General features: G+C 40.9%; 1 protein-coding gene and 1 pseudogene across 5 annotated transcripts; one reads left to right on the forward strand and one right to left on the reverse strand.

The window, feature by feature from the left end:
* Positions 1-12444: 12444 nt before the first annotated feature.
* On the forward strand, positions 12445-53159 carry LOC147372755 (C-type lectin domain family 2 member H-like). Of its 5 annotated transcripts, none has more exons than XM_086404238.1 (7): positions 12445-12594; positions 18927-19691; positions 32058-32190; positions 43919-44047; positions 47272-47447; positions 48020-48126; positions 49606-53159. In XM_086404238.1, the coding sequence occupies exons 3-7, from the start codon at positions 32139-32141 to the stop codon at positions 49724-49726; spliced, it is 585 nt and encodes a 194-aa protein (XP_086260364.1). In that variant the 5' UTR covers positions 12445-12594; positions 18927-19691; positions 32058-32138; the 3' UTR covers positions 49727-53159. The 5 variants fall into 5 exon arrangements, with proteins under 5 accessions (XP_086260364.1, XP_086260365.1, XP_086260362.1 ...); XM_086404239.1 differs by having other exon boundaries at positions 12464-12594; positions 18927-19696; XM_086404236.1 differs by lacking the exons at positions 12445-12594; positions 18927-19691 and adding an exon at positions 25475-26362.
* On the reverse strand, positions 29268-30703 carry LOC147372756 (casein kinase II subunit alpha' pseudogene; annotated as a pseudogene).
* Positions 53160-72089: the final 18930 nt, after the last annotated feature.

Below are 72089 nucleotides of genomic sequence, written 5' to 3' on the forward strand. Positions count from 1 at the left end.
ATTACCTTAAATGTTAATGGGTTGAATGCCCCAACCAAAAGACAAAGACTGGCTGAATGGATACAAAAACAACACCCCTATATATGTTGTCTACAAGAGACCCACCACAAAACAAGGGACACATACAGACTGAAAGTAAAGGGCTGGAAAAAGATATTCCACACAAATAGAGACCAAAAGAAAGCAGGAGTAGCAATACTCATATCAGATAAAATAGACTTTAAAACAAAGGCTGTGAAAAGAGACAGAGACACTACATAATGATCAAAGGATCAATCCAAAAAGAAGATATAACAATTATAAATATATATGCACCCAACATAGGAGCACCACAATATGTAAGACAAATGCTAACAAGTATGAAAGGGGAAATTAACAATAACACAATAATAGTGGGAGACTTTAATACCCCACTCACACCTATGGATAGATCAACTAAATAGAAAATGAATAAGAAAACACAAACTTTAAATAATACAATAGACCAGTTAGACTTAATTGATATCTATAAGACATTTCATCCCAAAACAATGAATTTCACCTTTTTCTCAAGTGCACATGGAACCTTCTCCAGGATAGATCACATCCTGGGCCATAAATCTAGCCTTGGTAAATTCAAAAACATTGAAATCATTCCAAGTGTCTTTTCTGACCACAATGCGGTAAGTGAAGTCACTCAGTCGTGATGTCAATGACAGAAGAACAACTATTAAAAATTCCAACATATGGAGGCTGAACAATATGCTGCTGAATAACCAACAAATCACAGAAGAAATCAAAAAAGAAATCAAAATGTGCATAGAAATGAATGAAAATGAAAACACAACAACCCAAAACCTATGGGACATTGTAAAAGCAGTGCTAGTGGGGAAGCTTCATAACAATACAGGCTTACCTCAAGAAACAAGAAAAAGTCAAATAAATAACCTAATTCTACAACTAAAGCAACTTGAAAAGGAAGAAATTATGAACCTCAGGGTTAGTAGAAGGAAAGAAATCTTAAAAATTAGGGCAGAAATAAATGCAAAAGAGACCATAGCAAAACTCAACAAAAGCAAAAGCTGGTTCTTTGACAAGATAAATAAAATTGACAAACCATTAGCCAGACTCATCAAGAAATAAAGAGAGAAGAACCAAATCAACAAAATTAGAAATGAAAATGGAAAGATCACAACAGACAACACAGAAATACAAAAGATCATAAGAGACTACTATCAGCAACTATATGCCAATAAAATGGACAACTTGGAAGAAATGGACAAATTCTTAGAAAAGTACAACTTCCCAAAACTGAATGAGGAAGAAATAGAAAATCTTAACAGACCCATCACAAGCACAGAAATTGAAACTGTAGTCAGAAATCTTCCAGCAAACAAAAGCCAAGGACCAGAGGACTTCACAGATGAATTCTACCAAAAATTTAGAGAAGAGCTAACACCTATCCTACTCAAACTCTTCCAGAAAATTGCAGAGGAAGGTAAACTTCCAAACTCATTCTATGAGGCCACCATCACCTTAATACCAAAAGCAGACAAAGATGCCACAAAAAAAGAAAACTACAGGCCAATATCACTGATGAACATAGATGCAAAAATCCTTAACAAAATTCTAGCAAACAGAATCCAACAACACATTAAAAAGATCATACACCATGACCAAGTGGACTTTATCCCAGGGATGCAAGTATTCTTCAATATCTGCAAATTAATCAACATAATACACTACATTAACCAATTGAAAGATAAAAACCATATGATTATCTCAATAGATGCAGAGAAAGCCCTTGACAAAATTCAACATATATTTATGATAAAAACCCTCAAGAAAGCAGAAATACAACATACCTCAACATAATAAAAGCTATATATGACAAACCCATAGCAAACATTTTCCTCAATGGTGAAAAATTGAAAGCATTTCCCCTGAAGTCAGGAACAAGACAAGGGTGCCCACTCTCACCACTACTATTCAACATAGTTTTGAAAGTTTGGGCCACGGCAATCAGAGCAGAAAAAGAAATAAAAGGAATCCATATTGGAAAAGAAGAAGTAAAATTCTCACTGTTTGCAGATGACATGATCCTCTACATAAAAAACCCTAAAGACTCCACCAGAAAATTACTAGAGCTAATCAATGAATATAGCAAAGTTTCAGGATATGAAATTAACACACAGAAATCCTTTGCATTCCTATACACTAACAATGAGAAAACAAAGAGAAATTAAGGAAACAATTCCATTCACCATTACAAAGAAAAGAATAAACTACTTAGGAATATATCGATTACAGTGAGAAATAACAATAACCTCAGATATGCAGATGACACCATCCTAATGGCAGAATGTGAAGAAAAACTAAAGAGTTTCTTGATGAAAATGAAAGAGGAGAGTGGAAAAGTTGGCTTAAAGCTCAACATTCAGAAAACTAAGATCATGGCATCCGGTCCCATCACTTTATGGGAAATAGATGGGGAAACAGTGGAAACAGTGGCTGAGTTTTTCTGGGTTCCAAAATCACTGCAGATGGTTATTGCAGCCATGAAATTAAAAGACGCTTACTCCTTGGAAGGAAAGTTGTGACCAACCTACTTTGTCACAACAAAGTAAGTTGTGACATTACTTTGTCAACAAAGGCCCGTCTAGTCAAGGCTATGGTTTTTTTAATGGTCATGTATGTATGTGAGAGTTGGACTATAAAGAAGGCTGAGTGCTGAAGAATTGATGCTTTTGAACTGTGGTGTTGGAGAAGACTCTTGAGAGTCCCTTGGACTGCAAGGAGATCCAACCAGTCCATCCTAGGAGAGATCAGTCCTGGGTGTTCATTGGAAGGACTGATGTTGAAACTGAAACTCCAATACTTTGGTCACCTGATCTGAAGAGCTGACTCTTTGGAAAAGACCCTGCTGCTGGGAAAGATTGGGGGCGGGAGGAGAAGAGGACAATGGCGGATGAGATGGCTGGATGGCATTGCCGACTTGGTGGACATGATTTTGGGTGGACTCCAGGAGTTGGTGATGGACAGAAAAGCTTGGTGTGTGGTGGTTCATGGGGTCACAAAGAGTTGGACATGACTGAGTGACTGAACTGAACTGAACTGAACTGAAAAAAACAAAAGTCCTATATATAGAAAACTATAAAACACTGGTGAAAGAAATCAAAGAGGACACAAATAGATGGAGAAATGTACCATGTTCATGGATTGGAAGAATCAATATAGTGAAAATGAGTATACTACCCAAAGCAATCTATATATTCAATGCAATCCCTATCAAGCTACCAACCAGGCTCTACTACAAAGCCACAGTCATCAAGACAGTATGGTACTGGCACAAAGACAGAAATATAGATTAATTGAACAAAATAGAAACCCCAGAGATAAATCCAAGCACCTATGGACACTTTATCTACGACAAAGGAGGCAAGAATATACAATGGAGAAGAGACAATCTCTTTAACAAGTGGTGCTGGGAAAACTGGTCAACCACTTGTAAAAGAATGAAACTAGAACACTTTCTAACACCATACACAAAAATAAACTCAAAATGGATTAACGATCTGAACATAAGACCAGAAACTATAAAACTCCTAGAGAAAAACATAGGCAAAACACTCTCTGACATAAATCACAGCAGGATCCTCTGTGACCCACCTCCCAGAATATTGGAAATAAAAGCAAAAATAAACAAATGGGACCTAATTAAACTTAAAAGCTTTTGCACAACAAAAAAGCTATAAGCAAGGTGAAAAGACAGCCTTCAGAATGGGAAAAAATAATAGCAAATTAAGCAGCTGACAAAGAATTAGTCTCAAAAATATACAAACAACTCCTGCAGCTCAATTCCAGAAAAATAAATGACCCAATCAAAAACTGGGCCAAAGAACTAAACAAACATTTCTCCAAAGAAGACATACAGCTGGCTAACAAACATATGAAAAGATGCTCAACATCACTCATTATCAGAGAAATGCAAATCAAAACCACAATGAGGTACCATTTCAAGCCAGTCAGAATGGCTGCTATCCAAAAGTCTACAAGCAATAAATCCTGGAGAGGGTGTGGAGAAACGGGAACCCTCTTACACTGTTGGTGGGAATGCCAACTAGTAGAGCCACTATGGAGAAGAGTGTGGAGACTCCTCAAAAAACTGGAAATAGAACTGCCATATGATCTAGCAATCCCACTACTGGGCATACACACTGAGGAAACCAGAATTGAAAGAGACACACGTACCCTCAATGTTCATTGCAGCACTGTTTATAATAGCCAGGACATGGAAGCAACCTAGAGGTCCATCAGCAGACGAATGGATAAGAAAGCCATGATATATATACACAATGTAATATTACTCAGGCATTAAAAAGAATACATTTGAATCAGTTCTAATGAAGTGGATGAAACTGGAGTGAAATAAGCCAGAGAGAAAAACACCAATACAGTATACGAATGCATATATATGGAATTTAGAAAGATGGTAATGATAACCCTGTATGCGAGACAGCAAAAGAGACACAGATGTATAGAACAGTCTTTTGGACTCTGTGGGAGAGGGCGAGTGTGGGATGATTTGGGAGAATGGCATTGAAACATGTATATTATCATATGTGAAACCAATTGCCAGTCCAGGTTCGATGCATGAGACAGGGTGCTCGGGGCTGGTGCACTGGGATGACCCAAAGGGATGGGATGGGGAGGGAGGTGGGAGAGGATTCAGGATGGGGAACACATGTACACCCGTGGCAGATTCATGTCAATGTATAGCAAAACCACTACAATATTGTAAAGTAATTACCCTTCAATTAAAATAAATAAATTTATATTTTAAAAAGTAAAGCAAAAAATAACACAACATTTCAAAGCAATTATATTCCAATTTAAAAAATGAAAAAAAGATATAAGGGAAAAGACTTCTTAGTTGGTTACTTTGAAAGTAAACACCTGAGATTCACATACACAGTAAAAGTAGACTTTTTCATGATTTTACCCTATTTTCTCTACTCTTATATCTCTTTCACAAGCTTCATGCTATCTGTTTGCTGACAAGTTTCACAGTTCAAGGTAAATTTATTTTAACCTGCTTTTATTTGCACTGATAGTTGCAATTTAACCTGGGATTCATACCTTCTATTTTACAACATGGAGAATTGGACCTAAAAAATTGAGTTCACTGCATATACGACCCAGTATAAACACCCCAAATTGTGACTGCCAGCCACTTAGGCATTTAGTTTATGCTAGAATTTCTCAATAGCAGAAAAAGTGGACATTTTGGACCACATTGTTCTTTCGTGTGTGGAGGGAGCACTTTCTTGTGCACAATAGGATGTTGGCAACATCTCTGGCCTCTACTCATGAGACAGTAGCAATTCCCCCTGCCCCACTCCACTTGAGGCAACCAAAAATGTCTTCAGATATTTCCAAGTGTCCCTTGCAAGGTCTGGTGGAAGGCAAACTCACCCCACGGTTAAGAACCATTGATTTCTACAATTTGATGACTCTACCAATAACATGTAACTTAGTTTAACAAATACAGATTCTTGGAAGGGAGACAAAGTTGGTCCAATTTGATACAGACATCTTAACCTCAGCAAGAAAGGACTGTGTAGCAGCATACTTTTTCAGAGTTCTAGACAGATAATTCATTCAGAAAACTAAGACCATGGCATTCGGTCCCATCACTTCATGGCAAATAGATGGGGAAACAGTGGAAACAGTGGCTAAGTTTATTTTTATGGGCTCCAAAATCACTGCAGATGGTGATTGCAGCCATGAAATTAAAAGACGCTTACTCCTTGGAAGGAAGGTTATGACCAACCTAGACAGCATATTCAAAAGCAGAGACATTACTTTGTCAACAAAGGTCCATCTAGTCAAGGCTATGGTTTTTCCAGTGGTCATGTATGGATGTGAGAGTTGGACTGTAAAGAAGGCTGAGCGCCTAAGGATTGACGCTTTTGTACTGTGGTGTTGGAGAAGACTCTTGAGAGTCCCTTGGACTGCAAGGAGATCCACCCAGTCCATCCTAAAGGAGATCAGTCCTTGGTGTTCATTGGAAGGACTGATATTGAAACTGGAATTCCCGTACTTTGGCCACCTGATGCAAAGAGCTGACTCATTGGAAAAGACCCTGATTCTCGGAAAGATTGAGGGCAGGAGGAGACGGGGACGATAGAGGATGAGATGGCTGTATAGCATCACCGACTCGATGGACATGGGCTTGGGTGGACTCCAGGAGTTGGTGATGGACAGGGAGGCCTGGTGTGCTGTGGTTCATGGGGTCACAAAGAGTCAGACATGACTGTGAGACTGAACTGAACTGAACTGAAACAGATAATGTTTTTTTTTAAAGGTGTCATTGACCAAGAGAGAAGTCACAGGACTCCCTAATGCACAGTGTTTCATTCCTTTATTGTAGGATTAATATGACAGTGAATGAAATATGTTTTTACCTTAATGAAGATGGTGTTGCAACAACTAGATGCTACACAAAGAAAAAATGGATTTGCAGGAAAAAAAAGTGCACTAAATCAGTTTCCGACAGTGGACTTAATATCAAGGAGTAAAATGGTTTTAATATTTATCAACTTTTCCCCTTTCCTTTTGTTGAAATTTCAGCATTTCACTGCTTTAATATTATAGCCTGATGACACAGCTGGAATTATTTTGAAAGCAATTTTCTTATTAGTTTTATACTTTTTAAATTGTCTGGATCTTGGCTCATCTATATCAATTTGAGAAGAATCATGAAATTTAACAGAATCTCTCGGTTAATTTTGGGAGTGTTGTATTTATATATTATTTTCTTACTCATTTACAATGTATCTCGTATTGATTTTTGTCTTGTATAACTTACAATTTTTCTAAACAGTTACTGCATAGTATTTATTATATGTGTCTCTATTGTATGTATCTATTGCTTTTGCAATTATATACTTTTATTATCTTTTAAAATAGTTGTTTTTATTATCAAGATAATTCTTTTAGGTATTCTTGTTCTGTTCAACATGCTTTCTGACAATTCATAATTTTCTACTAATTTGTGGATTCATTTAAATACTGGAAAACATAGCATCTAGTAGTAACAGTTTTATTTTTCCTATATTGTAAAAATTAGTTATTTCTTGTATAATTAAAATGGGTGGAATTTCCAGGACAATATTGATGGTAAAAATTGTTCCACATTTTAAAGGAAATGCTTCTGATATGTTAACATTAGTCATGTTGTACCTAGTTTTTTATATCCTTTTCTTAAAAGTTAGGTTGATTCTTTTCTATTTTTGTTGAGATTTTTTTTTCTGTAGGAAGAGACTTCATTTTCTTGTATGCTTTTGTTTGCTGTATCTGTTTCGAAGTTGTCATGGTTTCTATTTCTTAATCTTTTAATGTAATGAATGACATTTTAAATTTTCTAATGTTAAGAGACTGCTTTATGTTCCTAGATAAAATTCAGTTTGGTCATGACATGATATCCTATTTATTTTAGATATATTCATTTTTATATTTATTTTTTAACATTCTTGAGTGTGATTACCCTAAAATTTTCCTTAGGAAGGCAGGGATTAGAGTTTGAATAATTCAGTGATGACATGGTTGAAAAATGTGCTGCTTTACAATTATGCTATAAAAATGTGAATGATAAATTTCATATGTCTTGAAAATTCATTCCTGCTCACATTTTCTGCATATTTTTTTAAGATAGCTACCAGAAGCCAGCACAGGATTTCCCACCCATGACAAGGTCATGCGGGAGAACCCTGATGGGCAAGGCCAGTCAGGGCTAGAGGAACCCACCCCCCACCCAAACCCCGCTGGATCTGCCTGAGTGTCTACCCCAAAACCAGAATCTGTCTGTTTTACTGTTTTATGACTTTCACCAACTCCTCTGACATTAACGAGGGGATATCCCCGACCACCTTTCTCTGAAGGAAATCAACTTAAAGTTCTAGTTAATAAGCCTCCTGGGCATAATAGGAGTATTTAAATCCAAACCCCTCAGAGGGCTCTCTTACTCGCTTGACAGGTTTACCCGGACTCCTACAGCTACGCATAGGATTGTTTACAGTCTCCCAACCACGAGAGGCACAGGAAGCTTAAGATATTCAAATAGTATAGAGCCTCTCTCAGAGTTAAAAATTGTTAGAATAGAACTAGTAGAAGATTTCATTGTTGAACCAATGCTTGCTGCCAAGTTTCCACATCCCTTGTATTGTATCCTTGGAAGTGTATTAATTAATATAGTTGGTATATAGAAAAAATAAGCAGTGGCCTTGGTGTTAACAACTTTAGACCCTTAAGGTAATAAATTCTTTCCTTTGTTGTAAGCCCACTGCATCTTTGCCCTATAGGAATGCAACTTTATCTAACACCTTCGGAGGATGGCGCCAAACTTTAAAATAATTACTCTTAGAGAAAATAAGTCCTATGGCTGATAAACCTTTATCAGAGTCATAAAATGTTAACAGACCTTCTGGCCAAAAGATGATGTAAATCACCTAAACCATTTGTATATGAAAAATTTGCAGAAAAGAAAACCTGGTCTTGATAAAGATCAAAGACTGCTGACTTTGCATGATTTCACACCCCCTACTATCCTGTATGCACAAATTAAGGTATATAAGCTCCCTTTGAAAATAAAGCTACGGGCCTTGCTCAAAGCTTGGTCTCCCGTGTCGTTCTTTCTTGCTTCCTTTTCTCTCCTTTTCTTCTCTGTTCTTCCTTCGGGGTGACTGACTTGGAGTGTGGGGGCTCTCTGAGACCACTTACTTGCCTGGGCATCTAAGACCCACTCGAGAAGGTGCCTAAGGTGGGGCACCTTCCGCTATTCGAGAGGGCACCTGTGGCCTCCGTGGTCAGAGCAAACTTGATGTCACAGGTTTTATTGGCTTTCTGCGTAAACCAGATAGTTCACCTCTGTCTTTTCCCTTTTATTTATCTTTTAATTGCCAACGCCGTCCTCCTGAGGGAATCCCTGGATCCAACGGGGGCTGGACCCCGGTAGATATGCACTTGTGATCTTCAATGAAGAGCAGTAGCAGCCTTTGAGGGAGCTGCTAGAAAACAGTATTCATGGACATCATGACATAATGATGTCACCAAAGTTGAATGCTGGTACTAGAGAGCTGCAGCCTCTAGAAGATTTATATTGTTTCAATGAAAAAAAAAAAAAAAACAAAAGCAAAACTCATTTTCTCCTGATAGAGAAATAAAATTAGAAAAGACACTTTTGACAATAACAAATCTGATATTATCCCTGGCTCTCAACAGGAAAGGGGCTTCCCAGGTGGCTCAGTGGAAAAAGAATCCACCTGCCAATTCAAGAGTTGCAGGAGACATGGGTTTGGGCTGGGAAGATCCTCTGGAGTAAATGGCAACCCACTCCCATATTCTTGACTGGAGAATTCCATGGACAGAGGAACTTGGTGTGCTCCAGTCCACAGGGTTGCAAAGAGTTGGATACAACTGAGCCACTGAGCACACATGCCCTGAACAAGAAGAAATAACATCTGAACACCATAAACAATCTGAATGCACCCTCACTGGATAAACCAATGTATAACAAATTCCCTTTTGCCACTATTCAGAAGATTTTTTTTTGCTAAATAATAATGCTCTGCATGAGCTTATGAGTTCTGTGATGCACTTTAAGCAAAGTGTTGTTTGAAGAAAGACCCTATCATATATGTTTGCCCTAGATCTCAGACCCAGGTGGAAGCCTTTATAAGACGAAATATCCAGTAATCAATGATTACACAGTGTCTTTGCAGTTGAGGGTAACTTAATTTATGTAATATCTATGAATTTTAATATGAAAAATTACACAATCTATCCCATGGGATAGAATAATTTTTGTAAACTACCAAAAAGTGAAAGTGAGTCCTTTAGTTGTGTCTGACTCTTTGTGACCCCATGGACTATAGCCTACCAGGCTCCTCGGTCCATGGGATTTTCAAGGCAAGAATACTGGAGTGGGTTGCCATTTCCTTCTCCAGGGGATCTTTCCAACCCAGGGATCGAACCCAGGTATCCCACATTGTAGGCAGACGCTTTACCGTCTGAGTTACGTATATTGTGTGTAGACTCAAGAAATTTCCTCTTCCTGTATCTTATGAGTACCCTTGCCTAGAAAATCCCATGGGTGGAGGAGCCTGGTAGGCGGCAGTCCATGGGGTCGCTAAGAGTCGGACACGACTGAGCGACTTCACTTTCACTTTTCACTTTCATGCATTGGAAAAGGAAATGGCAAACCAATCCAGTGTTCTTGCCTGGAGAATCCCAGGGATGGGAGAGCCTGGTGGGCTGCCATCTATGGGGCTGCAGAGTTGGACACGACTGAAGCCACTAAGCAGCAGCGCAGCATATCTTATGAGGTTCAACCATGAGCCTAAAATGTTGTGTTGACATTCTAATGCTCAGGACCTCAGACTGTGACCTTATTTGGAAATTAGGGCTGGGCTGAATGTAATAGTGAAGACATCATTACTTTAGGCCTCAAGCTCTTTAGCACCAGTGGTGTTATAAGAAGAGGAAATTTGGAGTCAGACAAAATTTTTAACAAAGTGAAGACAACGTGAAGACAAAGGGAAAAGACAGCCCTGGGACTGAAGTGATATACCTATAAGTCAAAGAGCGCTAGGCATGGCCAGCCATTACCAGAAGCAGGAAGAGGCAAGAAAGGACTGTCTCCTAGAGCAGTCTGAGAGAGCATGACCCAGAGGACATATTGATGTTGGGCCCTCCAGGCTGTAGTACTGAGACAATCAGTTCCTGGTGTTTTAAATCATGCAGTGCATGGCACTTTGTTACGGCAGCAGTAGCATTAACACATTGTATTTCTGAAGTGTAAAAACCCCTGCATCCTTGTTTTTAAAATAAAAACTGCCTCAAGAATCCATGATTAATTCATTTTTTGTCAGTTGTTTCAAGAGGGCTGTCTTTCCACCTTGCTTATATTTTTCTTGGTTGTGCCAAAGCTTTTAAGTTTAATTAGGTCCCATCTGTTTATTTTTTGTTTTTATTTCCATTACTCTGGGAGGTGGGTCATAGAGGATCTTGCTGTGATTTATGTTGAAGAATGTTCTATCCATGTTTTCCTCTAAGAGTTTTATAGTTTTTTGTCTTACCTTTAGGTCTTTCATCCATTTTGGTTTTATTTTTGTGTGTGGTGTTAGGAAGTGTTCTAGTTTCACTCTTTTACATGGAGTTGACCAGTTTTCCCAGCACCCCTTGTTGAAGAGAGAAATGTGAAGATGTAGAAACAAAGACTAGCTATTGGGCTGGGGAACTGGTAACAATTTAGATTATAATTCAACCACAGAGCAGAATCACTGAACTCCTATTTCTCTGAAATACATGAAGGCATGACACACGCTGCCAAGTTATTTTCGCAAGGCAGACCAGCTCCAAATGAAAACTGCTGATCATGAGAACATAGACTCTAGACTGGTTGAACCCGGAAAATTAATGATGCTTGAAACATCACCTTGATGCCAACCAATCCAAAAATGTCCATGAGTTGGTGACACATTGCTCCTTGAACACTATAAAACTCCTCACTATCCCACTCCCAGGTGGGTCACACAGTCTTGAGTGCATTAGCCCTCTGTGGTCCCCTTTGCCTGGCAGCACAATAAAAGTTACTATTTTCTACTTCAGGCAAAACCTGTCTCTATGTTTCTGTTCGGCAACAGAGAACACAGGCAGGGTTTTGGCAACATTATCAATATCAGCTTCTTCTCATTTCTATGTTTCATCTTTTTCAGATACAAGCATAACCTAGAATGTCCACTGCTTCTTTCAGGAAATGTATTTTAAGGAAAATACATTCTCTCAGCATTTAAATGCAGTCAAATCTAATTTTGTCTATCACTCGACAAAAGTGAATAAAAGCAGCCCTCACCACGTCACTCCTATCTTTATTGCTGTATCCAGTGACCTTGCTTCAGTAAATAACTCCCATGTCCTCTTGAGCACCATTTCCTTTTCTTCCTTACTAAAGAATAGTAGATTTACAAAATTAACTTCGAATGTACAATATAGCAGTTCAAATTTTTTATACTGTATATATATAATTATAGATGGGAAGATCAAATATGTGTTTGCCAGGAAGGAGTGGGGGGAGCAGAGGGAAAGAAATAGGCGAGGAAGAGTGAGAACCAAAACCTCCAGTTACAAGATAAATGAGTTATAAGTATCAAACGTGCAGTGCAGGGAATATAGTCAATAACTGGGTAATACATTTGCAAGCTGACGTGTCGTAACTGGACTTATCATGGTGATTAGTTTGAAATCCATTGTCTTGCAATTAAAGTACTATTCATGAAATAGCTCATTGTCTTTTTAAACATTCATACAAAGCCCAATCTTCTGTGTGTGTTTGTGGCAAGTGGCCTTCTGACTAAAAATGTGTGGTTCTGACTAAAAATGTGTGAATTTTTCACTATCCAAATTAGTTTAGCTTGACATTTTCAGTTACTCAGGAAGTTCCGGCCACAAACGGTTGACTGTAGTCTTAGTTCTCTAATAAGAGCTGGAGGTAAAATGCCTGATATAAATATGGTAGAGAAAGATGTTTTCCAACTGTGCGGATTGCAAAACGAGGTAAGAATTTGGGCTGTAAGGAATGAGGGTGAGGATTGAGGTGATAAAATAATGCTACTGATAAGACTCTAGTGTCTCCACAGGGAAAGTGGTTCACAGTTACAGAGTTTTCAAGGCTGAGAGATCTTGAAAGAGTGCTATAATTTATAAATTGTAAATGTGTTTATAATTTGTTTAAGAATAAGCAGATATGGAAATTCTTGTTCTCACAGGTAATGAAAGGGAACTATTAAGAGAAAGAGGTAAGAGAATGGAAACAGGTAAAATGACTGACAATGGAATGATTAATTTCACTGGGAAAAATACATACTGTAAAGTGTTAGATGCAGCATATGATTATTGTGAAATAAAGTATAAAACTTATCATGGAAGCTCACAGGAGAGAAAACATTAAAAGGCAAGTAAAAGATATTTACTAATTTAAAAAAGTGAACAATTCCAGATAAAAATTTAGGAGAACATTCAAATAAAATATCTTACATTAGATGCCGTATAGAAAGAAAAATGTGTGTGTATATATATATATATATATATATATATACATATACACACATATGTATGAGATTGAAATTAATAATCATGTATTAAGATTTTGTTTGATGACTTACTAAGTGAAAAAAGTGACCTTTACCTGTTGGAAAAAATTGGGGTGTCATAATTTAGGATGGAAAATTTTCCTTATCCTTGATAAAAGTAGCAATCAATTTAGATAGAAGGCAATTCAGAAGAGTAAAAAGATGATTTCTAATTCTTGTTAAATGACTTCATTTATTTCTTCATTCCTTTGGTATTTTGAGTATCTTTATAATAGCTGCTTAAAATATTTGCTAGATAATTCCAACATCTGTGTCACATCAGCACAGCTTCTGTTGATTGTCTTTCCCCATGCAAGTCCAAATTCTCATGGCTATTCGTATGCTAAATAGTTTTGGATTGTCTTCTGGACATTTTTAATAAATATTTTGTTAGGAGATTCTTGTTTAAATATCTGGCGCAAATCCAAATTTTTGGTTTGAGCAGACAATCACTTTGGCTAGGTTCAGGCCTTCTGTGGACTCTGGTTCCAGTTCAGTTTTCAGAGCCCTTGTAGTGTTATTTGGATATTTCTTGCAAGTGAATCAACCAACGGCCAATCTGGAATGTGGGCAATGTTCTGCTATGAAGAGTTTAGGTCTCAGTGTCTTTGGTACGTTAGAGCCACGTGTAGGCATGCACAGCTCATGTGTCTGAGGACAGGGGAAATACAGGAATTTGCTACCCTCTAATCACATGGTGGTGGTTTTTTCTGGTGACCAGACACTCCCTTGAAACTATACAGAACCTTCACAGTGAGTGATCACTAGCATAACAAAGTTACTTCTATGACTCAAGAAATGGACAAAATTATAATGATTTTTGAAGCTCCTTGCCAGGAATCAGAGGTAAAGATCAAATATATCTATTGCAACACAGTTTTCAGTCACCCAGGTGGTGCTAGTGGTAAAGAATCCCCCTGCCAATGCAGGAGATGCAAGAGATGCAGGTTCAATCCCTGGGTGGGGAAGATCCCCTGAGGTAGCCAATGGCACCCTGCCCCAGTATTCTTGCCTGAAAAATTCCATGGGTAGAGGAGCCTGGTAGGCTATAGCCCACGGCACTGCAGAGGGTCACACATGGTTAAGCACAGAAAACAAAAGCAATAAGTTAAGCACAGTTTGAAAAGTATCAGAACTTAGATATGGCAGAAATATTAGAATCATCACACTGGAAACTTTTTAAAAACTCTGACTGACATGCTAATGACTCCAATGCAAAATATAGACACCATGAAGAATAAATAGGTAGTGTAAGGAGAACATAGAAATTATAAGAAAGGAAAAAAAGAAATGTCAGAGAATCAAAACACTTACCAAAATAGAGTGTCTGATGATCTCATTAATACATGGCTGAGGAGAGAATCTCTGAGTTTAGGACATAGCAACAGAAACATCCAAAACTGAAAAGTTAAAACAAAACAACTGAAAAAAAAAAGAAAAGAAAACCCAAAACAATATCCAAGAACTGTGGGATAACTACTAAAAGTGTAACATGTAATGGGCACACCAAAAGGAGAAGAAGTAGAAGCAATATTTTAAGGAACGGTGACTGAGAATTTACCCCAAATTAATATCAGACACTAAAGCACAGATCTAGGAAGCTTGGAGAAAACCAAGCAGCATAAAACTGCACACACACACCCCCTCAAATACATCTGGGTATATCATAGTCAAATTGCAGAAAGCCAAACAAAAATTGAGAAAAAATTTGGAAAGAAGCAAGAAGAAAAAAAATTACCTTGCCACCTCTTTGTTTCCAAAGAAGCCAGGTAAACAAGCAGAGTGGAGTGAAATGTTCAAATTGTTGAGACAAAAAGAAATTATCAATGTAGAATTATATATTCTCTGAAATCCCATTCACAGTGAAGGGGAAATAAAGATTTTTTCCTGGAAAAAAACCTTCAGAGAATTTGTAGCCAGGAGACCTTCCTTGTAAGAATGTTAAAATAAGGAAAGAATAGAAAGAGGGAAGGAAAGTAATATAGGTCAAAAACTAGGACCTACTTTGAGGAATAAATGAGAAAATTTAAAATGTATCTTTCCTATTCTTAGTTGATCACACTGGTAACAGCTTGTTCAAAATAATGACTGTATTAGTTTCTTGTAGTTTATGCATAAGTGGAATGAATGACAGTAACAATGTAAGGGACAAGAGTATAATTAGGATTATTTTGTTGTTATAAGATATTGCAGTATTCTTTTGAGGTTTACAGTATTAATTGAAAGCATATTTGAGCTAGTTGTAATTTTGTATTACAAGCTTCAGGGCAATCACTAAAAATATTTTTTTTTAAAGAAAGAAGTGCAATGGATACAAGATAGGAGAGAAAATGCAATAATCTAAGCTACCCAACTAAAACTACATAAGGCTGAAAAAATAGAAGACAAAATGGAAACAAAGAACAATAGCAACAAATAGAAAACATTAACATACATGGCAGATATTAATTCATCTGTTTAAATAATCATCTTCATGTCAATGGTTTAAATATACCAGCTAAAAGAAATTGACAGAGTGAAACAAAAACAAGATCCAATTTTGTATTTTCTATTAAAAATCCACTTTAAAGATGAAGATACATGTAGTCAAAACAAGAAAAAGGAAACGAATGGAGAAAGATATTCCTTGTGAATACTAATCAAAAGAAAGCTGGAGTAGCTACACTATATTAATTTCATGCAGAGCAACTTCTAAACAAGAAAACTTACTGGGGAAAAAAAAGAACATTACATACTCATAAAACAATTACTTCTCCAAGAAGACATACCAATTCTTTTGTATGTGAACCTAACAACAGTGTCAAGATGTAAGGTAGAACCTGATAGAACTGCTAGGAGGGACAGGTGAATTCACTATTATGGCTGAAGACTTCTGTAACCCTCTGTCAGAAATGGGCAGAGCCATCTGGCAGAAAATCACAACACAGTTGTACTAACAGCACCGTCAATCAACTGTATACAAAATAATTGACATTTATAAGCTACTTTATTTAATGACAGCAGAATATACATTTGTCTCGAGGTTATGTTAAATATTTGCCATGTTAGACCACATTCTGAAAAACTATAGCTTAAAAAATTAAAAGAATAGAAATCATATAATGTATGCACTCAGGCCATAGTGGAATTAAACTAGAATCAGATGGCTACATAGAAATATAACTAGAAAATTCTAAATACAGGAGATTTAACAACACATTTCTAAACAATACATGAGTCAAAGAGGACATTTCAAGAAAAATTTAAAAATATTTTAACTAAATGAAAATATAACTTCAGAATTTGTGACATAGAGTAAAATAAGTGTTTAGTGGAAAGTTTACTACATTGAATGCACATATTCAAAAAGAATGAATACCTAAAAACAAATATCTAAGCTTTAACCATAGTAAACTAGAAAAGGAAGGGAAAATGCAAAGTGAAAAGAAATGAAATTAAACAGCAGAAATCAATAGAGATGATCAATGGAATCGAAAGCTGGCTCTTTGAAAAAGATCAATAAAATCGATAAGCCTCTACAAAACAGAGCTGGTTCTTCAGAAGATATAAGTAAATTTGATAAACCTCAAATGAACTGAGGAAAACAGAGAGAAGATACAAATCAATAATATTAGAAATTTAAAAAGGGAAAATACTACAGAATCCTTGGATATCAAAAAGATAGTGAAAGAAAATTCTGAAAATTCTTAATTCTACAAAGTCATTGTACAGTCTTGCTTCACTTAGATCTTAACAGTCTGTGGGATTGCAGAATTGTCAGGACTGAGCGACTAACACACACAATACTACAGAGTCTTTGGACGTCAAAAAGATGGTGAAAGAAAACTATGAAAAATATTAATCCAACAGACTCATTGTACAGTCTTTCTTCACTTCGATATTAACGTCTATACATTTTACAAGCATACATACTGAAGAAGGCTAATGTTTCTAATTACTATAAAATGTATTGAGCTACATATGGTTCATTATTTTAAAGCAAGTTAGCTGGAGTTCCTTTTGTTCAACATCTGGAAGAAAACTATTGTTTTTATTCTAGATCAGCACTTTTGAATCAACTTTCTACAGTAGTGGAAATATTCCACATCAGTGCAACCACAATTGTAGCCACTAGCCACATGGAGCTGTGAGCACTTGAAATGTGGCTAGATTTTAAATTTTTATTTAATTATAATTGATTTAAATTTTAATACTCAAATGTGATTAATGACCATCCTATTGCACAGCAGTTCTAAAGGCTTCCCTTGTGGCTCAGCTGGTAAAGAATCCGCCTGCAATGCAGGAGACCTGGATTCAATCCCTGGGTTGGGAAGAGCCCTGGAGAAGGGAAAGCCAGCCCACTACAGTATTCTGGCCTAGAGAATTGCATGGACTATATAGTCCAGGGGAACACGAAGAGTCAAACACGATAGAGTGACTTTCACATCACTTCACTTCTAAAGGTGTGGTTTGGATTTAGACCTTAAAGCACTTAGAGAAGAATTTTTTCACCACTGTTTTTTACCACCAATGTCAGGAGTGGAGTAGCAAAAATCAACGCATATTTGAACACAAATTCTTGTTTATGTTTTGTGAAAAAGTGTACAGTTATAGATGGTAGACAATGAACAGATATTTATTTGTTGTGTTTACACAAATGAGTCGGAGAAGGCAATGGCACCCCACTCCATACTCTTGCCTGGAAAATCCCATGGATGCAGGAGCCTGGTAGGCTGCAGTCCATGGGGTCGCTAAGAGTCGGACACGACTGAGTGACTTCACTTTCACTTTTCACTTTCATGCATTGGAAAAGGAAATGGCAACCCACTCCAGTGTTCTTGCCTGGAGAATCCCAGGGACGGGGGAGCCTGGTGGGCTGCCATCTATGGGGTCGCATGGAGTCGGACACGACTGAAGCGACTTAGCAGCAGCAGCAGCAGTAGCAGTAGAAGTACACAAATGAGTACCTGAACAAGGTATTACTCAAGGATTGATTTCAAAAGATCTGATGCTTGTGGTCATGCAGAAGATATTATGTTGGAAAAGCCGTAAACATGCAGTGCAAGATCAAAGCCTCGACAAAAATTCTAATTGCGGAAGAACTACGGTAGAAGCGTAATTCATGGTTACAAAGATGGGCTTTGAGAATGAACAAGACAGTGTGAGTATCGGTTGGCCACTGGTAGCTGTGTGATACTGCCAAGTTACATAGACTCTGTGAGATTCATTCATTTTACTACTAAAGTAAAATGAATAATAATAATAGTTTAATAACTTTTAGGATACAATGACTTGGACAATATATATGCTATATATGTTAAATTTCATATAATTAACTGCTTGTTGTGTGTCTTAAGCATAGAATATACAGATTCAAGAGATGTAAATATTTTAAAAAGAGCATCTTTGGTATGCAGGAAAAATTACTTTGCTAGTAAACAAGTAAATAGATCTCCACTATTTCCCAAGGCATAAGAATGGAAATATGTTAACTACTGATTTACAAGTGCCTGTGAATATAAGTTTATACCACTGGGAGGCAGTATAACATTAGATTAAACAGGACTTTAGCACAGAAACAGTTTTCTTGCCTGGAGAATCCCATGGTGGGCTACAGTCCACGGGGTGGCAAAGAGTTGGACGTGACTGAGCGACTTTACTTTCACTTTCTTTCATTTTTTAGGACAGAAACAAATTTGTGTACCAATCTCAGCTATTTTACTCAGTGATTCTGTGAATTCAACCAGATAGGTAATTTGTTTGTTTTTTTCTTTCCAGATATGGTAACCTTGTTAAAGCTCAACACTCAGAAAACTAAGATCATGGCATGCGGTCCCATCACTTCATGCCAAATAGACAGGGAAACAGTGGCTGACTTCATTTTGGAGGGCTCCAAAATCACTGCAGATGGTGATTGCAGCCATGAAATTAAAAGACGCTTACTCCTTGGAAGGAAAGTTATGACCAACCTAGACAGCATATTCAAAAGCAGAGACATTACTTTGTCAATAAAGGCCCGTCTAGTCAAGGCTATGATTTTTCCAGTAGTCAGGTATGGATGTGAGAGTTGGACTATAAAGAAAGCTGAGTGCAGAAGAATTGATGCTTTTGAACTGTGGTGTTGGAGAAGACTCTTGATAATCCCTTGGACTGCAAGGAGATCCACCCAGTCCATCCTAAAGGAGATCAGTTCTGGGTGTTCATTGGAAGGACTGATGCTGAAGCTGAAACTCCAATATTTTGGCCACCTGATGCAAAGAGCTGACTCATTTGAAAAGACCGTGATGCTGGGAAAGATTGAAGGCAGGAGGAGAAGGGGATGACAGAGGATGAGATGGTTGGATGGCATCACCGACTCAATGGACATGGGTTTGGGTGGACTCCGGGAGTTGGTGATGGACAGGGAGGCCTGGCGTGCTGCGATTCATGGGGTCTCAAAGAGTTGGACATGACTGAGCACCTGAACTGAACTGAACCTTTTTAAGTCAAATATAAAGTGGAAATAATGATGTCTGTCTTGACTGCATCACAGTAGAGCTTGTGGTAAGGTATCTTCAATTTTATTAATAACATATTATACATACATATTCATCCTGCCCATCGTTTTGTGTGATGTACTCTGCATGTAAGTTAAATAAGCTGGTGTCAACATACAGCCTTGACATATTCCTTTTCCAGTTTTGAACCAGTCCATTATTCCATGTCCAGTTCTAACTGTTGCTTTTTGACCAGTTTCTCAGGAGGCAGGTAAGGTGGTCTGGTACTTCCACCTCTTTAAGAATTTTCCACAGTTTGTTGTGATTCACACAGTCAAAGGCTTTAGCATAGTCAATGAAGCAGAAGTAGACGTTTTCCTGGAACTCCCTTGCTTTGTCCACGATGTAACAGATACTGGAAATTTGATGTCTTCCTCTGCCTCTTCAAAACCTAGTTTGAACATCTGGCAGTTTTCCGTTCATGTTCTGCTGAAGCCTAGCTTGAAAAATTTTGAGCATTACCTTGCTAGCATGTGAAATGAGCTCTATTGTACAGTAGTTTGAACATTCTAAAAGAAGGGCACTGCCCTTCTTTGGGAATGGAATGAAAACTGACCTTTTCCAGTCCTGTCTGTGGCCACTGCGGAGTTTTCTGCTGACATAGTGAGTGAAGCAGTTTAAGAGCATCATCTTTTAGGATTTGAAAGAACTCAACTGGACTTCTGTCACCTTCACTACCTTTGTTTCAGGCTTCCTAAGGCCCACTTCACTTCACACTCAAGAATGCCTGGCTTTAGGTGACTGACCACATCGTTGTGGTTATCCAGGTCATTAAGACTTTTTTGTACAGTTCTTCTGTGTATTCTTGCCACCTCTTCTTAATCTCTTCTGTTTCTGTTAGGTCCTTGCTATTTCTGTCCTTTACCATGCCCATTCTTGATACAATGTTCCCTTGATAGCTCCAATCTTCTTCAAGAGATCTTTAGTCTTTCCCATTCTACTGCCTTCCTCTATTTCAGTATAAGTATGCATTTTATTAATATAGAAACCTTTTTAATAATATTTCAAAATATTTTATGTATCAAGAAATTTTGGACCAAGCAAATCTCCTTCAAAGAATTTATCATAAGGAAATAAATGGATTCCTATATGATACTTATTTCAAAAATATTTAAAATAGTAAAATAATTATAAACAACTTTAATGTCTATATATATGAGCTAGGTTAAATTATGGTACATTTATACTATACACTTAGCAAAGGAAACAGCAACCCAGTCCAGTATTCTTACCTGAAAAATCCCATGGACAGAGGAGCCTGGGGGGTTATTAAACAATACTACAGAAAACAATACAGACATTAAAAACAATAATGTAGTGCTACAAATATTGCTATAAAGATCTACAATGTTGTTTTTTTTAATTTTATATTGCAGTATAGCCAACTGACCATGTTTTGATAGTTTCAGATGCACAGCAAAGGGACTCAGCCATACACATACATGTATCCATTTCCTTCCAAACTCCCCTCCCTTCCAGGCTACCATATAACATTGAGCAACGTTTACTGTAGTATACAGCAGGTCCTTGTCAGTTATCCATTTTAAAAATAGCAGTGTGTACATATCTATCCCAAACTCCCTAACTATCCTTCCCCACATCCTTCCCCATGGCAACCATATATTTATTCTCTAGGTCTGTGGGTCTGTTTTGTAAATAAGTACATTCATATCATTTCTATTTAGATTCTGTATATAAGGGATGCCAAACAGTATTTCTCCTTCTCTGTCTGACTTACTTCACTCAGTATCACAATCTCTAGGTCCATCCATTTTGCTGCAAATGGTGTCTTGTTCTTCTTAACAGTAAGTAATATCCCACTGTGTATATGTACTGCATCCTCCTTATCCATTCCTCTGTCAATGCACACTTATGTTGCTTCCTTATCTTGGCTATTGTTAACAGTGCTGCAGTGAACATTGGGATGCATGCATCTTTTAAGACCATGTGTTTCTCGGGATACATGCCCAGGACTGGAATTGCAGAATCATATGGTAGTTCTGTTTTTTGTTTTTTAAGGCCTCTCCATACTGTTCTCCATAGTGGCTATACCAATTTACATTTTCACCAACAGTGTAGGTGGATTCCCTTCTCTCCAAACACTCTCTAGCATTTATTGTTTGGAGTTTTTGATGATAGCTATTTTCACTGGTATGAGGTGATATCTCATTGTAGTTTGTTTTACATTTCTCTAGTAATTACAGATGTTGAACATCTTTTCATGTGTCTCTTGGCTATCTGTGTGTCTTCTTTGGAGAAATATCTATTTAGGCCTTCTGCTGATTTTTCTATTAGGTTATTTTGATGATATTAAGCTGTTTGCAATTTTTGGAGACTTAATTCCTTGTCATTCATATCACTGGGAATATTTTCTCCCAATCTGTGAGTTCTCCTAGTCTTTCTAAATTTTGTCTATGGTTTTCTTTGCTGTCCAAAAGCTTTGGAGTTTAATGAGGTATTATTTGTTTATTTTGGTTTTAGCTTCCATTAATCTGCAAGATGGTTTGAAAGAGATATTGCTGCAATTTATGTCAGAGAATGCTCAGCCTATGTTTTCCTGTAGGAGTTTTATTGTTTCCCATTTCACAATTAGGTCTTTAACCCATTTTGAGGTTATTTTTGTGTATGGTGTTAGAGCATAATCTACTTTTTATGTAGATTTTTTTAAAAAACATGTTTTTTTAACATGTTGCTGCCCAATGTTTTCAACAGTTGAAGATACTGTCTTTCCACCACTGTGTAGGCTTGCCTCTTTTGTCATAGATTAACTGACCATAGGTGAGTGGGTTTATTTATGGGCTTTCTATCCTCTTCCATTAATTTGTAGGTCTATTTTTGTGCCAGTATCACACTGTTTTGAAGACTATAGCTTTGCCCTATTGTCTGTAGTTAAGGAGACTGATTCTTCCAGCTCTGTTTTTCTTTCTCAAGATTGGCTATTCAGGGTCTTTTGTGTTTCCAAGCAAATTGTAAAACTTTTTGTTCTAATTCTGTGAAGAATGCCCTTGGCAATTTCATAATGATTACATGAAATCTGTCGTTTGTTTAGGGTAGTATTGTCATTTTCACAATATTGATTCTTCCAATTTAAGGACATGTTATATCTCTTCATCTCTTTGTGTCATCTTTGATTACTTTCATTAGTATCTATTAGTTTTCTGAGGACAGGCCTTTTGCCTCTTAGGTAGATTTATTCCTAGGTATTTTATTCTTTTTGCTGCAGTGGTAAATGGAATTATTTCTTGGATTTTTCTTTCATAATCTTATGTTGTTAGTGTAAATGAATGCAAGAGATGTCTGTGTATTAATTATATATTCTGAAACATTACTAAATTCATTGATTACCACTAGTGGTTTTCTGGTGGCATCTTTAGGATTTTCTATGTATACAATCATGTCATCTGCAAACAGTGACTGCTGTCTTTCTCGTCCAGTTTGGATACCTTGTCTTGTTCCTGATCTTACAGGAAAGGCTTTCAGTTTTTCACTATTGAGAATGACGTTTGCTGTGGGTTTGTTGTATATGACCTTTATTATATTGAGGTAGGTTTCCTCTGCCCATCTTCTGGAGCGTTTCTTTAATCATAAATGGGTATAAAATTTTGTCAAAAGCTTTCCTGCATCTTTGGAGATGATCATAAGGTTTTTATCCTTCAATTTGTTAATATGATGTATCACATTAATTGATTTGCATATATTGAAGAATCCTTGCCTCCCTGAGCTAAATCCTACTTGATCATGGTGTATGACCCTTTTAGTGCATTGCTGGATTCAGTTTGCTAGTATTTCATGGAGGATTTTAGCATCTATGATCATCAGTGTTATTGGCCTATAATTTTCTTTTTTGAAATACCTTTGTCTGGTTTTGGCATCATGATGATGGTGGTTTCTTACAATGAGCTTGATGGTGTTCCTCCCTCTGCAATTTTTTGGAAGAGTTTGAGAAGGATGGATGTTAGCTCTTTGCTACATTACTATTATCTGAAGTCTATAGTCTAGGGTTCACTCTTTGTGTTGTGTATGCTACAGATCTTGAAAAATGCATAATGACTTGAATCCATCATTGCAATACCATATAGCATAGTTTCAGTGCCTTAATAGTCCCCTGGGCTCCACCTTTTCATTCCTTTCAACCTCTCCACCTTGGCCCTTCAGACAGATCTTTTCACTGTCTCCATAGTTTTGCCTTTTCCTGAATTTGGAAAGATTACTTGTTGAAATTTACAGTATGTAGCCTTTTCAGATTGACTTCTATCACCTAGTAGCCTGCATTAAAGGTTCTTTCATGTTTTTCTTGAATTAAGTGCTTCTTTGTTAAGTCCCAGGATATTATGCCATTGTTTGGAGAGTCTAAAGTGTGTTTAGTCATTTATATATTGACAGGCATCTTGGCTGTTTTCAAGTTTTGGCGATCATGAATACAACTGCTAGAAACATACCTGTGCATATTTTGCAAAAACATTCGTTTTCAAATTATTTGTGTAATTTTTGGATCATATGATGAGCATATGATCAAAAAGTGAGATTTTTGGATATGATGAGTATAATAATGTCTTAAGAAACTGCCAAACTGTCTTCTAAAGAGTCATCTGCTTTTTATTATCAACACTTGGTGAAACTTCTAAATCATTTCAAGGACTAAAGTAATTCACTAGAAAAAAAAATTGTTCAAAGGCCACTTTCTGCAGTTACTGTCTTGTTTTAAGAATATGTTTGTAAAGTCTAATCCAACTGAACCAACCTCACTGTGGACAGATTCTTAGCTTTGATATCTGATCACCCCAAAAAAGGGTGATGAAAACAGGTGATGACATATTGAAGATCATTTAAAAATTAAAAAGAAATATCCATGGTTCACACATTCAAAATGGAGCCAAGTAGCCATCCATGGATGTGGTGTCAGACATATTCTTAAATCTCTGAGAACTTGAACTTTAGGGACTATATCAAACTCAAGAATACCACCAGCATTTTTTTTTTTTTTGGACATGCCCTGTAGCATGCAGATGGAATGTGTGCCCCATGAAGTAGAAGCTTGGAATCTTAACCACTGGACCACCAGGAAGATCCCAACGGTTCTCAGAACAATGTCTGCAGCTGCAGGCCAGCTGCAAACATAATTTCAAAGTACCCTCTTCCCCTACATGCAACTATGTAACCATTTTGACCTCCAATCAATTCTTACTTAAAGAAGCACCTTTATTTCTTGCCAACTCCAATCCTAATTCTTGACAATTTATGTAGTATTGTAGTTTGGGTTTTTATACATTTCCCCTATTTTGTAATCCAGGGGTAGTTTCAATGATTTTGATCTGTGGCTCCTGAGAGATAACACTCCTAACAAACCACAAATCAAGGCCTTCTGAATATGGATGTGTGTCCCCAACCAGAGTTTTTGTCCTGGTCACCTCAGGACAGAAAAACCAAGAAGTCTTGGTTACCTCAGATTGAACCTCAAAGAGACAAAGCCTGTCTGCATCTCTGCTAGGCCAAGGTGATTTCCAGGCTGTGACACCTTCTGCAGACTTTTTTTTGCTCTGCCAGGAAGGCACCCAGAGTGGCAGACAGCCTGAGCAGAGGTTCATTCTCTTAGATCCACCAGTAGTCCACCAGCCCCCATCAGACATTTGGCAGTTTGAAGAGGAGCCCAAGACCAGCAACCTTCAGGCATCCTGTTTCCTCCTGTTCTGACTTCCTCTTCTGGCTTGAAGCCCTGAGAAACAAATCACAGGAAGCAGAGCTGGGTTGAAACAAAGCCAGTAAAAAAAAAAAAAAATCAATAAATAAAACAAAGCCAGTATGTGACATCCAGACTGAGGGATACCTAGTGTAATCTGATCTACCGTCAGACTTATTTTCTGGTCCCTGTATCTGGTGCCTCCCCCATGTCTGGGCAGAAGACTGAGGCCTGGAAGTGAGAGACTACCCAGGAGAGGCCTTGGATGGTGAGGGGTGTGTGTGAGGACCCAGGAAACCGGAGGGCATGGCAGTAGCAGCAGTGTTTGCAGTCCTGAGACCAGCCAACCCCTTTGGCAAGCGGCAGCCCACAGTGAAGAGGATCTGCCACCAGGAGCGCCAAGGAGAGGATGAAGAAACTGCCTTCCCTGCTTTTACTCGGCCATGACTGAACCCATGTACAACTCCCTGTGTTCTTGTCTTTTGAAGTAGAATGCCAGCTCAAGAGTCAGTCATCAGGAAATATGAAGATGCAGAAACAAATACTAGTTGTTGGGCTCGGGAATCGGTAGCAGTTTAGATTATAATTCTGCCATATGGCTGAATCACTGAACTCCAAGTTCCCTGAAAGATATAGACAAAGGCATGACACACATTCCTAAGGTGTTTTTACAGAAGTGGATCCTCTCCAGATGAAAACTGCTGACCATCACAACATTGATCCTAGACTGGTTGAGACCAGAAGACTGAAGATGCTTGAAACTTCATCTGGATGCCAACCAATCTGAGAATTGTCCTTGCTCTGCTCCTTGAACATTATAAAACTCCTCATGACCACATAGTCTTGAGGGCATTAGCCTGCTCTGGTCCCCTTTGCCTGGAAAAGAAATTAACGGCTATTCTTTTGTACTTCACCCAAAACGGTCTCCATGTTTCTCCTTGGCATCCGTGAACAGAGGCCAAGTTTTGGCAACATGACCTCTCCAGGGCTTTGTTTTCAATGTGAGTATCTGATCTAGTAACTAGTATCTGAACTAGTTACCTAGTAACTAACTAGGTATGTAACATAGTTGCTGCAATAAATAACCTCCTAAATTTCATTGATAGCACAGTATATATTTACTTATCTCTTATGCAGGAATGAGTACCTGGCCTGGACAGGTAATTTGGGAAAATATAACCTGATTTCTCCCCAGATAGCTGTGCCCCTAAGCTGCCCTCTTCATGGGAGTTTGCAGAATGTTAGCAGATGACTGGGAGATTCCTTAGGACAGGTCCTGTGGTCTGGGGATTAAGGGCTTTGAAAAGCTGGGAGAGGGTGGCCAGTGTTCCTAGTGAGCTGGTTAAGGATATTGCCCCCCCTTTTTTTTCTCAATATAGCCTGCCCCCCAGGAATGGCATCTTAATTGGAAACTAGAGATCCCTCTGGAACTGGCCTGAATCCCCCTCTTTTCCAGGAACACAAATGTCCAATGTTTTTGGGGAGATTTCTCTTTAAGCTTGGTTTGAATGTCCTCAAGGTCTCTCTGGCAAAATAAATGTGTTTTAAAAGAAGTTCCCCTCTTGGTGTCATACAGGTTAAGTGAGCGTGGTTAAGTGTTATGTGTTGTGAGTGTGGTTAAGTGTTAATGTGTTGTGAGAGTGGTTCTGTTAAACTGGCCTGAGGTGATCTTCTAGAGGAGCTTCTCTGGTCCCTTTAATTTGGAATGAAGAATCTTCATTCTGTTGGGGATCTTCCATCTGTTGGGGATTTAGTTCTATAAAGGGCTTAAAGATATTGTTATACATATATATGCCTCGAGGTAGAACCAGGATCCTTCCCCAAGCCTGCTCTTTTGTTTCTTGGCTGTTCCTCCTCCCTTGTCTTGTGTCCCTTTCCTTCCCTGATTAGCACCTGTTCTAATCTGCTGTTTAGAACTCAAGGGAAAATTTGAGAAAGTAACACTGATATATATAAACTACCACGTGTAAAACAGATAGCTAGTGGGAATCTGCTATATAAAACAGGGAGACTAGCCTCTTGCTCTGTAATGACCTAGAGGGGTGTAATGTGGGGAGGAGAGGTGGGAAGCTCAAGAGGGAGTATATATAGTTATGTCTGATTCCCATTCTTGTATGGCAGTAACAAACACAACATGGTAAAACAAGTATCCTCCAATTAAAAATAAATAATAAAAAGAGGAAAATGTAAAAAACTATTAAAAAAAAAAAAAGAACACAAGGAAGATCTTAGGGCTGGAGTCTCTAACCTACAAACAAGAAATGGGGGGCAGAAAGACTTCCCTACCCAGGAGCCCCACAGGGTCCTGCTCGGTTTCATTCCTGGGTCGGTTTTTTTTTTTTGGGGGGGGTCACTTTCTCCACATCAGGGGTCATACTTCTCTGCTTCTGTGCAATCTTTGCACTCCAGAGATTGTGAGTTTTTACCTTTGGATGTTGGGTATTTTTGCCTTTCTCTAAATATTCTTGAATTTGTTCCAAGTGAAGTTAAATTATTTGAAAGCAGTTCTATCCTTTTGGGTCTTCCTTTTAAGATTTGGGTAAAGGAAAAATCCACAGTTCTTCCTCACTGGCTTTTCTTTCCTGTGAATCTCCGTTATTATGCACACAGACCTCTTCACTTCTGACACTTCTGGACACCAAGTGCACAAGACTTTCCTACTAAACAAACGACTGTCTGTGACACTAGCCTGGCGTTCCACAATTTAGCTCACTTCTAACACTATCAACCTGGAGATAGCATCAGATCCCACAGGTTAAGAGCTCAGCCCCACAAGATTGCCCCCCCACCCCTACCTCAAGATGCCAATGCAAGTGGCAGGACCCAGGTTACAACTCCTGTTCAATTTGCCTACAAATCAAAGAGATTATGAACCCTTCTCGATTTTGATTAATTTGCCAGAGTGGCTCATAGAGCCCAGGGGAACACTTGTGCTTACCAGTTTATAAACGGGTGTGATAAAGGACACAGACAAACCACTAGATGTAGAGATTATACAGGGTGAGATCTAGGAGGGTCTTGAAGGTAGGAGCCCACACAGTGCCAGTCCCTGCACACAAGAAAGACTTTTCTTTGCCAACACATTCATGGATATCTCTGCTGTGTATACTTCACATTCTTTCTTTCTGCTGTGTGCTGTGCTTAGTCGCTCAGTGTTGTCTGACTCTTTGAGACCCCATGGACTGTAGCCTGCCAGGCTCCTTTGTCCATGGGGATTCTCCAGGCAAGAATACTGGGGTCAGTTTCCATGCCCTCCTCCAGAGAATTTTCCCTATCCAGGGATTGAACCCAGGTCTCCTGCATTGCAGATGGATTCTTTACCAGCTGAGTTACCAGGAAAGCCCAAGAATACTGGAGTGGGTAGACTCTCCCTTCTCCAGGGATCTTCCCAACCTAGGAATCAAACTGGGGTCTCTTGCATTGCAGGCAGATTCTTTACCAGCTGAGCTACCAGGAAAGCCCCCATGTATACCTATCAGAGCTCAAAAATGTAGATTACCTTAATAGAGAAAAATTGTTTCTCATGGGGATAAAAAGAGGTAAAGGGTGGGAGGCTAGAACTTTCTTTCCCTTCCATCCAATTTGTTCTCCCTGAATAAATTCTAATATTACATCTTTTTTTGCCCCTCTCTCTCTCGGAAAACTGACTTTCCACCTTTGTTATGGTTGTGAATAAAACGTTTTTGATCCAGAGATGTGCATTAAAATACATTTGTACAGAGAGATGTGCTGGGAAATGAAGCTTTCTTTGAGAGGCCATCATTTGCCAATCTTCATCTGGCTGCTGTGAGACCACTGGAAAGCACAGCATTATCTGCACAAGGCTGGGACCGCTTCTTCACCACGGGGCCTCTTTGTCAGTCAGTCTCTGTTGTTTGTCATATCGCAGAAGTTTGTCCAGAAGATCTAGGGCCTCAGGGCTGATAAGGCTTCTGTTTTCACTATGGATAAAATGTTTCCAGTGTTTCCGTGAATGTTGTCCAAAATATCGTTGAAGTGTAGATCTAGGTCTATGTGATACTTATTCCGATTCCCACGTAGCTCCTCTGTACCCAGAACTTTGGCGATGTGAACAAGCTGGTCATAGTCCTCCTGTCCATGAAAGAAGTGCATGCGTGCTAAGTCACTTCAGTCATGTCCGACTCTTTGCAGCCCCATGGACGGTAGTCCACCAGGCTCCTCTGTCCATGGGATTCTCCCAGGCAAAAATACTGGTGCGGGTTGCCATGCGCCCCTCCAGGGGACTTTCCTGACCCAGAGATCAAACCTGAGTCTCTTACATCTCTTACATTGGCAGGCAGGTTCTTTACCACTAGCGCCACCTGAAAGCAGGGTTCCTTTCGAAAGATCATGCTTGCTAACATACAGCCCAAACTCCACATATCCAAGCTGTACTCATACATCTGCTAGTCCACAAAGTGCTCTGGTCCCATGAAGTACCTGGAGGTCACTTGGACATTGTAGTCCTGGGCAGGATGATAAAGTTCCCCTCCAGACCCCAGTATATCAGTCACAGTTTTTCTTGTGGTGCTCTTTCATGACATCGTGAGGTTTCATATTCCTGTGCATATTCCCTTGATGTGGCAAGTAATTCAGAGTTTTAAGTAGTTATAAAATAAGGGTATTTTTTTTTATTAAGGACATGTAAAACCAGATATCAAAATCTGTCAGGATATGGGACAGATCTTAAAATCTGTATTATTGATATATTCAAATACCAGAGCTGGTCTCTCCAACACAGAATCCTTCATGGTGTTAACCAGCTAAATGATAGTTGTTCCACCAGGAGAGTCCTCCAGAATGGTCAACTTCTCGTTTTCTCATTTTTTTCTTCCCTGGCTTAAGGATTTTTAAAATCACTCTGTCACTATCGGTGATGTTAACGGCCTCAAATACTTCACTATAATTTCCCCAACCCAAGTTTTCCAACCAGCTGGTTTTTGTTGATCAGCTGCTTGGTCGTGTCCGACTCTGTGACCCCCATGAACTGCAGCATGCCAGGTTTCCCTGCCCTTCACCATCTGCCAGAGTTTGCTAACACTCCTGTCCATCCAGTCAATGATGCCATCCAACCATCTCATCCTCTGCCACTCCCTCCTCCTCCTGCATTCAGTCTTATCAGGGAGTGAGTCAGTTCTTTCCATCAGGTGGCCAAATTATTGGAGTTTCACCTTCAGCATCAGTCCTTCCTATAAATATTCAGGGTTGATTTCCTAAGTTTAGGATTGACTGGTTAGGTGTCCTTGCTGTCCAAGGGACCCAGCTGGTAATCATCTTGATTACCTCGGCGCAGTAAGTGCTCCTAAACTTCCTAGCCCCTGTAGGAAGGCTCTGTACGTCATAGCCCCTGTAGTCCCTGTTGCTCAAGGGAGGCTGGCCAGGCAGGCAGAGGCGGGGCCGGCGGGCGGAAGCCCAGGCAGCATCCTGCGGGCGGAAGCCCAGGTGGCATCCAGCGGACAGAAGCCCAGGCCAAGGCGGCAGCGGGTCGGCAGAGGCCGAGGGGGTGGCCAAGCGGGAGAGGAGGTTGACGTCGCTGCGGGAGAAGGAGGAGCGCAGCTGGCCCAGGGGCGGGCAGCCACACCAGGGTAGGTTTGCGAGGGGCAGGCGGGCGGCGGGCCTCCAGGGTCGCTGGCCTAGCTGCCCAGTCTTTGGAGCAGCCGGAAGCCAGGCGTGGCAGGCGGCCCTAGGGCTTCAGGCAGCCTTCCTGGCTTGGCTCTCAGCTGCGAGTCTACCCTGGGGTCATGGGCACCAGCAGAGGCAGCTGCCCTTGAAAGTCACGGGACACGATTTAATCCTTGTAGAAATGAAGGTGCTCAGTCCTGTCTGACTCTTTGCGACCCCATAGACTGTAGCCTACGAGGCTCCTCCGTCCATGGGATTTTCCAGGCAAGAATACTGGAGTGGGTTGCCATTGGCAAATGCCTATGGCAAGTGCCAGTTTGTAGTTGACAGGGTTTTGTTTGTTTTTTTTTTCCCCCCTCCATCCTCATATACACGTGATCGGTAAGCTGCTGGATATACAAAGGGAACACTGTACCTCCCTCGAGTTCTCTCCCTTTTGTCTCTCTCTGTTCTGATACTCTGTAGTCTTACCCCTGTGCTTCTCCTGTTCACCTCAGGGAATCTCTTGGCATTTTGTTGGTTTCCCTCTGCTTTGGAAAAGATCCTGATACTGGGAAGGATTGAGGGCAACAGGAGATGGGAAGGACACAGGGTGAAATGGTTGGATGGCATCACCAATTCAATGGACTTGAGTTTGAGCAAATTCCAGGAGATAGTGAAGGATAGGGAAGTCTGGTGCGCTGCTGTTATGGGGTTGCAAAAAGTCTGACGACTTAGCATCTGAACAACAAAAACCCACCCCTACAAAGTTGTCTATGGGCTATAAGCTGGGGCAAGTGTAAGGCTCACTGTCCTTCATTGAAAGGTGCGCAGTGATTGAAAAGGATTTTTTCTAACAGTTTTTTTTATTTTTAGTTTTTTCTTTTTAGTTGATTCAGACAGGAAAGTAAATCTGGTCCCTGTTACTCCATTGTGATAGGGAACAAAAGTCTGTGGAGTAGATCTTTCTAAGTTAAAAGCACTTTGCATTTTAAATTTAAGATCTTGTCAACATTAAATTTAAAGGTCTTGTCAATTTCACTTATCTTGTTGCTGCTTACTCATTGAATGAGAGTTTCCTGCTTTACTTCTCAGTTCCTGTTTTGGCAACCACGTGAAAAGCAGTGCCGAATACTCTTGCTTACTAGAAACATTACTCTGACAGAGACTTTGAAAATGTTCCTGAGTGACCCTACCTCCAGAGGAAGTATGGAAGAGGGGAGATCTGGTGAGTGAAAATTGATAAACTTTGACAAAACAAAATGAGAGTTGAGGGAGGAGGAACTCTTATACCACCAGCCACTGACAGGATAGAAATTGCACTTTAGGAATATCAGTACTTCACAGTTAACCTCCACAGAAGGAGATACGTTTTGAGAGTCTAGAGGTGGGTGAGACGACAGGTGTGTAATTGTCACATCAGGTGTTTTGTTACTGGCATGTTACTTAAATATTTCTGCACAGATTAGGTTACAGAATTTTAAGAGAAAAATGTTCTCTGGATTTATTTTATTAGTCCTCATATTTTTCCCATGTTGCAGGCAATTTTCACTCTGGCAAGTTACATTATGATATTAAATAACAGATGTTTATATTCCAGAGGTGATGGCAAACAGATACCAACAATTTTGTAATACATATACTAATAAAAGTTGCCCGTATCTACTGTGTAGCACAGGGTACTCTGCTCAATATTATGTAACGAACTAAATAGGAAAAGAATTTGAATAAAAATAGATTCATTTATATGTTAAAAAAATTAACCATGACACCTATTCTGTAGTCTGATTAAATGTAGTAGTGAGGTATTTAGAACCTGTTATTTGCTATTTGCTACAAAGACAGATTGTATTTAGACCCTGCTTTCAGGACTTCATCGTCTCAGGGACAGACAAATGAATTTACTATCATTTGATGTGATCTGTGCTACAATGCATTTAATGAAACCTAGGGAGTTGGTGATGGCTGCTGCTTCTGAAGTTTTTTTTGACTTGGGCCTTGAATGATGGTATCACATTTTCTGGAGGAATAGGAGTAAAAGTCACAATTTCTTTTTCTTTTTTTAACTTTAAGTAAATACAAAACTGTGTTTTCTTTCCATTGGGCACAAAAGTGCCCTGCAAAGTTTCCTTTTGGAATTAAGGGTAAATGTGATTCAGTAATATCATTAAGTGTTTCAGCTGAAATCTACTAAGGCTCCTATTTGTGTCCAAATAATTTTCTTTGTCTTTCCCTCTGTCTCTTTCCCTCTTTATGTCTCTTTCTCTCTCTCACGAGGTCTGGTATACTTCTGTATTTATATATAGTGTTATTTATATATATATATCAGTTCAGTTCAGTTGCTCAGTTGTGTCTGACTATTTGGGACCCCATGAACTGCAACTCGCCAGGCCTCCCTGTCCGTCACCAACTCCCAGACTTTACCCAAACTCATGTCCATTGAGTTGGTGATGCCACCCAGCCATCTCATCCTCTGTCGTCCCCTTCTCCTCCTGCCCTCAATCTTTTCCACCATAGGGTCTTTTCAAATAAGTCATGTCAGCTCTTCTCATCAGGTGCCCAAAGTATTGGAGTTTCAGCTTCAGCATTAGTCCTTCCAATGAACACCCAGGACTGATCTCCTTTAGGACGGACTGGTTGGATCTCCTTGAAGTCCAAGGGATTCTCAAGAGTCTTCTCCAGCACCACAGTTCAAAAGCATCAATTCTTCTGTGCTTAGCATTCCTTATAGTCCAGCTCTCACATGGCTACTGGAAAAAGCATTAGCCATTTAAGATCCACTATGATCAAAGGACCAGAGTATGAAAATAGAGAGAGAGATAATAACAGAAGTATACTATATATATACACACACATATATATAGTATATATACTCATGTATATACTGTAATAGTTTATATACTGTAATATATACTATATTATATAATGTATATAATAGTTTATGTATATTATACTTCTCTGTATATACCATATGCTATATATGGTATATATAGTATATAGATAGTATACGTGTGTATGTATAAAACACATGTATGTATATATGCATACATATATGTACATACATACATCTAAGTATACTATGTATACTATATATACATGCTATATGTATATATACTATGTATACTATAACATACTATATAGTATACTATATATAGTATACATAGCATACTATGTGTATATATACACACACATGTACATGTATGTATACATATACGTACATGCATATATGTACAGGTATATGTGTATAGTATATACATATATGTGTATGCACACGTGAATACATATACATGTACATGTATACATGTGCATATACACGAACATGTGCATACATGTACACATATACATGCACATGTACACATATGCATACATACACACATGTACACCGATATACATATACATACACGTACATAATGTATACATATACATTCACATATATGCATATGTATATATGTATGCATATATGTACACACATACATATATGGTATATATACTATATACTCTGCTCATGTTGCTGCTGCTAAGATGCTTCAGTCATGTCCGACTCTGTGTGACCCCATAGATGGCAGCCCACCAGGCTCCTACGTCCCTGGGATTCTATAGATTATATATACTATGATTGTTTACATACTATAATATACTACAATTTTCGTTATCTGGTCCTTTGATCATAGAGGATCTTAAATGGCTAAGCTTTATATCATCCTTTTTAGAGTACATTACAAAGTAGTTTATATACTACCAGACATTGTCAGTAGTGATATAAAAATATGAGCATCTTTTAAATATAACCATTTTAGTTCAACAGTTTTGATTTAATGAGAGCATCAGAGTATTAATGTAACATAGTGATTGATTATTAAAAGTATTTGTTGAAATACAGTACCTCTCTGGTTAATGTTATTATCGATATCACCGCATTAAAAAAAAATTGTAACCTCCTGTCACTTTCCCCTGAGTCAGCTGAGAATTAATTTCTTACTGTTCTCTAAAGAGACTTTTGTTTAATAAAGCCATGACTAATAATTCACAAAAAAAGGTAAACTGCAAAAACTAGGACTATTGGTGAAACTGTTTGGTGTCATTACAGGAGCTCCAAAGAGCTCCGGTATCACAGTTTTTTATCTTTGAGCCTAGAAAGAATTCACAGAGAGGCAAAGTGATGAATAAGTGAAAGTCGCTCAGTCGTGTCCAACTCTTTGCGACCCTGTGGACAGTAGCCTGCCAGGCTCCTCTGCCCATGGAATTCTCCAGACCAGAACACTGGAGTAGGTAGCCCATCTCTTCTCCAGAAGATCTTCCCAACCCAGGGACTGAACCCAGATCTTCCATATTGCAGGCAGATTCTTTACCATCTTAGTCACTAGGGAAGCCCTGGTGATAGATAAGAAGTGATTTATTAGAATGGAACAATTGTGAGGCTTTCGAGTGGGTGGGCAGTGTCTTCCTGCACTGCAGAACTTACTGGGCTACAGTCAAAGGAAAAGTAGGTGGTGGAGAAGACCTTCTTTGTCTTTCCTGAGTACATGTCATGCTTCCATCATCAGCTCCTCTCTGTTCTTCTGTGAGATAATTTCTAACACCATTTTTCAAACTAGAAATTTTAAGGTTATTGTATTCAGAGTGTAATATAAAAGCCATATGAATTTAAAGGGAGACAGTAAGAGGACACACCACAGGAGAGTGTAAGGGAAGAAGATATTTTCCTCTGCTCTTCTGGTTAAAGAATTAAATTGACATGAGACAGATATCAAAAATCAAACAAAAGTTTGCAGACTAATGAAATATATGCACCTTAATGTTGAGAGTTACCTTTTATTCGATGAGAATTTTTAGGTCTTCAAGCCTGGAAGACAATGTCTCATGTAACCCCATAAAAACTGCTCTGAGGAGAGCGGGGAGGAGTCAGGTTATGTAGAAGTTTGGAACAAGGGGCAGGTAATCTGAACATCCAGATTATTGTGATTTAAAGAAAACCAGATATCCCAAGTTAAGGAATGTAGTGATTTCTTTGTACTAGAAGATGCAAGAGTCTGGGCTCACTGAAATCATTCCCTTGATATGCACCTCAGCTGTCTGGGGCTGGTCTCCTGCACTTTTCCTTAGTGCTCACGGCAGGAAGGGCTGCAGCTTAATGACTCCGAGATAGCAAGTATCATTCTCCTTCCTAAGCACACTCAAGGCTCAGAATTTCACATTTGGAGGGTCAAAACTGCTGATGGCTGTGACATCCTTGTTTATTGATATGGCAAGAAATTCCACATCTCAAGTTGAATCATATGTATACATGAGACAGACCCAGGAAAACTGAGTAACTCACCAAAATGGCCAATAGCTTCACCTTAAATAGCATCTTCAGCTAAAGACAAAAGATGTTGGGGGTAGTGATTTGGGACTTCAGAGAGAAGGAAATGGAAATGGAAAAGCAAAAATTTGGTGAATAAATGTTTGCAGGGCTGTGCAAAGACAAAGATCTTTAGGGCCACGGTGGATTCTGATCTCTAGGCCCTGTCCAGTCTCCCCCACCCCACTCAGGCCCATATTCTTTGCAGATATTTCTGGTGATAGCTCTCTTCTAAACAGCCCCTCTATCTAAATTTATTAAGACAGATAGGGCGAAGATCAAACATTTTTCCTGGATTTTGGGTGCCTTACTGATTTCCAGGTTGAAATAATCTACATACTGAAGAGACATTTTTGGGGTGGCAAATTTTATTTCCATACAAAAAGAACAGAAGTAAGTAAGCAAGAAAGAGAAATGAAACATGAAACAAGGGAGAGTGTTAGGAGAAAGATATAGAGAAATAAGAAGAAAAAAGGAGGACTTTTAGAATACTGTACTTAGTTACTCAAGTCATGTCTGCCTCTTTGTGACCCCATGGACTGTAGCCTCCCAGGCTCCTTTGTCCATGGGGATTCTCCAGGCAAGAATACCATGACCTCCTCCAGGGGATCTTCCCAGCCCAGGGATCAAAACCAGGTCTCCTACATTGCAGGCAAATTATTTACAGCTGAGCTACCAGGGAAGCCACTTTTAGAATATTCAGTTCAGTTCAGTCGCTCAGTTGTGTCCGACTCTTTGCAACCCCATGAATCGCAGCACGCCAGGCCTCCCTGTCCATCACCAACTCCAAGGGTTCTCCCAGACTCATGTCCATCGAGTCAGTGATGCCATTCAGCCATCTCATCCTCTGTCATCCCCTTCTTCTCTTGCCCCAATGCCTCCCAGAATCAGAGTCTTTTCCAATGAGTCAACTCTTCGCATGAGGTGGCCAAGTCCTGGAGTTTCAGCTTCAGCATCATTCCTTCCAAAGAAACCCCAGGGCTGATCTCCTTCAGAATGGACTGGTTGGATCTCCTTGCAGTCCAAGGGACTCTCAAGAGTCTTCTCCAACACCACAGTTCAAAAGCATCAATTCTTCAGTGCTCAGCCTTCTTCACAGTCCAACTCTCACATCCATACATGACCACAAGAAAAACCATAGACTTGACTAGACGAACCTTTGTTGGCAAAGTAATGTCTCTGCTTCTGAATATGCTATCTAGGTTGGTCATAACTTTCCTTCCAAGGAGTAAGCATCTTTTAATTTCATGGCTGCAGTCACCATCTGCAGTGATTTTGGAGCTCAGAAAAATAAAGTCTGACACTATTTCCACTGTTTCCCCTGTTTCCCCATCTATTTCCCATGAAGTGATGAGACTGGATGCCATGATCTTCGTTTTCTGAATGTTGAGCTTTAAGCCAACTTTTTCACTCTCCACTTTCACTTTCATCAAGAGGCTTTTTAATTCCTCGTCACTTTCTGCCATAAGGGTGGTGTCATCTGCATATCTGAGGTTATTGATATTTCTTCCGGAAATCTTGATTCCAGCTTTTGTTTCTTCCAGTCCAGCGTTTCTCATGATGTACTCTGCATATAAGTTAAATAAGCAGGGTGACAAGGGGCAAATAGGAGATTCGTTGGATAGAGTTAAGTGGAGATTCACATCTTACTCTTCTAACAATGAGAAAAATTGTGGAAGTATAAACTTAAAAAAGTATTCACAACCTAAAAGTTGAGAGTATTACCGAGCCCAAGTTCACTCTGCTCATCCCTGACAATAGGCTAATAAATCGGAGAGACAAGGTGTTGAGGCAAGGAATATGACTTTATTCAAAGAGCTGGCTGACCATGAAGATGGCTGACTAACATCTTGAAATAACCATCATGTTGGGGTCTGGATGCCAGGTTATTTTATGGATCAGAGGTGGGGGGAGATGAGGAATCAAAGTAAAAAGAAAATAATTGATTTTTGTCAGTATCTCTTAGAATAGCAGGCCTCACGCAGAGGGATGTGTTCATTTCACTTCGTTACGTCAATCTTGGGTGGTGTGACATGAAATATTTGCTCTGATATCAATAAACAAAGATGAAACAGCTCTTTGCAGTTCTGGCCGCCAAATATGAATTTCTCAGTCAGGCTGGTAATCAACAGAGGAGGGGTGCAATTTCCCACACAAAGAACAAGAATGTCATAGTCCTTCACAGATGAGAGACATCAGGCTCTCTCCCTGTGAGCCAAACAAAGGTACCCCAGCCCAAGAGGCAGGCAGAAGTGGGGCAGGCAGGGCTCCCTGAGGCAGGCCAGTGTGTATGCCTGTAATAACAAAAGCAGTGAAATGAGAGTTAAAGTCGAAGAAACAGATCCTGTATGGAGTCAAAATTAACCCTTCCTGGTTACAAGAGTTATGTTTTATTCAGTGGGAACTTTTAGAACTTAAGCCAGGGAGAGAGCATCTCAAATAACCCTGAGAGAACTGCTCCAAGGAGGCAAGAGAGGAGCCAGGTGGTATAGAAAGGTTGCAACAAACAGCATGTAGCCTTTGAATATCAAAAGATTTTTTTGTAAATTAAAGAAAACCAGATATCCCAGGTTAAGGAATTTAGCACTTTTCTATGTATGCTGCTGCTGCTAAGTCGTTTCAGTCGTGTCTGACCTTGTGCGACCCCATAGACGGCAGCCCACCAGGCTCCCCCGTCCCTGGGATTCTCCAGGCAAGAACACTGGAGTGTGTGGGGTTCAAGCCCCGGTGGATCCAGGAAATTCGAAGCGGGGACAGCGTCGGCGAGATCAGGAAACAACTGCTTAATTAAATGTTAATTAAGGATATAAGAGTAATAGAATAAGAATAGCTCAGTGAGGAAATTCAGTGGAGAAAAGAGGCTGAAATAAGGATAGCTCAGTGAGGAAATTCAGTGGAGAAAAGAGGCTGAATAATTCAGCCAGAAGGTGAAAGAAAGAACCACATGGGGAGACCAGTTTCGGTGAACAAGGCCCACACTTTATTTTCCAAAGTAGTTTTTATACCTTAAGTTATGCGTAGAGAATAATGGGGGAAGGGATAGAGTCATGCAGTAAGCCAGGCTTTCTTACTGCAGACTTATCATATGCAAAAGTTTAGGTGATTTGCATCATCTTCTGGCCCGGAGGCCTGTTAACATTTTAAGACTCTTCGGAAAAGTTATTTTTCTCTAAAGGTGATTATTCTAAAGTCAGGAGCCAGCTTCCAAAAAGCATTGGATACAGTTGCATTCCTATAGGGCAAAGGTGAGGTGGGCTCAGTCAAGAAAAGAATTAACTCAAGGGTCCAAGGTTACAAACACTGAGGCTACTACTTACATTTCTATACACCCATTATATCAATCAATACACTGCCAAGGACACAGTAGATAAGGGATATGGAGACTTAGCAGCAAACATTGGCCCAACAAGTGAAAAACCCTTCACCAATACAATTTCTAATCAATAATTTAACTACTCAAAGGAATCTGTGTTTAGACAGTTTAGAACATCTCTTGCCTCTCACAGTTGGGAGGCTCTGAACAATCACATGTGGCAGGAAAAACCTATTCAGGCATGCTAGAGGATTTCCAAAGGAGTTTGTAGGTTGAAACACTGCCACACCCAGGAATTATTAACTGGAGCTGTAAGCTAACTCTTTTTTCAGAGAGAGGTAGTGGGGGACAGCCCCCCGTAAAGTCAGAGGTGTAGGTGAAAGCACGAAGCAGAAAGTAGGTACTCTGGTTTTGGGGGTAGATGCTCGAGAATTTCCAGGGAGACTCCTGAGGCTTGATCCCGCCTTTGCCTATGCCAAGCCTCCTTCCTCATGACCTTTGCCACGGGCGGAACTCGCTCCCAGCAGGAGTGGGTTGCCATTTCCTTCGCCAGTGCATGAAAGTGAAAGTGAAGTCACGCAGTCGTGTCCAATGCAAAAGTCTAGTCTCACTGAAATCATTCCTTTGATATGCACCTCAACTATCTGGGGCCAGTATCCTGTGTTTTCATATTCTGAGTTCCTTCAGGGCTCAGCATAGAGAGTGGCTGCAGTCTGAGGGCTACTAGAAGGAGGGATTTCTCCTCTTCCTGAGTTCCCTCAGGGCTCACCAGCTCACCATTCTATGATGACTGCGATTGCTGATTACTCTGGCATCCTTTGCTTACTGTTATGGCCGGAAATCTTCCATTTCTCAGAAGTCATAACATACGGAATTTCAAGACAATTTTGCTTTAATGCAGAACCGGAAAGAATGAAGACGGAAAGTTTCATATGGAGCCAAAATCCAAATGCCATTGTATAGCATTTAAAGAAGTCATTCCTATATTTTTTCTCCCTGCCTAGCATTTAAACTGAGGGTCCTGAACATCCTAGGAGATAGAGGTGCAATGAGTGAAATGTGGCAGTTAAAAAAGTTAGCAGGAACTTCTTAAAAGTATAATTAACATTCAGTAAAATTCACCTTTTGGTGTACATTTCTATGAGTTTTGACAAATACATATAATCATGTGGCCACCGCACAATAAGAGTACCCCCCACACCCCCTAACACACACACACATGCTCTCTGTATATATTTCTTTCCTCTCTCCTCATCATTTGGCAACCAATGATTTGTTTTCTATTGTGATACTCTTGCATTATAAGAATGCCTACAGAGTCAGGCTTTTCTCACCAGCATAATGCATTTGAAATTCATTTATATTGTACTGTATATCAATAGTGTAGACTTAATAAAGAGAGACATTATTCACAAGGATTTTAAAATAGGAAACACTCAGTGAAAAAGATTCTCATTTTTAAGTAAGGCAAGGAGGGGAACAGAACACTGTTTGGAAGGGAGAGCGAGGTGGAAGAGCATGTGGCATTTCCAAAGTCACACTTCTCACTTGTGTTCTAGGGACATGAGGTGGTGATCACACATGAGTTGGGAAGCATCTCACTGCTTTCTTTAGTGCCCTTTTACATTTTCAGGCAATCCAGAGTTTTCGGAGTCTTTGGGGAAGAGAAAGTCTCAGTAAAATTTACTGAGTCAAAGCAAAATAGTAAATGAGCGATTGTCTAGTCAAGGCTATGGTTTTTCCTGTGGTCATGTATAGATGTGAGAGTTGGACTGTGAAGAAGGCTGAGCACTGAAGAATTGATGCTTTTGAACTGTGGTATTGGAGAAGACTCTTTAGAGTCCCTTGGACTGCAAGGAGATCCAACCAGTCCATTCTGAAGGAGATCAGCCCTGGGGTTTCTTTGGAAGGAATGATGCTAAAGCTGAAACTCCAGTAGTTTGGCCACCTCATGTGAAGAGTTGACTCCTTGGAAAAGACTGTGATGCTGGGAGGGATTGGGGGCAGGAGCAGAAGGGGACAACAGAGGATGAGATGGCTGGATGCAATCACTGACTCAATGGATGTGAGTCTGAGTGAACTCCAGGAGTTGGTGATGGACAGGGAGGCCTGGCGTGCTGCAAATCACGGGGTCTCAAAGAGTTGGACACGACTGAGTGACTGATCTGATCTGATCTGAACTGAAGCATGGAGTCAAGCTTTTCTTTTTTCTTAGTACAAAGTGGTCTTTATTTACCTTTTTCCCAGCTGAAGGATATTGAATTGTTGCCAGTTTTTGGTGACAATAAATAAAGTTATTATAAATGTTCAAGTATAGGTTTTTGTGTAAATGGAAATTTCCATTCCTCTTGCATAGATACCTAGGGATGGCATTGCTAGGGCATGTGGTGAGGTTATGTTTGCCACACCTCACTGCCAACCTGTTTTCCAAAGTGGCTGTACTGTTGCATTTTCAACAGTTTATGAGAATTCCATTTGTATCATTTCTTCACCATCATTCAGTTTTGTTATTGTATTTGCCACTCTGATACACATCTTGTGGCAGCTCACTGGATTTCATGTTTCCCTAGTGACTGGTTGGAGCTTTCCAGGTGGCTCAGTGATATAAAGAATCCCCCTGCCAAGCAGGAGACATAGGTTTGATCCCTGGGTTAGGAAGATGCCCTGGAGAAGGAAATGGCAAACCATTCCAGAATTCTTGCTTGGGAAATCCCGTGGACATAGGAGCCAAATCCTACAGACAGGGGAGCCTGGCAGGCTACAGTCCATGAGGTTGCAAAACAGTCAGACAAGGTTTAGAAACTAAACACAACAATGACTGGCTATGTTGGTTTCTTGATTCATGGGAGCCAGCAGGAGTGATAGGAGCTGCCTATGGCCACACAAGTCCACAGTCCCTAGGGTGAAAGGTGGCCTGGGTTACCAGGACCCTGCCAGGAGCCTAATCTCGCAGTAGTCACTTGGCTCACTGGAGCTGGCAGACAGTGGGGAGAGGGGACCTTGGTTAGTGAGTCTACATGGTGTCACCCAGGGCTGAAGGAGTCAGACTGATGTGATTCTAGAGCAGGTAGACCTGGAATCTGTAGTGAAGTCAAGCACCGTTTTACTCTCTTTTTCCCACAGGGAGAGGGTCTCTCTCTGTGCTGGACTGCAGAGTCCTGAGGGAAGGGTTTGGGGGGCCTGGTCCCCAGGAGTTCACCAGGAGTCAACTGTTACAGGAGCCCCACGTGGGGCTGCTGGAATCGGCAGGTGCAGCGGGGAGACAGGAGCTTGGCTCCTAGGAGCCCACAGGAAACCCAGGGTGGAAGCTGTCTGAGACTGCATTATGTGCCAGAATTGCTGGAGTGCAAGGAGCTGGGATGAGACAGAGAGTGGGTGTGCTTGGAATCCTTGTCTCTTGGGAAGGTATTTTCATGTGCAGATAATTTTCAAATAACTATTTCTAGTGGGAGGTGAGTGGATACCATGTCTAGAAACACTTTCACTTCTTCCTAATCTCTATATGTCTTTTATTTACTTTTCTTGCCTATTGGCACTGATAGAACCTCTAGGGAAATGTTAAATTGGATTGGTGAGAACAGGCATCCTTGCCTTGTTCCTGACCTTTAGAGGAAGGCATTCACTTTTTCACCATTAAGTATCATGTTAGCTGTACTATTTCTATGAAAAGTGAAAGTTCAGTTCATAATTTGCTGGGCTTTGTTATTTGGGATGACTCACGTTTCTCCACATTTTATGTTTATGCATGCATGCATGCATGCTAAGTTGCTTCAGTCACGTTCGACTCTGGGCGACCTTATGGACAGCAGCCCACCAGACTCCTCTGTGCACGGGATTCTCTAGGCAAGAATACTAGAGTGGGTTGCCATTTCCTTCTCCTTTTATGTCTATATCGATGGTCATATCCTTTCTCTTCTCTTGTTCTGTTAATGTGATGAATTACATTGATTAGTTTTCTAATGCTCCTCTTAGAACTTCTAACCAAATTTGTTATTTGTGGAGGTAAATCTGGATTGTTTGCATGTTTCGTTTTCATTCTGATTTCTAGTCTGTCTGTCTCTTACTCTCTTATTAGCTCTTCTTACAATAACTGGAAGACTCTCCAGGTGAAAAATGCTGTTTCTCTTATCTCTGGGTGGCTTTTGGGCCATGGCCATCTCTCCTGGACATGGACCTTTTGTGAGAGATTTTGGCAATAGGGGAGGTGAGGTACAGTGGATTTTACATGTTGATTCTGTGATAAATTTAAGTTTTTCTTTTAATGCTTCCTTGAAATTGAGATTATGACATTTCTATTTACAGATAAAGATCTCCGAAAGATATGCCTAGCAATTATATCTCCTGTTACACCTACCAAGCTTTGCTGCTGCATCCTGATTATTTTTATACTTGTAGCTCTAAATGTGGTGACATTTTCCACTCTTCTGGCAGGTGAGTTACCTGTTCTCCAAACCTTACCATGTTCTTTGCACATTCACATTGTCAATAAATATTTATTGAGCTCCATTATGTGTCAGGGTGTGTGATATATTTGAGGTATATCAGTGAAGAAAACATAAAAAATTCCCAGGGAACTCCTATTCTATTAATAGCAGGAAGATGCAGATATTCTAATATAAGGTAACAGATTGACATGAATATAAGTGTCCAGCATAAGCCTCCTTGACAAGATGACTTTTCAGCAAACTTGAAGGAGATGAAGGAGCCATGTGGCTACGTGGAGAAAGCATTCCAGATGATGAAACAAGTAGAATGAAAGGAAAAATCTCCTGGTAGGTTTGGGGAACAGCATGGAGGCTTCTATAGCTGAAGCAAGGCAGGAATGAGGAAGAGTAATGGGCTGGGGGTCAGGGAGGTCACAGCCTAATGAGGCAGGTAAAGACTTGAGCTTTTAATCTGAGTGCAGTAGGGGGTATCAAGAAAAGGGAAATTGTAGGAGAGGAATGCCATGATCTAAATTTCATTAGAATAAAATCATTTTGACTGTTGGAAGAAAAGTTAGACTTTGGGAACACCTACTAGAGTAACCTTACAGAAATCCACACCAGAGGGGACTATGGCTTGGCCCTGGTGATAACAGTGGAGGTGGGACCTGGTGGCACAATCTATCTCGAAAGTTGAACCAACAGTATTTCCTATCAGATTGGATAAGGGAGGAAAAAGTGAGGTTATGAAGGAAAAACACTTATTCTTCCCATAGCCTATACTCTGATATCTTGCTGGTTTCAGAGCATCTAACAAGGGCCCAAATATTTTTATACATATTTAACAGAAATACATATAAAGGAGCATTTCCAGAGACACTGGAAATACTACATCATATTTTGGTACTAAAATCAATAGTTGAACTATGCCATGTTTTGTCTACTAGAAGGTTTTATACCCCTAAGAGATGTAGCATAGTAAAATCTAGGAAAGGTAAGGAGTTTGCCCTTCTTTTGTCAAGAGTAAGAAGGACTGATATTAAGGAAGATGTGGGGAAAAGGAAATCTGTATGATGCTAAGAAAGCGTACTACAGGAATTAAATGCTACAGATATTGATTTCCTTAAAACCACTACTCTCCATGGACCCCTGAGAAGTGAGATGCACAGATTCTGTGCTTGAAGATCAGTGGACTGATGGCTTTTGTGCCTGAGATAAGACTGTTAGTGATGACTGGGAGGCAACAATCAAATATACAATATGTACTTTAAGACTGACCTCAAGGAAAAAGTCACCATATAAAAAATATATATTCATATGTTAGTTTTCACAGAACATTCTTTCCAAGGCAAATTCTCAATCTAATAAAATCATTTAGGAAAAAACAACTACCACAAGCTTTTGTGCCTGAGATAAGTCTGTTAGTGATGACTCTGGGGGGCAACAATCAAATGTAAAATATGTACTTCAAGACTGACCTCAGGGGAAAAAGTCACCATAAAAGAAAAAAAAAAAAAAATATATATATATATATATTCATATGTTAGTTTTCACAGAACATTCTTTCAAAGGCAAATTCTCAATCTAATAAGATCATTTATTAGATTACTACACTAAGCTAGTGGTTCCTACACTCAGCAAGTGACCACAGATCTCAATATTGCATTTTCCAAGAAACCAAAAAAAGAAAAAAGATCTCAGAAAAGTCTGCTCTTTTGGCAAGCAGCAAAGTACAATCACTTTTCCACACACTAAGTAGCAGTCGGTGTTTTATAAATGGTGAAAGCTGGTAGCATTTCATGAGGCATTAGAAATATTAGTTGGAAGTTCATTCAGTTCAGTTCAGTTCAGTCACTCAGTCGTGTTCGACTCTTTGTGAGCCCATGAATCGCAGCACGCCAGGCCTCCCTGTCCATCACCAACTCCTGGAGTTCACTCAGACTCACGTCCATCTAGTCAGTGATTCCATCCAGCCATCTCATCCTCTGTTGTCCCCTTCTCCTCCTGCCCCCAATCCCTCCCAGCATCAGAGTCTTTTCCCATGAGTCAACTCTTCGCATGAGGTGGCCAAACTACTGGAGTTTCAGCTTCAGCATCATTCCTTCCAAAGAACACCCAGGACTGATCCCCTTTAGGATGGACTGGTTGGATCTCCTTGCAGTCCAAGGGACTCTCAAGAGTCTTCTCCAAACCACAGTTCAAAAGCATCAATTCTTTGGCTCTCAGCTTTCTTCACAGTCCAACTCTCACATCCATACATGACCACTGGAAAAACCATAGCCTTGACTAGATGGACCTTTGTTGGAAAAGTAATGTTCATTACAGCTCAGCAATTCTGCATATAACCCAGAGTTGGGTGGCCTCCATAGAGAGTGTTTAGTACATAGACAAGCACCTGAGAATATGACTCTGGAAGCAAAATAATATGAAATTGTGTAATGTATGGTGCCAAAATACATATAAAGTAAAACTGTGCATTCTGATACACAAACACATTGGGCATGGAAGACATTTCTAACAATCTGTCTGCCTATGGAAAGTAGGTCCTGTTCAGATTTTAAGAAAAACAAAATGCTGTTTGCACAGCCATAAAAGTACAAGAGTCTAGTTTATATTTGGCCATGTTTTCCTTCAAACTCCTCATTTTGGATTTTAGTTTTGTTGTACCTACATATATGAATACATGTGTGTATATGTGTACAAACATACATATGTTATATTAAAAAAAAAAAAAGACCAACCTCAAAATGATAAGTGGAGTAATAGGTAAAAGGGATGAGAAATTTGTTTGTTATGCTTCACTGCGTCTGTCCAACTTTTAGTGAGAAGCAGAGAGCTGGTTCCACAAATCTATATGTAATGAATGGTACCAACGTACATATAAAGAAAAACTATTCTTTGGGAAAAACAAAGGAGTTTAGACTTGGAAGACATTCTAAGAATCTGTCTACCTATAGAAAGTAGCCCCTGTTCAGATTTTGAGAAAAAAAAAAATGCTATTAGCCAAGGCCATAAAAGTACAAGAGTCTAGTTGTTCTTTGGCATGCTTTTCTTCAAACCCCTCATTTTGGAATTTAGTTATACTGTACCTACATATACATGTACACCCGTGTATCTATGTATATATACATATGTAAAAATAGACTGACCTCAGGGTGGTAAGTGTAAAAATAGATAAAATGGATGGGAAAATTTATTTGTTATGCTTCACTGTCTCTGTCCAACTTTTAGTGAGAAGCAGAGAGACAGACTTACAAGTTCTGTATGTCACCTGCCCAAAAGGATGGATTGGATTTGGGAATAAGTGTTTTTATTTTTCTGAAGAGTCAGAGAATTGGACATTGAGTCAGATATCCTGTACTTCACTGGAAGCTGTTCTTGCTCAGTTTGAAACTGAGGAGGAGCTGGTAAGGAATATTTTTCGATCATATTCTTTGTTAAATACTTAGCCCCTGAGAAGGATATAGGCCGCACAGGGTGACAGCTGAAAGAAGAGGAAGGCTCCCATTCCATGCAGACTTGGGGGCCTAGAGTGCATATTAGTGCCTGATATTTCTTGGGTATGTTCTCTGCCTGGAACTCTGTGAGACGATTTGGACACATTCTCTCATGTAATCCTCATAGTTAATCTTCAAATTAGATATATTGTTCCCATTGTAAAAAAGAAGTATGGTAATCATGTAATTTATCATCCAAGTTGGGACATTTTGGGGAGTGAAAGGGACAATATTATGTTGGAACCACAGGCATAACCTGGGACTTTCCCAGTCAAATTGAGATGTGTGATCACTTTAATGTAATTTAGGATCAGAGACATTTGAGTGACTTAAGCTGAGAACTGGGGACTAGTCTTCTCCCTTCAATGTCTAAGCTTCTCAATCTTACCAGGCTGTCATCCAAAGAGAGAAGGCTGGGGGGAAGAGGTCTCAAGAGTAAAATGAAGGAGACATATGTTTTTGCTTTTGGTGTTTTATAATAGAACTTTCTCAAAAGATACAAAGGCCCTTCTGACCATTGGATTGGCCTTAGCAGAGAATCATCACATCATGCTTGGAAATGGACAGACAACTCTAAATATAATGCCTCGTAAGTTTTTAGACTGCCTTCTATTCTATGTGGTTATGGGTGTGAGTTGTATTTATGGGGAGGTAAATTTAATATCATGGAAAGTTTGCTGCACTATGAGGTATAAAATAGAAATCCTTTGTATGCTCTTCTGTTTATTATCTGTGCCTTTGGGAAAACTTTATGTATCATGTTTTTAATTGAAATCTTTAGCATGATGACGACACTGGACATAGTTCTTCCACTTTCACCCACTGACTTAAACTGTGCTGAAATCCGTATTTAGAATGTAGAGAGAGCAGCTGAGGTACTCTGGGATCCTCCTGTCTTGGAAAGCCACCGAAGAGTTGGTACCCACAGACCCTCAGTCCACTCTGCCCGCTGCCCTGTCCATTCCTGAAAGGAAGGTCATCAGAGAACCAGTGGGAATCCCTCCTGTGATAATTTATCCCTGGAAGGCACTTAGGAACACATCTTGGGTTGTAAACACTTCAGTGGGAATGTGTTAAACGTAACCATTACTTTGGAGCATATAGAATATAAGGGGCAATCACTTCCCTCAATCAAAGCTAAGCCCATTTAAGAACTTACTAGTAAGCACATATGTTTATTTTCACACATGTATGAAACAGGTCAGGAGAACACTGAAAATCATGTTCTCTGAAAGCTAATTAAAATAATCAGTAAACGATCAAAAATAAGAATAGAAAAGAGTTTTATTTGAGCCAAGTTGAGGACTGGCCCAGAAGCCCACTTCCCAGATTTACTCTGAGAAACTGCTTCAAAGAAACAGGGTTTCTGGCTCTGTTTTATATCTGGTCAGAAAAGAGAACATTAAGCAAGTCAGAGTTACATTCCTTCAAGGTTTTGCTTAAAAAAAAAAAAAAAAAAAAAAGAATAGACCAGCAAGTACATGGTGGGTCAATATGGCATTGGCACCTGGGAAGGGAGTCTTATCATTGAAGCAGGACCAGCGTTGGTGTCTCAAGAAGAGGGACATTTAAACTTTATTTTTACTTTGGACATTCTTTACTTCTGGTCAGTGTGCCCTTTTGTGTAATAATTAACGTAGATGTACAGCGGATGTTTATTATGGCACAGACAGACTATTTTATAGCATAAAATTCAAGTTAAGTCATGTATAAGCCAGAATGACTTACCGATATTTCAGTATGTGACAGTTTTTTTTATCACCACCCATGGCAGCAGTTCACTTGGCTACAACAGCGAGCCCTAGTTAAATACCTAGTCAACAGCATAACTGAATTTGGAATGGATGATAATAATCTTCCAATTTTCCAGCAGCGACTTTCAGAATATAAAAGGAACTGAATACAGAAATGGTGTATATTTACTCAGAAGCCTTATGAACATCAGATTTTCATTTTTCTCTTGTCCACATTAAAAATACCTGGAGTGGGGGTGCTAAAGATTGTAGAGGAGAAATAAATGTAGATGTCCAGCCTATGTTTTTTTTAACATTTTCATGTTTGGTTTTAGGTTCATCGTCACAGGAGATGGGGAATGTGGCTACCTGAATGACCTTGGAATTAGCAGTGCCAGAAGCTATACAGATAGAAAATGGATTTGCAGCACACAAATAACGTCTCCATGTCCTTAAATTCTTCAAGGCATTTTTAGGGAGCTGGCTCAGAAGTTATCGGGAAGATCCCCTGGAGAAGGAAATGGCAACCCACTCCAATATTCTTGCCTGGAGAATCCCATGGAGGAAGGAGCCTGGTAGGCTACAGTCCATGGGGTCACAGAGTCAGACTCGACTGAGCTACTTCACTTTCACTTTCACTTTCATCCCTAAGAGATGCATTAAAAACTGTTTGTATATAAACATTTATAATAAAATTTTATTATTTTTATTATAAATATTTATGTATATATTATAAACAGTTGCTCTATTGCTTGCTCTGCCAGAAATATCAGCAATATATATTTATAGTGTTTGTTAACCACACAGAAGCAAGCTATACTTGAATGAGATGTGGATTTGGAAGAGTGAGATTCTAAGTTAAGTAGGTGTTAAATAATATGAGTTGATATTTATGTTTTAAACCCATAGATATGAAAGAATTCCCTTTTTTCCATACAAACAGCACTTTATTAGCACATGTGAGACTATAAAAATGACTATGATAGCTGAAACCATGCACAATTATTTTAATAACAAATGAGAAATGTTACCATTGGTTAATACATTCAAAATTCCCTTACTGTCAGTTCCAAATGTACATGGTCACTTTTTTTGGACTTCCCTGGTGGCACAGTGGATAAAAATCTGCTTGCCAATGCAGTGGACACGGGCTCCAACCCTGTTCCAGGAAGATTCTATGCACCACAGAGCAGCTAGGCTCTTGTGTCACAGCTACTGAGCCCGCTCTCCAGAGCCCGTGAGCCACAACTATGAGCCCGAGTGCTGCAGCTACTGAAGCCTCACGCCTAGAGCCTGTGCTCCACTGCAGGAGACGGCACCACAGTGAGAAAGACACACACTGCAGTGACGGCCCAGTGCCGCCAAAAACTAATAGTTAATTAAATAAATTAAGAAAACAAATCTATAGAGAAGTTTTTAACACTACTAAGACTAGGGACTTCCCTGGTGGCCCAGTGGCTGAGACTCTGCTGCCAGTGCAAGGGGACTGCTGGATCCCTGGTCAGGGAACTAGAACTTGCATCCCACAGGCAAGAGGTCCCACTTGCGGCAACTAAAGATTCCACATGCTGAACAACAAAGTGAATCAGATGTACCTCATGTGGAATCTTTAGTTGTGGCATGTGGGATTTTGCTCCAATAATAATAATAAATTATCCATTTACTACAATAAGTAGGAAAAGAAAGAAATCATATAATTGGGGGAAAAAAAAAAAACAACTGGGTTTTACATACGAAAATGAATATCAGAGATCCCACATGCTGCAACTAAGATCTGGGGCAGCCAAAAAATTTAAAAGATTACTAAGACTAATTTTACTTTAAACTCTGTATTTTAAGGCATTAGAAATACTGTGAAGGTGCCTTTTACACTTTAATTCTCAGTGTTTCTGTTTTAAATTACAGTGTGCTAAGTAAACATTATACCTATAAACAAATTCCAATCTGTTTTTTACACTTTATTGGATTTTTAAAATCCTGCTTTCACCCCATTTAAATCACAAATAGTGAATTACCTCCACTCATTACCCAAGTGATACCCAGTCTCACAAATGTTTATGTATGATTGAGTTTTAGAAGCAGAATGTACATAATACACTAACATAGCTTAAGACAAACATTTCCATAAGAAAAATGCATTGGTTAGCTCAAGGTTTGAGAAAAGTTAAGTTCAGGTGGAGCCAGGTGTTGTCATGGCAACACAGAATTTTAAGGAAACCTCCTTTTAAATTTATATAGAGAAGGGGAAGAAATCTAACACTTGTTTGTTTTCTCCTGCCGCTTAAGAGAGAGGTAAAAAATGTCTGACACTTGCAGCCTATTTCCTCTGTTTGGAGACCCCTGGCCTTCCTGCCTGCTACCCTCTCATTGTGACCTTTATAAATTACTTCAAAGCAGAGGTACTTCACATGAAAAATAAATCGATCACCAGTTTCACTGGCTAGTTTAAAGATTCAAATGAGGTAACAGCTGAAAGTCTCTTGTTACTCTATTTGACTCTTTAAATATTTAATACATAGTTTTCTTTCATCATTGCTCTATGGAAGTGAAAGTAAAAATAGCTCCAATAGCATTTTGTGTTATTTTTTTGTGATGGGTGTTAGATTAGCATTTAATTTGTGTATGTGTGTGTGTGTTTTGTATGTTCAATTGTTCAAGTACCATTTTTTTAAAAAGACTACTTTTTCTCTGTTGTATTTGTTTTTGTTTTTTTTTTAATTTTATTTTTATTTATTTTATTTTATTTTTTAACCTTACAATATTGTATTGGTTTTGCCATATATCAACATGAAGGAGGAGGGTTCAGGATGGGGAACACGTGTATACCTGGGCAGATTCATGTTGATATCCGTTGTATTTGTTATAGCCATGCGTCTGGGAAACAAACTTACTCAGAAGGACAATGCAGATAGTGGAGTGCAGTTTATTACACCTGCAGGCCCAAGGCAGAGTCTCCTCTTAGCCAAGGACCCCAATCAGTTTTTGTGAAAACCTTATATACCCTAAGTGTACGTGCTCAAACCCACCTCCCCAGATTCCTTGAAACTAGTCAGGACAAGATAAAAGAGAGATAAGATCAAAGTTAACCCATGATTCATGTGTCATAAGCCTAGATAGTTAAACAGTGAACATTTATCAATAGGCCTGTGGTCGTATCCCGATAAGCATAATAGGATTTATGACTTTGTTCTGTTACAGAGATAATTAGCATAGTCTTTTAGATGATGGAAAGTCTAGGTACAAGTCCTGAGGCTCCTTCATCCGGAGTCTGGTTTTCCATCGGTATATCGTTTCCATAGATACTGGGCATATAGCTCAAAGTCCACAGTCCAGCCCAAGATGGAGTCCTGCTTTCAAGATGGAGCCTGTTCTGTTTCCTCCTTCATATTGCCTTTGCTCTTTGGTCCGAGTTCAGTTGACTGCATTTATGAGGATCTATTTCTGGTCTCTCTATTCTGTCCCATTGATCTGTTTGTCTTATTTCAGCACACTAACTTGCTTACTGTAGCTAGATAGTAAGGCTTGACATTGAATAGGGTCCGTTCCCCAATTTTCTTCTTCAATATTGGGTTGGCTATTCTGGGTATTATGACTCTTCATATAAACTTTGGAATTATTTTGCCAAAATCTATAAAATGACTTGCTGCATTTTTATTGTGAGTATATTGAACCTATAGATGATGTTGTAAAGAACTGACATCTTGAAAATATTCTGTTTTCCTATCTACAAACATGGTGTATCAGCTGATTTAAATTCTTTGATTTTGTTTACCTGAGTTCTGTACTTTTCTTCATATGGAACTTGTACACATTTTGTTGGATTTGTACCTAAGCATTTCATTTTTTTAGAGTACTGGTATAAATAAATGATATTTTGTTCCTAATTCCACATTTTGCTTGCCAATGTTGGTGTGATAGAAGGCAATTGACTGGGATATTCTCTTTACATTCTTGGACAGAAAGCTACTCAAATGCAACTCAAAGTCATGACTCTCTACTCGCATGTGCTCACATGGTTTTTCTTTCTGGTATTACTACCCTCATAGTAGCATAAACTATTGTTGACTGAAAATATGCACAACCTATGAGTTGAGAATTATGTTTTCTTCAACAGACTTAACCGAGGTCCGTAGCCCATGATTATCGTCCACTTAGATAGCTAAGGGGACTGTTCCCAAGGGGTAAGTTGTAAGGCAGGAGCTAGAATATATAGGAGCTTCTGCTGAGAAAACACCCATGTAATTGAACATCATCAATATTCCATTGTATGCATGCACACTGTTTTAAACTTTTGTTCATTAAAACCTTTGTCTTTGTTCTTAGTGGCCCCAGAAGTTTGAAGGATACTAGGTCCAATCAGAATTATCATATGCTGGGCCTCCTTAGTTCTCTGAGACAGGCAAATTGGAAACCAGATTCTTGGGTAACAGACTAAAAAGTTGTGGTGCAAGTTGTGTGGTCCAACTTCTTCTAATGAGAAGCTGGAAGTGGACGTTATCATCTCTTCTTTCTGCTCTGAAATGAAGGAAGGAGTGATATAAAGTGCTTTCAGAGTGCTCATTTAAAACCACCCCTTTGCCATATGAGCCAGTGATCCCACACCTGGGCATATGTTCAAAGAAAGCAGTAATTTGAAAAGATACATGCATCCCAATGTTCATAGCAGCGCTATTTACAATACTCAAAATATGGAAGCAATCTAAATGTCCAGCAACAGACAAATGGATTAAGAAGATGTGGTACATACTTAACAATGGAATATTACTCAGCTATAAAAAGGAATGAAATAATGCCCTTTGCAGCAACATGGGTGTGTCATGGGAGTGTGTAATTTCCTTGGTTCTGTCTCATCACAACAAAAATTTGAAGTGACGGATGTTAAAGCCCTTGGACAGACCGTGTCACAGCTCTTGGACAGATCAATGTTATAGATCTCAGAGGAATCAGTGTTACAGCTCCATGTTACAGCTCAGTTTTATTAGAAAATAAAAGAAAAATACATCCTCGAGGTGTGAGTGCATGCCAACCCAAAAGACGCAAAGAGAAGAGAGCAAGGGACACCATGCCCTTTAGCTCCTCTTTTTTATATGTTTTTCCTACCCCCTGTCCACCCTGGGTCTGCCCTATGTAAATTGGGCTAGCCAGGAGTGCTGTTTTTTCTACCTGATGTCCTCACTCCGGTCTTCGGACCTTCCTTTGTTCTATTTTTGAGGGTTTTTCCCTTTCTTGTCTTTTAGCCACCTCCATTCTGGACTCCCTTTTCCTATTCTAACTACCTAACAGATGGACTTAGAGATTGTCATACTAAGTGAAGTAAGTCAGACAGAGAGAAACAAATATATGATATCACTTATATGTGGAATCTTAAAAAAAATTAAAAATGAATTTATTTATTATACAAAAGAGAAATAGATCCATAGACACAGAAAACAAACATATGGTTACCAAAAGGGAGATTAAGGGAGGGATAAATTAAGAGATTGGGATTAATATATGCATATTGCTCAATATAAAATAATCATCAAGGACCTACTGTATAGCACAGGAAACTGTACTTAATATTTTGTGATAACATATGACAGAAAAGAATCTAATATATATATATGCATATGTATACTAGATATATATATATATATAACTGAATCACTATACTGTACACACACAGCGTTGTAAATCAACTATATCTTAATTAAAAAAAAACACAACACTGTAAATCAACTATACCTCAATTTAAAAAAAAAAAAAAAGGCCCGTTATTCTTTGTAGTCCTCAGGAAAAGAGGTATGCCTAGCCCCTTAGGTAGCACCTGGAAAAACTGAGATACTAGATATGGAGTCCAAACTTTTTGCTCCTCAGGGAGAATCTTGGAGCAGGACTTACTCTCCTGATTTTATGTTGAGGTGAAGGGGATGGGGAGTGTGGTGGAAAAGTGTTGTCAGCTTTTCCTACTAGTTTTGATGTGGTTAGTTTCACAATTACTCTGCCTCTTGAACAGTTTCTGGATTTCTCACAGAAGAATTCATCCATGTGTGACTGTTGAACTTGTGTATTTTAGTAGGAAAAACAGTCCAGAACCTATTTTGCCATCAAGTTGGTCACAGTGTCTTTTAATACTAAGCATGCGTCTTTGTAATAGTCAAACCTATGAAGAACCAGAAGTCATAAGATGGGTGTAAACAAACATTGTATCAGATCAGATCTGTCACTCAGTCGTGTCCGACTCTTTGCGACCCCATGATTCGCAGCACGCCAGGCCTCCCTGTCCATCACCAACTCCCGGAGTTCACCCAGACTCACGCCCATCGAGTCATTGATGCCATCCAGCCATCTTATCCTCTGTCGTCCCCTTCTCTTCCTGCCCCCAGTCCCTCCCAGCATCAGAGTCTTTTCCAATGAGTCAGCTCTTCGCATGAGGTGGCCAAAGTACTGGAGTTTCAGCTTTAGCATCATTCCTTCCAAAGAAATCCCAGGGCTGATCTCCTTCAGAATGGACTGGTTGGACCTCCTTGCAGTCCAAGGGATTCTCAAGAGTCTTCTCCAATACCACAGTTCAAAAGCATCAATTCTTCGGCGCTCAGCCTTCTTCACAGTCCAACTCTCACATCCATACATGACCACAGGAAAAACCATAGCCTTGACTAGACAAGCCTTTGTTGGCAAAGTAATGTCTCTGCTTTTGAATATGCTATCTAGGTTGGTCATAACTTTCCTTCCAAGGAGTAAGCGTCTTTTAATTTCATGGCTGCAGTGACCATCTGCAGTGATTTTGGAGCCCAGAAAAATAGTCTGACAAACATTGTAACAGCCATACAAAGGCTTACAACTCAGCAATCAAAAGGAATGGGCAGTTGATACATGGAACAATTTGATTGAAGCAATGAAAAAAGAAAAGCTAGTCACACAATTTTACACATTGTTTGATTCCATTTTTTATAACATTATTGCAATGACAAATTTATAGAGATAAAGAACAACAGCTAAGGACGATGATGAGAGAGGAAAGAGGAGTGTGGCGATGAAAGAGCTACAGGCTGTATCTATGTGGTGATGGAATCATTCTGTATCTCCACCATGTCAGTGTCCACATCTTAGCTGTGATTTCACACTTTAGTTTTTAAGATGCTACCATGGGGTCCACTAGGTAAAAGGGACCTAATATTTTCTGTAATATTTCTTACAACTGAGTGTGAGTCTGTAATGATCTGAAAAGTTTTTTTGAAGCTTAATTTAAAAAAATGTAGGTATAATAAAAAACAACTGAGGTTCAACTGCTCACTGCTCCAAAAATCAATACTCGAGGGAAGCAAATACTGGTAGAAAGGAAATTTGCTTTTAATCAGAATGCTGGAAATCTGGAGAGACGGTAGACTCAGTGTCCCTGAGAACCACCTCCAAGATTCTGCTCAGCTCTGAAATATTTTAAAGGGAAAAGGGAAGTAATGTCAGTTAATCCTTGAAATAAGGGGTCAGAGTCATCACTATCCTCCAGTGTGTGGGCTTGTTGGCTTCTTGGCTGCTTGTGACCTTTCTTTCTAAGATATCTTGTTTACACTCTTCATGAGATTACAGAAACTAGGGAAAGAGGTAAGATCATCTGTTAATTGGAAGCTAATGGTTTGAAGACAGAGATAAAACAAGGGGGCCTTAGGCATGCAAGGTGCTCTTTGCAGAAAACAGATCTCAGCAGTGAGAAATGGAGTATTTCCTGCCATGCCAGTAAACAAGGATCTCACAGGCCTCAGTAGTTGCAGCCCTCTGATGTTAGCCTGTGAGAGCTAGGGAAACACAGGAAGAAGAATACCTGCTATCTATCAACCATCAGACCACAGCCACTACCCTATGGTGAGCCCTGAGGGAAACTTTAGATGTGAAAACACAGAATATTGGCCCCAGATAGGTGAGGTGGATAGGAAAGGAATGATTTCAGTGAGCCCAACTCTTGCATCTTCCAATATGTAGAAAAGTGCTAAATCCCTTAACATCGGATATATGGCTTTCTTTAATGAATAAAATCTTTTGATTTCAGACTTCCTGCCCTTTGTTGCAAACCTTCTGTATAACCTGGTTCTTCCCTTTCACCTCCTCAGAGCAGTTCTCTCAAGGCTACTTGAGAAGTTGCCTCCCAGGCCTAAAGTCCTAAAAATTCCCATCAAATAAAACACAACTCTCAACTTTTAGGTTGTGAATATATTTTAAAGTCGACAGCAGGAGGCTCTTTCCCTTGTCATTAGAAAAACTGTATTGTAAATGACTTTTAATCAGATACCCCCATGCTCTACTCATCTCTGACCCTTGAGCACACCTTACAAATATTTTAATCATACAGCAACTTGGCTAACTTGCTAGTTCTTTTCATAGATCAAAGAAGTAGGAATTGAGAATAAGTAATTAACAGATGATCAGATCTCATCCCTAGCTTTTTCTTCAGTGATCTTGATGGGGACAGAGTAAATAGCTAATCCCACTAGGGGATTATAAATTAAAAAAAAAAAAAAAAAGTATGAGAGACCCCTGTAAGTTAAAGCTAATGGTGTGAAGGATCCTGTAAGTTAAGGATCATTTAAGAAAATAGATTTGCTCAACCAGAAAACCAGCAGGTTTGCTTAGCACCAAAACCATGAAGTATGCCCCGAAACAATAAAAGAATGGTGGCACAAAACCCACATCCTGCCCAGTGAACTCCTTAAGTTAATGACTCCTAGAATATGCTTTCTACACACATTAAAAAAAAACAAAACAATAATTTATGTAAAGGTGACATTTCAAAGCAAAGATCCTTATTGTATTGAGACCTGAAATAGTTCCTTAGTGCCATGACAATCCTGGTTTGATCATTTAGGAACAAGAAAACTCCCCAGACCAACCTGAAGGAGATGCTGATAATGGAGGCATGATGTCTACTCAGAAATGAGGAAGAAAGTGATTTTGCCCCTCCCCACTTTCCCTTTGATTATAAAACGGTAGCTGATTTAGTTCTTGTTGCAGAATCCTCTCACCCACCTGTTTCTAAGCCTCACAAATGTCCTGTTCTAAGAAATCACCTCTTATCTATCGCTTTGCCTCTCGCTGAATTTTTTCTGTGCCTAAACATAAATGAACAGAGTTCTTCAGAGCACCCCCCCCCCAAAATGCCAACCAAGAGTTTCAGTCTCCCAGATAAGCCATGTGAACAAGATAGAGGAAGGAGTCTAGAGGAAGACTGCCAGGAGGCCACAAGCCTGCATGCAGTGGGGGGTGGCGGTTCCCCTGTCTCAACAAGGAACTGAGATCACTTCCTCCCTTTTCTTTACAACTTTCAGGGCCAATAAGAATCTTCGGAGGTGGTTCTGGGGGGACATTGAGTCTACCATCTTCTTGGGTTGCCGGCTTTCTGATTAAAGACAGCTTGTCTTTCCACAAATGTTCATAAGTTTGACTTGGTAAGCCATGAGCAGCTGGGCCCAATTCAATTGGTAACTTGCAGAGAGCTCTTTCCTGCGAAGAACTCTTTCCTGCCAAAAGCTGCTTACAATAAAAGCTAGATTAGATGAAGGAAAAAACCAATTCATCCCTTCCATGCACATGGAGTTAGAATCCACTACATCATTTGCACAGTCAAGTGCAAAATAAAAAGGGTGGAGTGCTTTGTTTAAATTTGTTAATAATTTTAAGATATCAATGGTAGGGCATTTAGTCAAGTATGAAGCCCCTTTTCAGAATGGAAAAGTGTGCTCCCAGATGGTCTGCATGTCCACATAGCTGATGGTGCACACAGAATCATTTTTAGTTACCATTCACCACTGACTGTGCACACTTTATATTCTTGCTTCTTGAAGAGGGTACTTTCCTCTGCTGAGCTACCTAACAGGAGTTGCTTTGATTATTGGGTTTCACTCGTTTCTCTCAGATATTTTTCACGATGCACAAGGACAAAATATACTTTTCTCCTACCATTGAAGAAACAGTCGCATTCAGAATATTTAAACTCAGTCACTGGCCAATTAGAAGAGTCAATGGTCAGTGTTCTACACTTGGGGGTTACAGCTTTATCTTGAAGAAGGAATTCATCGGGCCTGGACTCCATCTTAGGCCTGTTCATGTTGATCATGCTCGGCCACCTCTCCAACAGACTCTGAACTCTGTGTTTAGTGTCTATGAAAATGACAACAGAAGGATAAGATCCCCTCCAGACAGGGGAACCTTGAAGATCATATCTAGGTTATTCATCACCTAAGAGAAAACATACACTAATCACCCCTTCCTCCAGACAGGCCATAAATGTTTCTGTATGTATAGGAGTGTAACCTCGGGTTTATTGATTATTGGCTAATTGTTTGACTGTTTGAGCACATGAGCACATAGCACGTGAATGATGGGATTATTGGGATTGTATTTTCCTTGGTTTATGTAAGTCTCAAGGAATTTGGAGTGGTGGGTTCAGACATGCACACTTGGGGTATAAAAGATTTTCACAAATGCTGGTCAGGGTCCTTGGCTAAGATGAGACTCTGCCTTGGGCTCGCTGGTGTAGTAAACTGCACTCCACTATCTGCATTGTCCTTCTGAGTGAGTTTGTTTCCTGGAATGCATGGCTACAACATTTGGTGCATTGGCCAGGAAACTCCTCAAATTGAGGAGACAGGTCTCATTTGAGGCCACCCCAAGGCTTTGTGGCTTGAATCTCCTGGAGGGGTGAAGGTGCCTCGCCCCTCTGAAAGAATTTAGCCTTTCAATGCCTGGTTTCTTCGCTTTGGCAGGTAGTGAACAGCAGCCAGGGAACTGAGCACTCAGGTGAGGAGGAACCCACCTGGCAGGGTGGAAGAGGGGGCCTGATCACTCCCCTGGGAGGGACTAGAAGGGGCACGGACCCATAGGGGCCTGGAATAGGCAAGCAGCAGCGATTGCTTGGTACACAGGTTGACAAGCGTGCTAGGGTTTAGGAAGGAAATTTGTGAAGGTCATTTAGGAGGTGTGTCCACACCGTCTCAGGGAAAATTATTACCAGCGATCGCCAGGGGATTTTTAGGATAGGAAACTGGTCCTTGTATGCTCGTATTCTGCACTCCCCCAGAAGGTGTCCTGTCTGCTGTGAAATTCTTGACCCCCTCGGAATTGTTAGGCTAAAAGAAAGGGGATACGTAAATGAATATGAATTGGCTTTTCCAGAGATGGCTGGGACGTGGGATATTTAATCCATCTGTGTTTTCATCTGCACCTGATCAAGCCCATCAAGGCAGAACGGACTTTAAGGGAAAAACAGTCTTGGATCACGTGGTGTTCTGGTTTGGCTGTGCTGACCGGCAGGTGAAGGCACGCCGATCCCCCTTCTCCTTCTGGGATCTGGCAGGTAAGGCTCTTCTCACCCCAATTGGGAAGGAGGCAGAATGGCAATTTAAGTGTCATTGAGTGGAAATATCAGAAGTACATAGGGTACTGAGAACTTCGTAGACAGAACGAAAAGGAAAAGTAGAAGAAGGTCTGAGAAGGTAAGCGAGATGGGAGGAAGTGAATCTAAGACAACTGTATTGGAGCGCATGATTTAAAATTTTAAGAATGGATTAGGAGGAGACTATGTGGTGAAGATGAAGCCTAACCGCCTCCATATACTCTGTAAAGTAGAATGGCCCCCTATGGGAGTAGGATGGCCATCAGAGGGCACCATGGACTTAAAAATAGTGAAAGCAGTCTATACAGTAGTCACAGGAGAGCCAGAACACCTGGATCAATATCCATATTGATCTCATGGCTAGGGTTAGCCCAAGACCCGCCTACTTGGACAAGGTTCTGTATCCAGAAGGGAAAGGGATAAATAATAATGGCACAAAAATTGACTGATGATAAAAAAGGAAATTCTACAGGATTTGGACGGGATGACGTGACCCCTGCTCCATACTGGATAATGACATGTCTACTTCCCAGTGCTCCACCAGGACCGGAGGCCGCCTTAATGCCCAATCCAGGGCCAGGTGAAGTCCTGCAGCAGCCGCTGCTCCTCCACCAGCTCTCCCCTAGGTTGTACAGCCGCCACCTCGGAAGGCTCCAATCCCAGTGACAGAAGCCTCTGGCCAGCACTTCCAGGATCTGACTCCAGCCGAACCGCCCAAGCTATACCCGCCTCTCCCGGTGAGTACTGACAAGAAGGGGAGGGAGACGTTGGAATTAAGCAGAGACTGCGCTGTGGCAGAGAGCTGGAGGGAACGAAAGAGAACAGACAAGAGATTTACAATGCTAGCTGCTGCTCTGGGAAAGCTTATCTCGGGCCCTTCACAAAACCTCATCTGCCCCAGGGACAGGACAGTCCTTCAACCATTCCCAAAGGAGGCTCCGGGCCCCGTTACAGCCAAACCAGTGTGCCTGGTACCAAGTTTTTGGCCACTGGAAGAATGAATGCACTAAGACAAGGAAGGAAGAGGAAGCTCCTGCAGTTGTGGAGCTTGTTGGCTTGGAAATTAAATAGGGCTTCCAGGGCTCAGAGATATCAGGTCTCCGAGAGCCCATGATAACCTTAAAAGTGGGGGACCAAAACACTGACTTCATGGTGGATACAGGAGCAGAACTGTCAGTAGTAACAAAATCTGTGGCACCACTTTCCAAAAAGACTACCACTGTAGCTAGGGTATCAGGAGAAGAGATGATTAAATCATTTTGCCAGCCCAGAAAATGTCAGATGGGGTGTTGGGGGCGGGGCACCAAATGATTCATGAATTCTTCTACATTCCTGAGTGCCCAGTACCCCTGTTGGGAAGACACTTGCTCTCCAAACTAGGAGCACAAGTAACTTTCTCCCCTGAAGAGAGGCCCACCTTCTGGATGGATACTATGACTTATTTGCTCTCTGTCATTACCACCCCAAGATGAGTGGAGGTTGCATAAGCCTCCAAAGGAAGAATCAGGTGGGCTGGAAGAGCATAAGAGAGAGCTAACTCAATTATTCCCTGAGGTCTGGGCAGAAGACAAACCCCGTTCCCCACAGGCTGGCTAAACATATAGCCCCAGTGATAATAGAACTCAAACCAGGCACCATCCAGGTTAGAAAGTGCCAGTACTCGCTACTGATAGAGGCCTGGGCTGGCATACTGCCCCACATCAATAGATTGAAATAAGTGGGCATTCTAGTAGAGTGCCAGTGGGCTTGGAATACACTGATCCTGCCAGTCAAAAAGGAAGGAGGACAGGCCTATAGGCCTGAACATGATCTCAGGCTAGTCAACCAGGCTACTGTGACTTTACACTCCACTGTTCCAAACCCCTATACCTTACTTAGCCTCCTCCCACTGAGGACTAAAGTTTACACTCACCTAGATCTCAAGGATGCCTTCTTCTGTGTACACCTCGCCCCAGCGTCACAGCCCATCTTTGCCTTTGAATGGGAAGATCCAGTTGGGGGCACCAAACAACAGCTCATCTAGACTCCCTCACAAGGATTTAAGAACTCCCCAGCCATATTTGGGGAAGCCTTGGCTTCTGACCTGAACTCATTCCATCTAGAAGAGTATGGATGTTGGCTCCTACAATATGGAGATGACCTGCTGCTGGCTGCCAAGACCAAGGAAAAATGCTGGAAAGAGACAAAAACACTGCTCCAGCTGCTGATGGAAGCAGATTACCAGGTGTCAAAGAAGAAGGCACAGATCTTCAAGGAGGAGGTAAGGTATCTGGGGTTTGTTTTAAAGAAGGACACAAGGTTCCAGACCCTAGTTGGGTCCTATATACTGATGGCACTAGCCTGATAAAATGGCTGTCAGGTTAGCCAAAGTGGAAGGGGCCATCAAGACTGAAAAGGCATGGTGAGAATTGCCAAGTGGCAAATTATTGGTACCGGAGGAGCTGGCACACAATCTACTAAGCCAAACACACCAAGCAACCTACCTAGGCCATGCTGCCTGCTCACAGGTTAATGCTGCCTCTCAGGTATTCAGACAAAACCTCCAGGTATTTAGCTGAAAGGCATGCTGCCCTTTGAACACCTGGGAGTGGACTTCACTGAAATGAAACCTCACCAACACTACCATTACCTGCTGGTCATGGTATGTACATTCTTGGGATGGGTAGAAGCTTTTTCTACCTGGACTGAAAGAACATCAGAAGTAGCCCGCTGCCTGCTTAGGGTAATAGTTCCCAGATTCGGACTTCCTACCACGTTGGTTCAGACAATGACCCAGGTTTTGTAGCTGATTTAGTACAATACCAGGGTCCAGCCCCGGTAGGATCCAGGGATTCCCTTGGGAGGACAGCGTCGGCGATTAAAAGGATAGATAAGAGATAATGAAAGAATTTTGCAGTTAAGAAAATAGAGGAGAGAAAAGAGGCTGATATTCCTTGTTTTACGCAGAAAGCCAATAAAGCCCCAGCACGAGACTTGCTCTGTTCACGTAGGCCGCAGGCGCGCTCTCGAATCATGGAAGGTGCCCACCTTAGGCACCTTCTCAAGTGGATCTTAGAAGCCCAGGCAGGAAAGTGAACGCAGAGGGCCCCTGAGCTCCAAGGGATCAGCCTGAAAAGGAAAAGGAAAGAGAAAGAACAACATGGGGAGACCAAGCCTGATGAGCAAGGCCCACACTTTATTTTTCAAAGTAGTTTTTATACCTTAAGTTGTGCATAGAGGTTAATGGGGGAAGGGGTAGAGTCATGCAAGGTCAGCAGTCCTTGATCCTTATCAAAGCCAGGCTTTCTTTCTGCAAACTTATCATATGCACAAGTTTTAGGTGATTTACATCATCTTCTGACCAGAAGGCCTGTTAACATTTTATGACCCTTTCTTTAGAAAACTTATTTTTCTCTAAAGGTGATTATTCTAACGTCAGGCGCCACCCTCTGAAAACATTAGATAAAGTTGCATTCCTATAGGGCAAAAGTTTGGTGGGCTATAACAAGAAAAGAATTAACTCAAGGGTCCAAGGTTACAAACTTTAAGCTACTACTTACATTTCTATACACCAACTATATTAATCAATACACTCCCAGGGATACAGTAGGTAAGGGATATGGAAACTTGGCAGCAAGCATTAGCTCAAAAAAGAAATCATCTACTAGTTCTATTTTAACAATTTTAACTCTCTGAGAAGCTCTGCACGGAAGCTATGCTTCCCGTGCCTCTCATGGTTGGGAGGCTATGAATCTGAACAAACCTGTCAGGCAAGCTAGAAAGTCATCAGAGGGGTTTGAATTGAAACACTCCTATTATACCCTTTTCATACTGTTCATGGGGTTCTCAAGGCAAGAATACTGAAGTGGTTTGCCATTCCCTTTTCCAGTGGACCACATTCTGTCAGATCTCTCCACCATGACCCGCCCATCTTGGGTTGCCCCAAGGGCATGGCTTAGTTTCATTGAGTTAGACAAGGCTGTGGTCCTAGTGTGATTAGATTGACTAGTTTTCTGTGAGTATGGTTTCATACAGGTTTGCCCTCTGATGCCCTCTTGCAACGCTTACCATCTTACTTGGGTTTCTCTTACCTTGGGCGTGGGGTATCTCTTCACGGCTGCTCCAGCAAAGCACAGCCATTGCTCCTTACCTTGGACGAGGGGTATCTCCGCACTGCTGCCCTTCCTGACCTTCAATGTGGGATAGCTCCTCTAGGCCCTCCTGCACCCGCGCAGCTACGGCTCCTTGGACGTGGGGTTGGTCCTCCCGGCCACCGCCCCTGGCCTCGGGTGTGGGGTTGCTCCTCCTGGCTGCTGCCCCTGGCCTCGGGCTTAGGGGCGTAGGGTAGCTCCTCCCGGCCACCGCCCCTAACCTCGGATATGGGGTAACTCCTCTTGGCCGCCCCCCCGACCTTGGATGCGGGGTGGCTCCTCACAGCCATTCCTGCACCGTCGCAGTCTGGTACTCTCGGCCGCTGCCCCTGACTTCAGACGTGGGGTAACTCCTCTTGGCCTCCGGCCTTCGGGCATGGGGTCCTCCCAGCTTGTGGCCCTGACTTCAGACGTGGGATGGCTCCTTTCGGCCGCACTGAGCGCGCCGGTCACAGCCACCTGTGCTTAGCGTGCCGGTCACAGCCACCTGCACTCAATATGCCAGCAAATTTGGAAAACCCAGCAGTGGCCACAGGACTGGAAAAGGTCAGTTTTCATTCCAATCCCAAAGAAAGGCAACACCAAAGAATGCTCAAACTACAGCACAATTGCACTCATCTCACACACTAGTAAAGTAATGTTCAAAATTCTCCAAGCCAGGCTTCAGCAATATGTGAACCGTGAACTTCCTGATGTTCAAGCTGGTTTTAGAAAAGGCAGAGGAACCAGAGATCAAATTGCCAACACATGCTGGATCATGGAAAAAGCAAGAGAGTTCCAGAAAAACATCTATTTCTGCTTTATTGACTATGCCAAAGCCTTTGACTGTGTGGATCACAATAAACTGTGGAAAATTCTGAAAGAGATGGGAATACCAGACCACCTGACCTGTCTCTTGAGAAACCTATATGCAGGTCAGGAAGCAACAGTTAGAACTGGACATGGAACAACAGACTGGTTCCAAATAGGAAAAGGAGTACGTCAAGGCTGTATATTGTCACCCTGCTTATTTAAATTATATGCAGAGTACATCATGAGAACACTGGACTGGAAGAAACACAAGCTGGAATCAAGATTGCCGGGAGAAATATCAATAACCTCAGATATACAGATGACACCACCGTTATGGCAGAAAGTGAAGAGGAACTAAAAAGCCTCTTGATGAAAGTGAAAGTGAAGAGTGAAAAAGTTGGCAGTGGGAAATAGATAGGGAAACAGTGGAAACAGTGTCAGACTTTATTTTTCTGGGCTCCAAAATCACTACAGATGGTGACTGCAGCCATGAAATTAAAAGACGCTTACTCCTTGGAAGGAAAGTTATGACCAACCTAGATAGCATATTCAAAAGCAGAGACATTACTTTGCCAACAAAAGTTCGTCTAGTCAAGGCTATGGCTTTTCCTGTGGTCATGTATGGATGTGAGAGTTGGACTGTGAAGAAGGCTGAGCACTGAAGAATTGATGCTTTTGAACTGTGGTGTTGGAGAAGACTCTTGAGAGTCCCTTGGACTGCAAGGAGATCCAACCACTCCATTCTGAAGGAGATCAGCCCTGGGGTTTCTTTGGAAGGAATGATGCTAAAGCTGAAACTCCAGTACTTTGGCCACCTCATACGAAGAGTTGACTCATTGGAAAAGACTCTGATGCTGGGAGAGATTGGGGGCAAGAGGAGAAGGGGACGACAGAGGATGAGATGGCTGGATGGCATCACTGACTCAATGGATTTGAGTCTGGGTGAACTCCGGGAGTTTGTGATAGACAGGGAGGCCTGGCGTACTGCGATTCATGTGGTCACAAAGAGTCAGACACGACTGAGCGACTGATCTATTATGCCCAGGAGACTTATTAACTAAAGTTTTAAGTTGATTTTCTTACAGAGAAAGGTGGTCGGGGATAGCCCCCCGTTAAATGTCAGAAGAGTTGGTGAAAGTCGTGAAATAGTAAAACAGACAGATTTTGGTTTTGGGGTAGATGCTCGGGCAGGTACAGCGGGGCCCCTTGAGCCCTGACTCGCCTTTGCATATCAGGCCTCTCCGCATGACTTTTGTCATGGATGGGAACTCCCGTGCTGGCTCCTGGCAGTACAACAAGTAAGCAAAACTTTAAACATCAAATGGAAACTGCACACTGCATATAGGCCCAGAGTCCTGAGATGGTGAAATGAACCAACCGGACATTAAAGAGACTCTCCAAGTGGATCATAGAGACTCATTGCTCCTGGGTGGACTTGCTTCCAACGGCTCTGCTCAGACGCAGGATGATCCCACAGTCCCAAGGCATATGGAGATATGAAATTGTGTATGGGAGGCCCCCTCCCATAATAAAACAGGTGTCAACAAATTTGCCTCAGGTAAGGGGGAATAGGATTTCACAGCAGATGGAACTGGGTAAGGTAATAAGTCGGGTAACTACATTTGTACAAGAAAGGGTGCCATTCCCCCTTGGGGAACAGATTCATGAGTTTACGCTTGGTGACCAAGTATGGGTCAAAGATTGGAAACATGATTTGCTAGCCCCTTGGTGAAAGGGCCCTTATGTTATTCTAACTACCCCTACTGCAGTTAAAGTTGCAGGTATTGTCCCTTGGATCCAGGTGAAGACATACCGATCCCCCTTCTCTCTCTGGGATCTGGAAGGTAAGGCTCTTCTCACCCCAGTTAGGAAGGAGGCGGAATGTCAATTTAAGTGTCATTGAGTGGAAATATCAGAAGTACATAGGGGACTGAGAACTTCGTAGACTGAACAAAAAGCAAAGGAAAAAGAAGGTCTGAGAAGGCAAGCAAGATATGGGGAAATGAATCTAAGGCAACTGTATTGGCGTGCATGATTAAAAATTTTCAGAATGGATTAGGAAGAGACTATGGGGTGAAGATGATGCCTAACCGCCTCTGCATACTCTATGAGGTCAAACGGCCCTCTGTGGGAGTAGGATGGTTACAAGAGGGCACCATGGACTTAAAAATAGTGGAGGCAGTCTATACAATGGTCACAGGAGAGCCGGGACACCCGGATCAATATCCATATACTGATATGGCTATGGTTGGCTCGAGATCCTCCCCCTTGGGCAAGGCTTTACATTCAGAAAGGGAAAGGGAAAATAATGGTAAAAAAAGAATTGACTGATAACAAAAAAGAAATTCTGCGGGGTTCGGACAGGGATGATTTGCCTCTTCCCACATACTGAATGAGGCGCCTGCCATCTAATGCTCCACCTGGACCAGAGTCCGCCTCACACAATCTAGGGCCTGCTGGGGCTCCTGCAGCTTCCCTCCCACCAGCTCCTTTGGAGAAGGTAGAGCTACCACCTTGGCAGGCTCTGATCCCTGGGATAAGGAGCCTCTAGTCAATGCCCACAGGATTCAGCCCCAGCAGAACCTCCTAAGCTATACCCACCCCTCCCAGTGAGTACTGATGGGAAGGGGGAAGGAGACACTGGAATTAAACAGAGGCTGCACTCCACCAAGGAGGCTGGGGGAAAGGGCTCCACTACAAATGCCCCTCAGAGAGCTTCAACAGCCCCCAGTTCAGGGAGCAGACAGACATTACCACCAGCCTCCGATAGCCTATTATTACAAGCCATTTTCCTCAATGGACATATTAAATTGGCAGAAACACACTCCATCATACTTGGAGGAGCCACAAGCCATGATCAGGCTGTTGGAGACTATTTTTCGAACCCACTGCTCTACATGGGATGACATAATCCAACTACTAGTCTCCCTTTTCAGCACTGAGGAAAGACACGGGATCCTAACTGAGGCCAGAAAATGGCTAAGAGAAATGGCACCTGACCGCAAACCTGCAGCAGTGGACAGAACTAGCCACCCCCGATGAGAGGCCCAATTGGGACTATAACACAGAGGAAGGGAGGGGCCACCTGGAGAGATATTGGCTGGCTATTTTACAAGGCCTGAAGAGGGGGGCCTGAAAGCCCATGAATATGGCAAAGCCCACCGAAATAATTCAAAAAGAAACTGAATCACCCTCTGAGTTCTACAAAAGATTGTGCAAGGCTGATAGGCTCTATACACCAGTAGATCTTGAGGCTGCTAGATTTCAGATGATGGTAAACACAGGCCTTGTGTCTCAAGCCCACCCCGATATCAGACGCAAGCCTCAAAAGGTAGACAGACTACTGGCCATGACTCACTCACAGTTGATTGAGATCACTGATAAGGTATTCAGGAATAGAGACACGGAGGTTGTATGACCCTCCAGGAGAGAAGTCAGATGAGTTAAATAATCGAGAAAGAGAGTTGATCCAACAGTTCCCTGAGGTTTGGGTAGAAGATAACCTCCCCTCTTCCGGCTCGCCAAATATCAAGCTCCGGTGGTAATAGAACTCAAACCCAGTGCCATAACAGTCAGGAAATGTCAGCACCCACTACCGCTGAAGGGGGTTGGCATTTTGCCACATATAAATAGGCTATGACAGGTGGGCCCCCTGATTGAATGTCAGTTAGCCTGGAACACACCAATCTTTCCTGTTAAGAAGAGGAACTAGACTGCAGGTCTGTGCAGGACCTTAGACTGGTCAACCAAGCCACTGTGACCCTACATCCCACCATTCCTAACCCCTATACTTTACTTAGCCTCCTCCCACCTAGTGCTAAGATCTATACTTGTTTAGATCTCAAGGATGCCTTCTGTATATGCCTTGACCTGATATTTCAACCCACTTTTGCTTTTGAAAAGGAAGACCCAGCAGGGGGCACCAAACAACAGCTTACGTGGACTCAGCTCCCACATGGATTTAAGAATTCCCCAACCAACTTTGGGGAAGCCTTGGCTTCTGACCTGGACTCATTCCAGCCAGAGAGGTTCAGATGCAGATTGCTACAATATGTGGATGACTTGCTTCTGATTGCCAAGAACAAAGAGGACTGCTGGGAAGGGATCAAGGCTTTACTGGAGCTCTTGATGGAGTCCGGCTACCGAGTCTTGAAAAAGAAGGCACAGATCTGCAAGGAGGAGATAAGGTATTCGGGATTTGTTGAGAGGAGGCACAAGGCTGTTAGACAAGTCCAGAAAAGACATCATTTTGAGAATTGCACAACAAAAAACCAGACAACAGGCCCAAGAGTTCTTGGGAGCCATTGGGTTTTGTAGGATTTGAATTCTGGGTTATTCCCAGATGGTCCAGCCATTATATGAACTCTTAACTGGACCAGAAGGAGATTCACTGAATTGGATTGAGAGACAGCAGCAGGCCTTTGAGGAACTAAAGCTGGCAAGTACATCAGCACCCGCCTTGGGCCTGCCAGACCTTACCAAACCGTTTACTCTTTACATAAATGAAAAAGACAAGATGACTATGGAAGTGTTGACCCAGCCTATGGGGACATGGGACAGACCCATGGCTTATCTCTTGAAACGACTGCACAATATTGCCACTGGGTAGCCAGGATGCTTCCAGGTGATTTCTTCATTTGCCTTACTAGTCCAAGAGACAACCAAGCTGAGTTTGGGCCAGGACTTAACCATAAAAGTCCCCCATGAGGTCAACACTCTCCTATAAGAGGACCACACAAATAGCTGTCAACATCTCAGATTACTCAATATCAGGGACTTTTATGTGAGAACCCCCATGTCACTATTGAGCCTTGTCAAGCAGAAGGTGGACCCTCACATGATTGCAAAGAAATCCTAGAGAAAGTTTATGCTAGCAGACCTGACCTGAGAGACCAGCCAATCCTGGACCCAGATTGGGTCCTGTACACACCAGCCTGGTGAAACAAGGACAACTGTTGGGATATGCAGTAGTCACAGAAGAAATCATTGTCGAGGCTGGCTCCCTGCCATCACACTGGTCTGCTCAACAGGCCAAACTATATGCTCTAATCTGGGCCCTCCAGCTGTCAGAAGGTAAGAAGACAAACATTTACACTGACTCTAGGTATGTTTTTATGGCACCCCACTCCAGTACTCTTGCCTGGAAAATCCCGTGGACAGAGGAGCCTGGTAGGCTGCAGTCCATGGGGTCACAAAGAGTCAGACATGACTGAGTGACTTCAATTTCACTTTTTGCTTTCATGCATTGGAGAAGGAAATGGCAACCCACTCCAGTGTTCTTGCCTGGAGAATCCCAGGGATGGGGGAGCCTGGTGGGCTGCCGTCTATGGGGTCACAGAGTTGGACATGACTGAAGCAACTTAGCAGCAGCAGCAGGTATGGTTTTTCTACTTTACATGTGCATGGGGCTTTATTTAAGGAGAGAGGTCTTCTGACAGTCAACTGAAAGGACATTAAAAACAAGGAAGAAATCTTGACTCTATTAGATGCTGTATGGGAACCTGAAAAGGTAGCAGTGATGCCCTGTTGGGGTCACCAAAAGGAAGACACCCCACAAGCATGGGGGAACCGACTAGCAGATAAAGCCACAAAACATGCGGCTGAGGAATTTGGGGCTGCTGGTGGGGGATCTATCAGAACCTTTGTTAACTTTGACTCTCCTACAGTATACCCCAGCCCGAGACCAGCTGGCTGAAGCAGAAAGGGCCACCAAAAATGAAAAAGGTTGTTGGGAACTGCTGGATGGCAGATTACTGGTACCCGAGGCATTAGCCCCCACACTGGGATCTCAGGTTCACCAGATAACTCACTCGGGATATGACAAAATAGAAGAATTAATTCAAAAATATTTCCTAATTCCACGACTTTCCTCCTTGTGTAGAATGGAATCCCAGAACTATTCTGCTTGCTTGAAGGTCAATGCTGCCCTTGGACATAAACAAAAATCCCCGGGGATACAACTAAAAGGCACTCTGCCTTTTGAACATATAGAAGTGGACTTTACTGAAATGAAAACCTGCCAACACGGTCGCTATTTACTGGTCATGGTATGTACCTTCTCAGGATGGATGGAGGCCTTCCCTACCCGAAGTGAAAAGCAAACGAAGTGGCTCACTGTCTGCTTCAAGGAATTATCCCCAGATTCACGTTCCCAACCAGCATAGGATCAGACAACAGCTCTGCCTTCGTAGCCGACTTAATTCAACAGGTTTGCAAAACTCTAAATGTCAAATGGAAATTGCATACAGCATACAGGTCCCAGAGTTCCAGAATGGCAGAAAGAACCAACTGAACTCTTAAAGAAACACCAAATGGATTATAGAGACTGACTGTTTATGGATGAACTTGCTTCTGGTGGCCTTGCTAAAATTAAGGGTGACCCTGTGTTCCCACAGTTATCCGCCTTATGAAATTATCTATGGGAGACCCCCTTCCATAGTGAGACAGGTGTCAACAAACTTGCTACAGGTAAAGGAGGATGGGATTTCACAGCAGATAGAACAATTGGGTAAGGTAATACATCAAATAACTA

Source organism: Bos grunniens, chromosome 5, assembly GCF_055505025.1.
Source record: "Bos grunniens cultivar Pamir isolate PY7600 chromosome 5, Bosgru_T2T1.0, whole genome shotgun sequence".
NCBI classification, from domain to species: domain Eukaryota; kingdom Metazoa; phylum Chordata; class Mammalia; order Artiodactyla; family Bovidae; genus Bos; species Bos grunniens.

What these genes read in the sequence shown, in the direction of transcription:
- LOC147372755 (XM_086404238.1), top strand. Translation starts at nt 32,139, where the DNA reads ATGTTCCTGAGTGACCCTACCTCCAGAGGAAGTATGGAAGAGGGGAGA. An exon ending in ATTTTCCACTCTTCTGGCAG is followed by an intron (nt 44,048 to 47,271) that starts GTGAGTTACCTG and finishes TCCAACTTTTAG; the next exon opens with TGAGAAGCAGAGAGACAGAC. An exon ending in TTGAAACTGAGGAGGAGCTG is followed by an intron (nt 47,448 to 48,019) that starts GTAAGGAATATT and finishes GTTTTATAATAG; the next exon opens with AACTTTCTCAAAAGATACAA.